The following is a 72,089-nucleotide window of genomic DNA, read 5'->3' as shown; positions in this document are numbered from 1 at the left end:
TGAGAATTGTTTGTTTGAACTGGACTATCAAATCATCTTTTTAAAAGGTAGTAATGGTTATACTTTAGAAATTTATACTTTGAGGCAATCAAATAATTTGATATGATTACTTTTATTATAGTTTCTAGATTGAAGCTCTTCAAAACTTTAAAGAGGCATTTTCCATCAAGGCAGCTCCACAGACAGAAACAGTGTTACCCTGGACTATGACAGTGGAGTATACCAGGCCTTCTTGTTACTCTACCCAGGTGACACTGTTACTTACAAAGGAATACATTTTATATACTATACATTTGACACAGAAAGAGTAACTTGAAATAGCCAAAATCTTAAAACACAGTGTGTAGAGACTCAGTGTATTTAGCATTCTTGAAGGTTTCTAGGAAGGTTTTATAGGAAAAGCCCTGCCTGCTTTACTATGTGTCAACAGACAAATGACATTAGAAGAGGAAGAAAAAAGAGAGAGACTTGGAAAACGCCAAGGGTCATTTTAATTGAACCATATAATATGCAGATCACCACCTGTAAGTTTCTTATAACCATCTAGATTTGGGCAGAAAAGGTTTTAAACTTTCTTCCTGGTCTTCTAAGCCTTTGTGGTTATCTGACAATGATTCATGTAATATTATTGTATATCTGACGCTGGCGGTTACCCATTACACCATGTTAACATATTTCAATAAGTAATCAATTTGGTTTCCAGTAGGCTGATTTAATTCAGGTTTCATTACTTGCCTAGTATTTATTTTTTGGGCATGTTGTCCATCTTAGTCGAGGACTGCCCTTTCTGCATTAGCCATTTTAGGATAAAATACTTAATAAGATTTGCATTTAATAAATGAACTAGAGAATCTGGACCCCCTCCAGCCAGAGCAAGTAATTATGTCATTTGTATTGCAAAGCAGGAGTGGCTATAAAGCAATGGTATACTTTTTTAAAGATTGATAACCCTAAGCAGTATTATATCACACACAAAATGGCAGCCCTGACCGAGGAGCTAAACGTGGACAGTGTACAAAATCTCGAGAACCGCGGAAAGCTGTGAAGTTCTCACTCTGTCCTCTGACGGAATATCCAATTAGGAGAACTTGTTTACAGTGTATCTCTGGATCCCAATACATCTCTGTAACATAAGATAGTATTTTCCTGAGAGATCTCCATGTTTGTGTCGAGAGCAAGACTGCCCCTTCATACCCTCAAATGCTAGCGAATGCTCTCAAATTTTCATCCGCATACAGAAGAGTTACACTGTGTCTACAGGAAGTGAAAGAGTACGAGCTGAAGAGCTACCTCAGAGGGTAAAGAGCTTGCGCTGAGTTCTGGCCCCAGCACCCACATTAAAAGTCAAGTAGGGCATAGCGATTGATGAGTGCGATCACAGGCTGGGAGGCAGAGACCGGATGAGCCAAGGAGCTTACTGATCAGCCCGCCGAGATGAGAGGCGAGTTCCAGAATCAGCGAGAGACCCTGTTTCGAATGAAAGAGGAGAGACACGAAAGGACACACCCGGCATGGACTCCTGGCTTCTGCAGGCACACGCACAAGTTTGTGAGTTACCCCCTGCCTAACACACACAGTTGCCCTAAAGACCTCTTATGAAGTACCTTTTCTTTGAACCGCAAAATCAAGCCACACAGTAAGAAGGAATGGTACAGACTACGACAGTGTGAAGAACGGGTGTAAGCCAAACTAGCCAGAAAAACTGACAGGCAAACTCAGGCAGAGACTCCCTGCTGGAGCGGATACCATACCAGGCTCCAGAACCAAGTAGATGGCCCATCAGTGGACATCCTCTACTCACTCAGTGCCCCAATGCCCACCTCCTCCTCATGATCCTATTCCATCCACAGCTCAGGCTGAGAACCCCTGCTGGACCAATGACCAATCGAGCTACCAGAAGGCCATCTCCCAACACGGACAAAAACTTCATACTACGTCAGAGATCCTCTGATGGTCATGTTGGCTATCAGAAATCCAGGCCACGAAGACCAGAAGACCAAACGGGGAACACAAATGAAGGAAAAAAACACCCATTCAACAAATACAGATTCTGTAATCAGCACCTAGACCTATAATCCTGTAATCCCAATCCAAAATCCTATAATCATCCCAAATCCAGAGGCCTGAGTACTCGGGTAAGAACACCATTAACCACAAACAGGTGAGTATGGTACCACCGGAACCCAGCTGTCCTGTGACAGCAAGACCCGATCACCCAACACAGCTGTCGCACAAGAAGATCACTTTAAAACCAACTTTATGAAGATGATAGGGATCTTTAAAGAGGAAATGAAAAAAAAAACTCTTAAAAATTGAGGAAAAGAAAGACAAAAAATGGAGGAAATCAATAAATACCTTAACAAATGCCAAGAGAGCCAAGAAAAACAAAGCAAAACAAAACAAAACAAAACAAAAAACAAAAAACAAACAAACAAACAAACAAAAAAAAACAGGTGAAGGAGACTGTTCAAGGCCTGAAAATGGAAATAAAAACAATAAAGAGAACTCAAACTGAGAGAATTCTGGAAATTGAAAATCTCGACAAGAGAACAAGAACTACAGACACAAGCATCCCCAGCAGAATGTGGGAGACAGAAGAAAGACTCTCATGCGTTGGAGATGTGGTAGAAGAAATAGATTCATTGGACAAAGAGAATGCTAAATCTAAAACGTTCCTGACGCAAACCATCCAGGAAGCCCTATGAAAAGACCTAGAGCTGCCAATTCTGTTCATTGCACCGCTAACAAGAATGCAGTTGAGAGGCCCGTTTTACACTTGACAAGCTCTGCCTGGGTTGTTGTGTGCTCATATCACTGACATGCATAGAACTTTAGAGACAGACCCTAGTGTTAGTCAATCTGTGTTCTGGTCTAACTCCAGATTGTGTGATCTCAAGTGCTTTGTTAAATGTGCCCAAAGTAGCCAAGATTTAAAGATATTCCTAAGAGATCTTTACGGAGGTGCGAATGCCTGCACTCCAGTGAGCATGGTGCTCTATGACCACTTTAGGTTTATAATGTACCTATGTATGATACATGTATGTGCAGGTTCATGTGGGTGAGGATGAGGGGAGTGGGTACATGTTTTCATGTATGTAGAGGTCGGAGGACAAACCTGGGTGTCATTCCTCATCTTCCACCCTGTTTACCACTGCATACACCACAGTATCTGGTCTGCTATTTTCTTGCTATCCAACACCATCTCTTAGCGGGCATGCTAAGGTTACAAATCATGCTACTAGATGGCTTTAAGTGAATTCTGGGGAGCCAAACTCCTTCCCTCCTTCACCTTCCTCCCTTCCCCCACCTCCTTTCTTTCGCCCTCCCTCCCCTCTCTCTCTTGTTCTCTTTTTCTTTCTTCCTCTTTCTTTCTTTGAGAGTGCATGTCAGATACCCCATGCTGGTTGTGAATTTACTCATAGCCAAGTTCGACCCTGTACGCCTGATCCTCCTGCTCCCACAATCTCTGATTACAGACAGGCGCCCCATCATCAACAAGGTATGTCTTAAACTTGAAGAATGTGTTTTTAACCTTACCTTCCCAGGGCTCACATCCTCATTAAAGGGCACACACACACACACACACACACACACACACACACACACACACACACACACACACACAGCAAAAAGGGAAAAGCCGTCTCATAAGAAAATCAAAATTCCACAGAGGCATCTAGACTCTGATAGGGAACCAGAATGCTGACTGGGAAAATCTCTTAGGCTTCTCCCATATGCTCAGTAAACCCATTTAAGAAGTTGTTAAAAATCCGAAAGAGGCAATTTAGAGGTGGCAGTGCCCTCCTAGGCTTCAAAGGGAAGGGGTTATATTTAGGCACCTTTCTGATGTGAAAATCTGTTAGCTTCAGGAGCTTGTGGGGGTTTGAATATGAAATGTCTGCTATCAGCTCATGTGTTTGAGTACTTGGTCCCAGTTGGTGGTAACCTGTGCAGGGAGGCTGGATGGATTCTGGGGAGCCAAACTTGGGTGGTGTCTCCTTGCTGGAGGACATATGTCACTAGGGAAGTCTTGGAGAGATCAAAGCCTTTTCTCACATCCAGGTCACTCTCTGCTATTTCTATGAAGTAGAATGTGCAGAGCTCTTGGCTTCCTACTCCTGTTGCTGTACCCACCCCTTTCTTTCCTGCCTCCCCATCACAATGGACTCCTCCGTTTGGGATCATAGGCCTGAATAAGCTCTCTGATAATTCCCTTTTCAGGGTGTCTCATGACGGCAAAAGAAAAGTGATTCAGAAAGTTCTTCCTTGAAGTGTACGTTTGTTGAGATTTTAACGTTTAGCAATTTAATTAATTAAAATGATTCACCGTTCTGTCCACCAACAGCCTGCTATAAACACAGTCAACACACCAGAACATTTTGGTAGTTGTGCAGGTTTTGTCAGTTTGACCAAAGTCGGGGTCATCTGGAAAGGGGGAACGCCAAGGAAACGTGAGCAAATGCCTTAATCAGGTTGGCATCTGGGCAAGCCTGTGGGAGCATTTCTATTGACTAATAATTGATGTGGGAAGGCACAGGCCTCTGTGAGTGGTGCCATTGCCAGGCAGGTGGTTCTAGGGGGTATGAGAAATCAGGGTGTGGGAGCCTTGGGGAGCAAGCCAGCGAGCAGGACGACACTCCTCCACGGCTCTTGCTTCAGTTCTTGCAGGTTCTGCGTCCAGTTCTCACCCGTTCTCACCTTTCTTTTATAATGTACTATAACTCTAAGCTGAATTAAACCCCTCCCTCTCAAGTTGGTTTTGTTCATGGTGTTCATCCAAGCAACAGAAAGCACTCTAGGACAATAATGTTCTTATATTATATTTGCATGTATATCAATTTATCATATGTACCAATTTAAATATGTGTACTTGGAAGCTCATAATATTTTATTTAAATAATCATACTTGCTGTGTATATATAGACATATGCTACATATATGCATACATCATATAGAGCATATATATGACTGTCATATATATGAATTCAGCTTCAAGTGTCTGAAGCCTGAACTTCTGCAGATACTACTGGCTAGATTGGTGAGGCCCAACTGTAAGGAAGGATCAGCCCTCCCCTTGTTCCGAGAGTTTGTCTATAGTCTCTGGTGTTCCCCATCTCTTCCTTCTTCACCTGTATTCTCCTTGCATGGCCTTTAAATTTCCCCACATAAAAGAAATGGTGACATGCATGAACATTTTATCGACAATAGCCAAGATCACACGGAGACCTATTGTGGGTCAGGTTTCAACATGTGACCTTTGGGGACCACAATTCAATGTCTGCTTAAAATAAAAAAAAAGAGGTACACTCGATATTAGAAAAAGTTGGAGCTTGGAGGACCCTTGAGACCACAGGTGCTTTCCAGATGAGATGACGTCATGTGATGACTCATCCTGACAGCTTGCCCCTGAGCCTGCCTGTGAAGGCATTTTCAGGAGAGCCCAGCAGAAGGAAGAAGGTCTTCTGGGAGAGTGAACAAGAACTTCTGACAGGGAAGAGGGAGAGAGGTCAGAGGGAAAGCAGTGATGCCTGCCTTCCCTTGCTGCTGCTGTCTCTCGATTGTCTCTGCAGCTTCGCCGATGCTGGAACCTGCTCCTTCAGCCTCAATGTGGACTGAAGACTAGCAGCTCTCCAGAAAACCTCCAGGCCTTTAGTGCCAGACTGGAACTGCAGATATAGCCAGCCTCTAGCTTCTTAAACTGAGCAGTTCCCGGTTTCTCAGCCCGTTTGACATGCAGACAGCCACTGAGGTACCCAGCCTTTAGTGCACCACATACTATAACGCTCCCCCTCGAAATTGATTTTCATTCCATCAGTCCTGTTCCTCTAGAGAACCCTGACTAATGCCCACTAGTCTAGAGCAATTTCATGACTTTCCCACTGATCACACTGCTAGTGGCAGAGCCACGAGCAGCCCTGTTCAGACTGTTAAACACAATGTACTTCCCACCTCCTAGGTTACAACTTGTCAACAACAGTGTCTTGGTAGAAATAATTTTAAACGGAAACTAATTTGGGTGGTCAAGTGAAATTAACAAGATTTTAGTGTTGGGACTACACACATTTATAGACAACAGCCTGGAAACTTTGCAAGGATGTATGTCAAATTATTAAACAGCCTCGGTTTAATCTCTCTTACCTATCTCACCTATTTGAATTTTGACTGGAAAGACTAATGCAGAATTGGAAAGGAAGACTTAAGGGATAAATCAGGCTCCATAATGTCTTCGCGGTTTTAAAATAAAAACAATTTATTATGCTCTTAAAAATCATCCCTAAAAGTTTTATTTTCACTACTTTTCCTCAATGGGGGAAATCTGATCTCTCTGATTTTTTAAGGGAATGTAATCCTGTCAAATATTTTCTGGAGTTAGAAGGGGTAAACTATAACCACTCACTGAATTCACTCGGTTCATTATGAGATTTCTGAGGATGAAGAAAACATACAGGAACCCCCCCCCCACCATCCTTCTGACATTTTACAAGAAACAATGCATATCTTTAACTCTTAGATATAACCAAAGACAGATTTATTACTGGATTCGAGTTTTAAACATCTTCCCCAGAGCAGATTCTGTACTCTTTAACAATGGCCTAACTCCCAGGCAGGGTTTAGTTAGTAAGTGCTATATGCAGAGTATACTAGTGTATACAATTAACACATGTCGAGTTAAAACTGTGGGTGTATGTGGAAGATAAAGTTACCTGAGAAACGTCAACCTTCATTCTATGTTGACAACTTTTCAGTCACTACCATCTTGACAGAGATAGAGAAAAGAGTATTAACCTAATTCAGGATGTTGAAAATATTTTTAATTAACATACACATATGACACACATATGACACACATATGACACACATATGACAAATGTTCCTCCAAGCTTCTCAATTCACCTTCTCTAACTTTCAGAGCGCCCCATCAGCCTTCTCCATTTTCCCCAAGTGAGGAGCTTTTCTGGACCAAGTCCTCTTCCTCATTCTGTCCTCAGGCAATGAGCTCTGAGATTGTGTCTCTTCAGATTCGGAGTCCTGACAACCTTTATTTTCCTCCCCACTCTCCCTGAGTTCCAGTCCCACCTGCGGTCTGGACAGCGGCAGATGCAAGCTAACAGAGTCCTGCAGCACTCCTCTGGGTGGTCCACTCTGCTTCTGGCCATCCTCCCTGGACCCAGGCTTTCAACCTGACCTCTCCCTCCTACAGGAACACCTTGAAGTCCCAGTGCCTCTGAGGTATCTGGCCCATGCTTTGTGTGGAATTCCTGCAGAGAGACTCACAGCTTCTGCACTGATCTTTCCAGATCTAGGTATTAATAAAAGATGTCACATCGGTTTATGAGGTATAGTGACTACTAATGCCTTGCACTGCCTCCTTATGAGATATTTAGAAATGCTCTGAGTGACTTTAAACTGCTTTAGAAGTATATATGCACATGTCACCTGGGCTTAGACTACCCACATTGTATACTCACACACACACACACACACACACACACACACACACATATACACACACTCACATTTTGCTTTGGAAATACTTGAAACTGTGCTTCAGACGTCAGCAGTCATCCGGAGATGGCCAGCCAATTAGCCCGGGGGAGAAGTGGCTGAAACCCCCTAGTTTATAATTCAGCCAAATGTTTGGAGGAGGCCTTGTGGGAATGATGAATGGTTAAGACGGGATTATTTCTCAGCTCTCACTTGTGACAGCTGAGTTTCATGATATTTGTTTTACATTTTCTCTTTGTGTGTGTGTATGTGTGTGTGTGTGTGTGTGTGTGTGTGTGTGTGTGTTACACTTAGGAAGCCACACTGGTTCATCTATTACCATATTGGCAGCAGGAGATCTCCATTGATTTGTTTCTCTCTATTTGCTTTTTCTTTCTCTAACCCTTCATGCTGCAATGCAGAAGATTTATTTTCAATGATTTATTAAAATGTAATTCTAAGGTGACTCCATATCAAGGAAGTAATCTGCAGACTATCTTTGCTTAAACTTGCAACCTGCTTTGTCAAGGAAAACTGCCTATGAAATTTTCATTATAATAGACAGCTTTTCATAATGAATGAAAAACAGCCATTATGATTGGAAACAAATTGCTCTGAAACGAACTCTTTGAAACAATGTGCTGCTTAATTGTATTTTGGAGGAGGGGGAGGCTGAGGCAATTCCATTTAATTGGTTACATTTTTCAGTTCTATAAATTAATTTGCACTACCCAATATCACTTAATTTTTTTTCCTAGGAAAGCTTTTGCTTGCCCTAGCAATATTATAACTGCTAATTCAATTACACTGAAATTGTTTAATAGAAAATATAATTGCTTATTCATACAGAATCCCCATTAAAGAAGTGGGAACGTGTGAACCGAGGGTTACTGCATATTAATACTTTGGGAATACAGATGGGAATGTTGTGCGGGGAAGGTGCAGGCTGATCTTTAATTGTTCATCACCTGCCTGCAAAATAATATGAATGGACCCAGACTAAATGAGCACTCATTACAGGTTTCAATTTAGGAGCTTGGCTGGGGTCAGCAGATTGCTTATGCTGATTCCAATGATTTGAAGTTGTGATTACCATAAGCAATTTAAATTTTATTGATCGCCCTCTTCTGAAAGTTGTAATTGAGCATAGATGTTGGACCCAGAGCTCTCCAAACGAAATTGTACTCTGAAGCCCTCCCTGGGTTCCTGCAAGAATCAATAAACAGTCAGTCACATTAACAATGAAATAGGTCCATTAACATGCGGGGTCCTGGCGCAACTTTATTTAGGAAGGGTGTTAGTTCACGTCATTGTTTTATCAATGGATCTCGCCTGTACGAGGAGAAGTATGGCTTTAATATGTGTAATGAGCTTGTATGAAAATGAGATTATATAATACAAATAGACGGAATGTGACTAGGTATGTGGTTGAGTCCTTAGGGTGTCATTGTGATTCATGGCGTCATCTTACTGTAAACAGAGGTTTTATATGACTGGAATTCCAGCTCTCCTGCTGCAGCGCTTTGCAGTAATTTGGAATTTTTATTCCTGTTTATTAGATACAAGGTTTCCCTCCATCAAGGTTAAGTACATCTTGACGGCTCCATGCTCTGTGGCAAGTGGTGGCTTGTTAGGAGAACTGTATAACCTACCCTGCTGAACTCAACAGAAGGCTGAGATTTCCAACAGAAATCTAAACAACTCACAGGAAACGGGAGGTGGTATTTACATCCTAACGCTCCCAAGCTCTATTCACAGTGCTGGCTCACCTACGGGTATCAAGTCATAGGACCTTAGAGACCCTGAGGCTGCATGGCAGATAGCACATCAGGGCTAAGGGGCTGACCCTCTGAAGGGTGGGTTGACTCTCAGGATTTCCTTTTCTGAAATGAATCGGTCATGAACTTCATCTCTACTTTCTCAGCAAATGAGGTGCAGCCGACTTGAGGATTCCCATTCTCTAGGAAGATGTGAAGTTACGGATTGCAGAGATAAACAATCTCACGTAAGTCCCTTCTTGTCACATGCAATCTGGGGCGCACAGACAGCCTACTGCAGAGGTCCTCCTTAGACACAATGAGGCACAGCTGAAAGAAAGTGGGAAGAAAAGCCTTGCTGGTCAATCGGTATTGCCTGGTATTGACCAACACCACTTCCCTCTCTCTGTTGAGTAGCTGAACTACAGTTGTTTTGTTTTTTTTCCTTAAGAAAATTCATAGTCACAGACTCTGTTTCTTTTATTAGTTAAGAGCTCATTAAACCCCAGAAGACACACACACACACACACACACACACACACACACACACACACACATGCATCCCAAATAACCTAATCGAAAAATGGGGTATAGATCTAAACCCAGAATTCAAAACAGAGGAATCTTAAATGGCTGAGAAGCATCTAAAGAAATGTTCAAAGTCCTTAGTGATCAGAGAAATGTGAATCAAAATGACCCCGAGATTCCACCTTATACCAATCAGAATGGCTAAGATGACGTCAAGTGACAACACATGTTGGTGAGGATGTGGAGAAAGAGGAACACTCTCCATTGCTGGTGGGACTAAAAACTGGTACAACCATTCTGGAAAAATTCTGGAAATCAATTTGGAAGTTCCTCAGAAAATTGGAACTAGATCTATCTGAAGACCCAGCAATACCACTCTTGGGAATATGCCCAAAAGATGCCCTACAATGCCAAAGGGGCACATGTTCCACTATGTTCATAGCGGCCTTATTTGAGAGAGCCAGAGGCTGGAAACAACCCAGATGTTCCATGACAGAAGAATGGATACAGAAAATGTGGTTCATTTCCACAATGAGGACATGCTGAGTTTTGCAGGCAAATGGATGAAACTCGAAAATATCATCCTGAGGAGGTAACTCAGACCCAAGAAGACATGTACAGTATATACTCCCTAATAAGTGGATATTAGCCAAAAAATGTACAGAATACCCAGGATACAGTCCACAGAACTCAGAAAGGTCAACAAGCTGAAGGGCTCAAGTGGGGACACCTCAGTCCCACTTGGGAGGGAGAAGAAAGCAACCACAAGGGGGAAGAGAGGGAGGAACCTGGGAGGGAAAGGAGAGGAGGGGGCGAGGGGAGAGGGGACCATGATCTTTTATTGGGAGGGGGAAAAGGACTGAAGCTATAAGGGTCAGCAGAGAGAATGAAAACAGGCAATCTCGAGAGGTAGGAGGTTAGGAGGTGGGGGGCGGGCTTCAGAATGTACCAGAGACTTGGAAGGTGAGAGACTCTCAGGACCCAAAGGGAGGGACCCTAGATGAAGTGCCCTACAGTGGGGAGAGGGAACTTGTAGAGCCCACCTCCAGCAGAAAGATAGGGCATCAAGGGGTGGATGGGGTTTCTATCCTGGTCAAAATTCTGACCCATAATTGTTCCTGCCTGAAAGAACAACAGGGAATGGAAATGGAGAAGAGTCTGAGGAAAAGAAGGACCAGCGACAGAATCAAAGTCGGATCCAGCTCAAGAGGAGACCCCCAAGGTCCGACACTATTACTGAGACTATGGAGAGCTCACAAAAATGGGCCCATCATGACTGTCCTCTGAAAGACCCAATAGGCAGTGGAAAGAGTCAGATGCAGATATTTGCACTCAACTAATGAACAAAAGGTGCTGACCCCTGTGGTTAAATTGGGGGAAAAGCTGAGGAGGAGGGCGACCCTGTAGGAGGACCAACGGTCTCAATTAACCTGGCCCCTAACACATATACAGCAGAGGACTGTCGGGTCTAGGATCAGTCAGAGAAGATGCACCTAACCCTCAAGAGACTTGAGGCCCCAGGAAGTTTAGTCTGGTGAGTGGATGGGCTGGGGACATCCTTGTGGAGACAGGGGTGGGGGAGGAGTGTAGGGGTGGGGTGGGGAGGAGGTAGGGGATGTAGAACCCTCAAGTGGGGGAGGGGGGGACCAGGAGGAGAATAAAATCTGGAGTGTAAACAAAAAAAACCCCCAAAACCTCATTAAAATATAGCTTGTGTGTGTGTGTGTGTGTGTGTGTGTGTGTGTGTGTGTGTGTGTGTGTGTGTGTGTGTGTACAAAGCCAGGCTCTCACACATATTCATAACTCCAGAGTAGGTGGTAGATGTTGACAAGAAGTTTCCGAAACCTCATTGGCCAACCAGCTTAGTCAAAAGTGGTGATTTTCAGGTTCAGTGAAAGACAGTATCTCAAGGAAATGAAAGAAAAAGTGATCAAGTAAGGCATTGTGTCCTCCCTAGCCTAAGTGAAAGCAGGTATTGGTGCATCTAATGTGCATATGTATGCTCACACACATGCATGCATGCACACAAACGCATGCTCGCACACACACAAATACACACATGCATGTATATGCACATGCACACACACAAATGAGTGCATGCGTGTGGTGTGTGTGTGTGTGTGTGTGTGTGTGTGTGTGTGTGAACAAAGTCAGGCTGTCACACCTCACACTTGTACAAAAGAAAGGCAACGTGTATTTAAACTCACATTTCAACGTGTATTATAACTCACATTTTATCAGATATATTCAGAATAAAATACAGCTAGACTGTTTTCCCCCACACATCTAGAAATTCTGAGCATGCAAGCTTAATACTGAGAAATCAGATTGTTTTTAACAACAGAAAGTGCCGCTGATTCGACTTATGAGAACTTCTTTTATGTTGCTTATATATAACATCGCACACCATATTCCTTCACCTTGGACGATTGCCCTTGTGTTTCAAATACTGTTTTTTACTTATTTGTTTACGCCAAGCATTTTTACTGAGCTTCCACTAGGCGAACAGTATCATTTCATGGACTCAGGGACCTTCTGCATTCATTTATAAATAATTCCCAAACAGAATGTCTGCTTCTAACATTAGCTTCTGAAATAGAATAGAATCTTAATTAGTTCGAGAGAGATTCCTACTTAAGTCATCTTGGAGGAGAAGCACTCATTTCCACCGCTGATAGATCCGCCTGTGTTGGACTCTGATGAGAATGGTCTTTTAAAGGAGGCCTCAGGTGTGATACCAACTGTTCAAGCTCATTGTCAGCTGCTGGCTTCCAGAGTATTAATTCAAAGTTAGTGAATACATAGGGCTGTGCCTACGTTGGCCAAACAGAGCAGTTTTCGGTTAAGGGTGCAGCATCCTCTACGATGCCCTTGAGGAAGATTCAGAAGCTCATTCCATTTCCATCTGTTCCCACCATTAGAGGATGCAGTTGATTGATTCAACGGCAGCTTAACCAAAAGGTGAGCATAGATGTATTTACATATTGTGTGAATACAAATAAGCATGTTTTAGAATCATATCTAAGTGCGCATGTATCATGTATGTATGTATGTATGCATGTATCATATCTCTCATCTATTATAACTATCATCATCTGTCATCTGTCTACCCATCATTTATTAACCTATTCTATCTATCTATCTATCATCTGTCTATCATCTAAATACCATCTATCTATATTTTATCTATCATCTATCTACTTATCATCTATCTATCATCTGTCAGTCTATCTATCATCTATTATATCTATCTATCTATCATCTAAATACATCTCTCTCTATATATATAATATATATATAATTTATCTATTTATTGAACCTATTTATCTATCATTTGTCTACCATGTATCTATTATATCTATTTGTCTATCTATCATTTATATCTATCTATCATCTATCAATCACCTATGTATCATCTATTTATCATCTACCTATCATCTATCATCTATCTATCTATCTATCTATCTAAATACCATCTTTCTATCTATATCTCTACCTATCATCTACCTACATATAATTTATCTATCAAATTTATTTATCTGTCTATCTATCATCTGTCTATTATATGTATCTATCTATCTGTCTGTTTATCTATTCTATCTATCTATCTATCTATCTATCTATCTATCTATCTATCTAATTTCATAAAGATCAAATTGCTTTCATCCAATAGTTGGAAGGTAAAAATGACTGCATTTGTGTCAGGCCCTTTGGTGTTGGGGTAAAAGGATGCTAGTACAATAGAACAAAGACACATGGCTGCCACTTCTCTACCCATCTCTGGGCATCAGGGAATGTCCCTGAAAGCTAATGTCTCATCTCTTACTCAGCACCTGTAGTATTATGTCAGTATGACCACAAGTAATATAATTATGGAAGTCTTCAGTGCATACAAACTATTTCCTTACAGACACCAAGTCTACCTTTTTGATAAAGCACTGATGTAGATATGCAAATTCTCTTGTGGGGCTCAACGCTTTGCTGCACAGTAAATATTCAATAACATTCTTGGAGGAAACTGATCAGGCACACAACTTTATGAAGCATTTATAGAGAACTAAGGTAAACTAAGGTAACTGCCCCTTATATATTCACTCTTCTTTCTTGTAGGATTATATTCCCACCTACACCTTCAGCACACCCACAGCTGTCTAGTTGGGGATGCCTTTCTCAGTCTGGATAACCAGTGGATAATGTATAGAATGCCAAGATCATTTATTCAATGATTACATTGCCTGCCTACTTCGTTCATCTTCTCGAGGGAGGGCGGTGGCAAGTCAGTGTGTTTCGTGGTTCCTCTTAGTGAGGAACACCTAGAGGAGAGTAGCGCTGCAAGGCAGGGTAGTCTTGTTGGGACAGTTCTTTTGTGACCTTCACTTCCCTTCTGGCTTGGTGAAATAAATGAGTTTTATTTGTTTGGAGAAGAATTTTATATGAGCCATGTTTTAAAGGGTAATTTTGTTGCTGCATTTTAGCTAGCACTAAAACTTACCTAGCGTGCAAACTGTGCTTTCGTGTAGATGCTTTCTAGAATTCTGCAGCCTCTGAGAGAACGATGAGGACCTGGGAAGCAGCTGGGCCTCACAGGGGACCATCTGTGACTCCTTAAGACTAGAGGACCTCTGCTGAGGGTGCCTGCTCTTGAGGAAAATGCTAAGTTTGATTCAGTTGCTGGATTCATCCTGAGAAAGGTACTCACATGCTGAGGCACTGTGTGGATCTTCAGAGCAAACCTGACTGTACTGGCGGTGGAATCTGTAACTGCATTAACTAAATTAAACAGGAATTTCTTTTAGGCTTAGAAAGAACCAAAAGTAAAACTGGAATATCTTGATAAATTGACATATTTGTTTTTCTAAACACATTTATGTCTTTACATAGGGAAAACAAAACCTTACATACTGAGGAAAAGAATTTCATACTTTTGTTTAGACAAGTATCATATTTCCACAGAGAATAGAAAGGGATTTCAATCTAAGAGAACAATTGAGGTCCTTGAATTGTTCTTCAGCTCATGGAAGTTTAAGCCCACTCCTACAGCTATTACTGCAGTAAGCGTTCCTCTGATTGTCTAACTTCAATGGTGCTTTCCCATAACTGGTTATTGCCACATTTTTTAAGGCATGAAAGATCTTCTCTAACATTAGATACAACAGAGGGTGAATTTCCAAAATATATAAAGAACTCAAGAAGTTAGTCTCTAACAAAACAAATGACCCAATTAAAAATGGGGTACAGGGCTAAACAGAGGATTCTCGACTGAGGAATCTTGAATAACTGAGAAGCACTTATTGAAATGTTCAACATCCTTAGTCATTAGGGAGATGCTAATCAAAACGACCCTGAGATTCCACCTCACACACCTTACACCACTTAGAATGGCTAAGATCAATAACTCAAGCAACAGCACATGCTTGCGAGGATGTAGAGAAAGGGCAAAACTCCTCCATTGCTGGTGGGATTGCACACTTGTACAACCAATCTGGAAATCAATCTCATGGTTTCTCAGAAAATTAGAAGTAGTTCTACCTGAAGACCCAACTCTACCCCTCTTAGGCATATACCCAAAAGATGCCTCACCACCCCACAAGGACATGTGCTCCACTATGTTCATAGCAGCTTTATTTGTAATAGCCAGAAACTGGAAACAACCCAGATGTCCCTCAACCAAAGAATGGATACAGACAATGTGGTTCAATTACACAATGGAATACTACTCAGCTGTTGAAAATAAGGACATCATGAATTTTGCAAGCAAATGGATGGACCTTGAAAATATCAACCTAAGTGAGGTTACCTACACCCAAAAGGACAAGCATGGTATGTACTCTCTGGTAAGTGGATATTAGCCGTAAAGGACAGGATACCCATGGTGCATCTCATAGACCCAAAGAAGTTAAACAAGAAGGGAGTTCCAGGTGGGGATGCTTGAATCTTGCTTAGAAGGGGGAGCAACAGTCATAGGAGGCAGAGGAGGGAATGGATCTGGGTGGAGAGGGGATGGGGAGGGGAATTGAGGGAGGTCAGGATCAGGTATGGGAAGAGGCAGGAAAGAGGACCGGAGGGACAGGAGAATTAGTGGAAATATTCAACTGCTGGGGGTGTGAGATGGGTATAAAGAAGCCCCAGAGACCTAGGATGGAGGAGACTCCCAGGAGTCAACGAGGGTGAACTTAGCCAAGATGCCTAGCAGCGGGGATATGAGAACAGCAAAGGCCATCTGTAGCTAGGCAGGACATGCGATGGAGAGATCAGGACACTAGCTCTCACCCCTACCTCCCAAACAACTTTTGACCTGAAATTTGTCCTGTCTAACAAGAAATGCAGGCACAAAGATAGAGCAGAGGTTGAAGGAATGACCAACCTATAACTGGCCCAACTGGAGACCCATCCCATGGGCAAGCACCAATCCTTGCCACTGTTCATGATGCTTGCTGGCAGGAGCCTAGCATAACTGTTTTCTGAGAGGGTCTACCCAGCAGCTGACTGAAACAGAGGCAGATACCCACAGCCAAACATTGAGCAGAGGTCAGGGACTCTTATGGAAGGGTTGGGGGAAGGATTGAAGGCCCTAAAGGGGATAGGAATTCCACAGGAAGACCAACAGCATCAACAAACCTGGACTCTTAGCAGCTCCCAGAAACTGAGCCACCAACCAAAGAGCATACAGGGGCTGGACCTAGGTCCCCAGCACATAGGGCTGCCTTGTCTGGCTACAGTGGGAGAGGATGTGCCTGACCCTGCAGTGTCTTGATGTGCCAGGGTGAGGGCACTCTCTCAGAGGAGAAGGGGAGGGGAGGATGGAGGGAGGACTCTGTGAGGTTGGAACTGGGAGGGAAACAGCACTTGGGATGGAATGAAAGACAGACAAGACAAGACAAGACAAGACAAGAAAATGTTTGGGGACATTTCTGAGCACAGATAGTCAAGTCATAGCTGTCATTTGGGCTGTTCTCCACTGGGAATTTCAGAAAGGTTCTCTAAATTTTTCTTCTGCATTTCAGATCAGAAAAGCGGTACGAGTTCCTGGGCAGTGGTGTTTAATTTACAGAAAAGGAAAACCACACAGTGTAAGGTTGAGTTTGCTCAGTTTGGATAATAAGTGTAGATGTTATGGTAGCTAAATATTTTTGAACCAAGATGGCTTAGGAGACTAAAATAGCTTTCAGTCGCAATCCATCAGTCGCATTGTTTAGGGTAAGCAGAGTAGTGCATGCAACATGTGTTTATTTGGGTGAGATATTATTTGTGTGTATTGTAAACATAATAGTTTTGAACACTTCAGCTTCTCTGATTTATACTGGCATGGCTACAATGAACAGTTTGTATGTTCTTCATCTGTTGCTAAAGTGTAAGGAGCTAAATGACTCATTATGCAATGAAATATATTAATTTGAAATTTCTTGATGACTGCTTCTAGAAAAAAATTTAAAGACTATTTAAAAAATTACTCCAAAATGGACACACACATTATATGCATGTATGTATGCGTATGCATATATATATATATATATATATATATATATATATATATTCCAAAGAGCTCAAAGGGAAAGAGAGTTACATAATAGTTCATTGTTCTTCTAAATTAGAATTGAATAGTAAGAACTTCTATTTTTTGCAATCCTTTGAAAGAAAATCACAACCAACTTCCCATTACTTGAGGGCGTTTTAAAACTAGAAACAGTGAAGCTTTTGAAATCAATTTAATTCTTATTTCCTTTAAGCACACATATAACATTTGCCACCTGGCATAGAAATTGTCTCTCCTGACAGGAAGACAGATAAGATGTATTTAAAAGTTCTTTATGCTGGATATCTACCCTTGTTGCATTTTTCACCAATGTAATTTGAACTCGAGTGTATTTAATGATAGTTTCCTCCAGGAGTTGAAGAGTGGACTTAAAAATACATAGTTATTCTTGTTCTGGGACGCTCTATTATGGGAAACACAGAATTTGCCAATGCAGTTAGGGCATTAGTCCATCGGGTCTAACCTTGGCCTCTGGTAGTGGTAAAAGACAATGGAAGATGCAGAGACAGGCAAGGCCATCACAACCTTTGACCTACAAGGACGCAGAGACAGGCAACACAACTGCAACTTGTGTCCAATGAGGATATACAGACAGGCAACACAACCACAATCTTTGTCTTATGAGGATGCAGAGACAGGCAACATAACCACAACCTATTCTCTCACTTGGTGATCTCACAATGTAGGATTAAGAATTGAATCCTCTCACTTGTTTATATTATTATAACTTTGTTCATCAAATAAACTAATTATTTTTCAGTTATTTTTTTCCGTACTGATGCATAGAATTCCTATACAGCAATGATCTCATAGAATCAACGCTAGATTTTTGAGTCTTAGTTTTAGTCTCGAGGAGAGTATTGGGTGGACGGGGGAGGGGGAGTGTAGAGTATACAGTCAAACAAAGCCAAGACCTTGAATTTTGGCTTATACTTCAAAGTATAGATAACCTTTCAGGTTCAGAAGACAACCTGATACTGTCTAAATTTGTATTCTAAATTTTCTACTGATAATAGAATAATTCTGTGCTGGATGATTAGTGGCTTGGTTGGGATGTCAACCTATAAGAACCAGCCCACTTTATGTCCCTGGAAAAAGGAGGACCACATGCCCAAGGACCTTTATTCTTCTTCCACTGCAAAGGCCTAGCCTGAGTTTATGTCTCTCCCACATACCCACAGTGGCTCCAGTTGTGCCCCTACTTGAATCCAGCAGATGGTTTAATGACAATCTCTTATCTCCTGGACTCTACTGATTTCTTTCAAAGGACCTGTGTGAGAAATCCTCACATTCATTTATGCTATTTGTTCCCTTTTCAACTGATGACCTGTATACCCGGATGTCCCCTTTTCTGAGAAACCACAGGCATAGATTCCTTTCCTCAAGACTTTTGTGTACCCATCAGCCCATGAGGGCTGATTGTCAATAGCTACTGACTCCCTGTTCACACCAAAAAAGGGGACAACATGATGTATGAGGCTAAGAAAGTGGTCCTGGGTCCAGATGTGGACCTCTGGCAGATAATGCTTATCAGATCAACAGTATGTTTCTGTCCTACTGACTCCATTAAGATCCTAACACCAATCGAGATAAGGAGGTAGCCAGACACCACCAGACTTCCCTGGCTGGTTTCCAAGCAGTAGCATGGAAGCCCACAAATGTGTCAAAAGTGAGGTCGTACAGGGAACCTCAGAGCATCCCACTGTGTTCCTATCATGCCTTCTAGAGGTGTACAGAACCCACACACTCACCAAAAATAGCAGGTAGGCACTCAACATTGCCTTTGTCATCCCAGATACTAGAAACAAGTTGCAAAAGTTAGAGCGACTTGAAGGTATGAATAGGTTCCAGTTTCTAGAGACAGCTAAAAGGATGTTTAATAATGGAAAACCGATTGAAAGCCAGAAGGAAAGAAAGACATACCTGAGTCATGCAGGCAGCCCTACAAGAAAACCCAGATAATGAACTACTCTGGCCTGATGAGCAAGAGGGACTAGACCACCATTAGAGAAAGACCAGTGTGCCTACTGCAAGGAGAAAGGATGCTGATAAAATGAATGCCCTAATTTAAAAAAAGAACCCACAAGTACTGCAGTTGGAAAAGCAATGGGGCCCAGGTGCCTGTGTTTTAAGCACCAGAAACCTGGGTCAAACCTTAAAGTTGAGCAAAGCAATAGATTTTGTAATAGACACCAGGGTAACATAGTAGGCTACCTAAGAAGCCCCTAGGCCAACTGCCTGATCCAAAGATTCCAGTCCAAGGTTAAAAGGAAAAATGATCTACTACCCCTGGACCCTTCCATTAACCTAAGAAACTCAGTAACTCACTCATTCTTGGTCATGCCTGGTTGCCACTCTCCTGTTTGCATAAACTGAAAGGCACTATCTTCTTTGATTATAAGAGACAGTAAGACTTACAGATAGCCAGATAAAACTTGTGTCTTGCCCCCTGTCCAAAGAATACCTCCTAGCTGAAAGTTGTGCTCCAATCAAAAAAAATACTGTTGGACTAACTCTCAGATATCCCAGATCCAACAAAATTTCTCAGCAGGTATGGGAAGAAAACAAGGTTTTGGGACTGGTCCAAAACCAAGTTCCTATAATTGTTTCACTTGTCAGTTCAAACACCCCTGCCCAGATTAAATAATACTTAATAGGTGTGAAATGATCCTGGAAGCGAAAAGGGGAATTGCATTTTCTATTGTTCAGCTTAGAGAGATGGCATCCTGGTGGTCTGCCAGTCACCCAGGAAGAAACCTCTCCTCTCTGTGATAAACCCTGGAATCTCTGGGTTAGATCCATCTCAAGGTTTCAAACGCATAGACTCCAATGAGTCTGATTGCTCCAGAGAAACAGTTGTACACTGCGTTGGACCAACAAGATGCATTCTTCAGCTTCCCGTAGGCAGACATTAGTCTGTCCATCTTTGCTTTTGAACAGACAGCTCCAGAGGGTGGAAATAGCCAGCAACTTACCTAGATCAGGTTGCCCCAAGGATTTAAGAAAATTCCAAACCTGTTTGATGAGACACTAAGAGCTCACCTCCTGCCCTTCTTTCAAAGGTTTCCCAGATCCATAGTCTACAATATATAGACAACCTCATCCTCATCTCATGGAAATAGATTGTATAAGGGTCACCGAGGGACTGCTATAAGAGTTACAGACCCGGTAGCACAGAATGTTGGCTAAGAAAGTCCAACTTTGTACCTCAGAGGCCACTTTGCTCTGCTGTCAGTTGAATGGAGGCAAAAGAAGCCTGCTCCAGAGTAGGATTGCTGCCATTCTTCTGATCCCATTTCCAAAGACCCAATTCTCAGAGACAGGTTTGAGAGTCCTTATGTGCAGTGAGACTTTGCCAACTCTGTATCCCAGGGTTTGCAGGAATGGCAAGGCCTCCATACACTACTGCAAAGTCGGGGCAGGGCACCGAGCTCCTAGTCTGCACTGATTGACTTAAAAGGCATTTGAAGCTTTAAAAACAGCTCTACCATGAGCTCCAACCCTAGCACTTCCAGATGTCTTAAAACCTTTTCTTCTGTTTGCAGAAGAAACCAAAGGCATTGCAAACAAGATCTTAAACCAAACTTTGCGTCCATGGAATGACCTGTGGCATACCTGTCCAAACCAATTGGACCCTGTAGTCACAGGGTGGCTTGCCTGTCTAAAAGCTGTGGTGGCTACTGCTATTCTAGTGAGAGAAACAGACAAGTTAGCTCTGGGTCAGGATCTAGTAGTCACAGCACCTCACACAGTTGTGGTCCTCTTCCAAGGGACACCAGGATGCTCGCTAATGCCATGTGACCTGGTACCAGGCTCTATTTCTGGATCACCCTGAAGTTCAGTTTGAGAAATCCACCACCTTCCATCCTGCTACCCTCTTGCCTGATGAGCAAGTGCCCATCCATGACCGTTGACTAGAGTGGTCCAGGGTATCTGCCCAACCCTAAAAAACACAGCTCTAAAAGATTCCAATGCAGTGCTCCACCTGGACAAGAAGATATAAATACTTGCTAGTTTTTAAAGACATCTTTTCTGAGTAGGTAGAAACATTCATCATCTAAACTGAAACTATTCAAATAGCAGCTGAAAATCTTCTCTGAGAACTGGTCCTCCAATTTTGTCTCTCCTTAGTCAAGGGGTCTAACAATGGCCTGGGTTTCACAGCTAGTACCTAAAGCTTAGGTATGGCTTGGGAACATGATGTATACGTAGACCTCAGAGTTTCAGGCAGGTAGAAAGAATTAACATGGCTTTCAAATGATAGACTCTCATTAAAGTCTAGCAAAAGGGGCCTAGACCTCCTTTCTTTGCTTTGGGCCCACTGCACGCCATATAGGGAGAGATTTAACCCTATGGGGTTGTTTGAAAGACCTCTCCTACTGTTTCCCTGTCTCAGAGACCACCAGTTGACAAAACTCTCTAACCATTCCCTTCGCAAGTCATTGCAGGCCCTCCAGTTCTCTGGAAATGTCACTCATTGGCCTGAGGGATCCAATCAACCTCTGAGTCTACCACCAGCTACCTCTTGTTTGAGCTAAGTGGTGCTGTCTGGGTCAAGTGGGTAGCTGACTGGCACTGCAAAAAACTTGGAAAGGACCCTATGTGGTGATTCTTCTCTACTCCTACTGCATTGAAGTTAGCTGGTATTATACCATGTATTTATTACAACAAGGTCAAGAAAACAGAAATCATGGACATTGTCACCAAATGGGCTATCTCCTCAACTATGGACCCATTAAAATGTAAGGTTTTGTTAGATCTAAATCACTTAACACTCTCTGTACCTCCTCTGAGTCTTGTGCATTGACTTTTGAGTGTAAGTTGTTGGTCTAACCCCACCACTCTGAGGTGATATAGGGCCTGGACCAAGAATGAAGAAACACAGATTTAGGGAAGGTGTTAGTTAGAGTGACTACAGGCCAACAATTCATATCCCACCTTTACCTTTGCTAAACAATGCCCACTTTAAGTGTCTGGTTGTATTGGAGAAAGGAAAGATGTGGGAGATTATCTTTGAGACAAAAATACAGAGCTTACAATTCTAAGCATGCTTTGTAGCTGATCCTCTTAGCTGTCAAGAACAATGGAGTTTCCACCGTAAAATATGGGGTTATGAAACAGAGGCTTCCTGGAAACACAAGAGTGAATGTATAGATCCCTTTCAAGGAACGCAAAATAGAAAAATGTAATCCAATGGCCATAAATTCAAAAGTCTGAAATTGTCTTAGGAAGGATTCTGGTCTTTGGGAAACCAGGAGAATCAGACTATGCACAGTAAGAGTCCCTGGGGTAGAAAGAAACTGATCCCAAGATACCCAGACCTTTGGGTCCTAACAAAGATCATCTCCTAACTGTGCCGAACATCTGAACATCATTCCTCCCCCAAAGAAACTGCCTCAAAAGACACCAGCGACACAGTCCAACCGCTGCCGTCCAGGAAGTTGGGGAGTCTGCATCCCCATTTTCCACCCTTGACAAGTTCCACCATGTAGTTAATCATCTCTAGCCAGAAACTGACTAGAATTGCTGGTTATGCTTAGATGCCTGGACACTGAATTATACAGGGATAGAAACTAAGTAGAACTAACTAGACTGTCAGCTCATTGACTAAGCTCAGGGGGGAAAGACCAAATTAACTTTAGTGGGTGTGTAAAGTGTGGAAACTTATCTAATATTTGAAACTTTTAACCTAGGCTCTTCCCTCATTCTCCTGCCTGCTGTTTCTGACTTGTGGCTTAACTCATCTGGACAACAGCAATGCTACTGAGCCACTGAAACTATTTGATGGGCGTGTCCTAGTGGTTTAACTAAATGTGCCTTTTCCGATGCATTCCAAATTGAGAAGCCCCCTTTCTGGATTTTAGTATGTGTTCTCATTCTGATTAACCCCTGCATCTTAAACTGTGTGGCCAACTATGTAAAACAAAGCATTAACTCAGTCAAATTAATGGTGGTTAGGATCCAGCACATCATGCTAGAGAAGAATGAGTCCAAGATTTGATTCACTATGACCACTGTGGAAAGCGATGGGGAACGATTCATCCCTGTTGTCTAATATGGAGACTTTTTTTTGTTTAACCTGAAACTGATTCTCCCCTGTTCTACTACTGCCACGAAAAGTCCAGTGGGTAAATAAAAGTACCTAACAGTGTTCTAAAAATTCAGAGTAAAAATGCCCCAACAGATTGCATGTTTTGGCTTCTGTTAAATTGCTTGCTTTACTATTCCTTAGAACTGTTAACTAGGACATACGTTTTCTGCGTTCTTTGCCTTTAAAAGCTCCCTGAAAAATGTATTAAAGGCTGTTCTTTGAGAAGAGTTTCTCTCCAGCCAGTCATTGGCAGATCAACACAGACTCTCCATTCAGACTTTGGTTCTGCTAAGTGGTCTTTGATCTCTACACCACAACATGGTCTATCTCTTGGTGGTGCCTATGTTTTTAGACAAGGCTATGCATTTTGTGTTGAAGTGAAGGTTGGTGGTTACCTGTGTTGGTTTGAGTGAGAAATGTCCCCCCATAGGATGGAGGAATTCAACATGTGATCTAGGATTGACTGTGTTTTTTGTCAGGAAGTATGACTTTGAGGAAGATGTGCATCACTGAGGTTGAGCTCTGAGAGTTTAGTCCTGAACACTTTCCAGTTTTCTCTAATTTATGTTTGTAGAGGTGAGTCCTCATATTTCTGTTCCAAGTTCGATGCTTGCTGCATGCTGCCACGTTCATTGGCATGGTGGACTTTTGTCACATAATCCCAAATAAACTCTTCCTTCTAAGAGTTGTCTTGACCCACAGTTTTATGACTGCAACAAAAAAGTAACAAACACATTAGTCAGCATTGAAGACAGTGTCATGTGACATCCCTTGAAGTTTCCAGACCTTGAAGTGTCAGCTTCTAATCCAATCAATTTGCTTCCTGAAATGGCTAGAAGACATTTTTTTAATTAGATATATTTCTTGACTTACATTTCAAATGTTATTCCCTTTCCCAGTTTCCTATCCATAAGCCTCCCAACCCCTCCCCCACCCCTTACGGGTATTCCCCCATCAACCCCCCTTACTGCCCCCCACCATGTTCCCTTGCACTGGGAGTCTAACCTTGGCAGGACCAAGGGCTTCCTTCCACTGGTGCCCCAACAAGGCTATTCTCTGCTACATATGCAGTTGGAGCCCTGGGTCAGTCAATGCATAGTCTTTTTGGTAGTGGTTTAGTCCCCAAAGCTCTGGTTGGTTGGCATTGTTGTTCTTATGGGGTTGCAAACTAACTTTTTCAATCAACTCTTTTCAATCCTTCCTCTAATTTCCCCCTCTGTAAGGGGTCCTGTTCTCAGTTCAGTGGTTTGCTGCTAGCATTGACCTCTGTATTTTGACATGCTCTGGATGTGTCTCTCAGGAGAGATCTATAGCTGGTCCCTTTCAGCATGCACTTTTTAGCTTCATCAATCTTGTCTAGTTTTGGTGGATATATATTCACTCAGGATTATTATTTTCTCGTTCACAATGATGTCATGAAACTCATAGACATTTTTAATATAATGAGAATAATGGGATTATACATGATCTTGGATAAGTAAAAGCTAAAGATCCAAGATGAGATGTTTTAAATGTGAATGGGTTTTAAGATGCTCCTTAAAAGTCCACACTGGGGCCTGAGGTTGTTCACAAGTTTGAGCTCCTGTCATTGGCCACAGGAACACATTTAGTGGAAGAAGGGAATCAAATTAATTTTTATAAGTTGACCACTGACCCCAAGGACATGCACATGCCCTGTCCGATCTACACATACAAATTTTCCCCTATTCCTAAGAAACACAGGCAACCTTCCCCATGTACACACAAAGGCTTTCCTCTGACCTCCAAGCCCTGCAGGCTTACCCTTCATGAACTCATACAAGTTGACCTCTGACCCCTGGAGAGTGCATGCATTCTCCCTCTGATGTGCAAACACAAGTTACTTTTTGACCTTGGGGAGGTGCACACACTACCTCTAAATAAAAGATAAAATTTATTTAAAAATTTTGTAAGCAGTCAAAATGATTTGTTTCAATTGCCTATTTACTGAACTGAAAGCCAAAACAAAGCAACTTTTAAACTTCAAGCAGCAACAACAGAACCCATCTTATGTCCTCTAAAGTAAAAGGCACTATTTTTCCTTAGAGCTAAACTCTGAAGTAATCTGGTAAAGCATGTGGCATGGCTTTAGCTCCTCTGTGGAGGCAAGAACTTCTTTAGAGGGATTGCTTCTTCCATGGGTCAACCCCTGCCTTTCACTGGTAGCTTGCACACTGAATTAGCCTTGATTGCCAACATTTTATTCACCAAAGGGCTTTTAAAAAATTGCTTTGGCCGTGCTATTGGCTTGGTATAAAGCAGGGTTACTATATTGTTTCTCTAGAATATTTGCTGTATCTGGAGACATGCCGTTTATGGCTGTTCCTAAGAAGCTGATATTGGCATAGAATGGGTAAAGCCCTGAGATGTTGCTAAATATCCAGTATTGTCTATGACAGCCCACCCATACAAAAGAAACTGTTAGGTCTTAAATGTCAATAGGACTGAGGTTAGGAAACTCAATTCTTGGATCATAGACAAACCACCACAGGCAAGCGCACACACGCACGCACGCAGGCACGCACACACACGACACATGTGCACGTAAAAACAAAACAAAATCTGTTTTTTGGACTCACTGCTCCAAATGGACAGCATCAGAAATACAGCCAGTGTTGACCACATGCTCTATAATAAAAATTATGTGGGCAGTGTTGTGGATTAAGCTGGGCGGTTACAGTAAAAGCAATTCCTGCACTCGCCATACTTGTTTCTAATGCCCTGTTGAGAGAGTGGAGAGAATCCTTCCGCTAGTGTCTGTTCGTTTTTGAGTTTTCTATCCTTGTTGGTGTTTCTCTGTGTGTTATTCCAATATCGATATTATAGGCGTTAATAGTGGGCATTTCTTCGTTAGGAATAATTCTCATCACCAGGACCAAAACTTCAATAGAAATTTCGGTAGAAATTTTGTCATGTATTTCCAGAGCCTCTTCCCTTGCTTAGTAGCTGTGTGTCTAACCTGAATATTCTCTGCCACTCTGGGTCAGAGTGCAGGGTTCCCTCCATGGGGTCAGCGGGATCACATATTAGGCTCCTTCCAGTTGAAGAGGCCAGGATTATAAATACATAACTTGCTTGCTTGGCAATATCATTGAAATAACTCACTTATTTTTGTCACCCCATTGACTGTAGCTACTTTTTTTCTTTGAGTCACAGTCTCTTATGGTCCAAGGAAGCCTTGAAGGTGTTATGCAGTTGACTCTGTAGTCTTAAACCTTGATGTTCCACTTTCCATATGCTGACATTACAGACACGGTGATGGCTGTTTACCATTTTGTTCTAGTTAAATATTTTATAAACAATAGCAAGATACAATGTTTCTAAAGTGACCAGTCTTGTAAACAGATATTTGTAGCTTTAATTGGAGGCTCCAAGCTGACTTTCCAATCTTCATTTTCCTGGGGATGGGGGCGCACACAATGGCACATCATCTGTCTTGTTTCTTTTGATTGATTTTTTTCAACACAATACTTTTATTGATTCTTTGGGGATTTCGCATCATGCACCCTGATCACATTCACTTCCCGGTCTTTCCAGGTATGTCTCCCTACTCTGTGACCTTCTCCCCACCCCCAAAAAATTAAAATTACAAAAATTATAATTTGTGTTATCTATATACTCACTGGAACATGGTCAAACTTCCAGTGACCAACCCCTTAAATAGAACTGAGTTCTTCCCTTCTTTCACCCCTTTCAGAAGCCATCAAGTGTGGAGAGCTACACTTCAGCATCCTTACAAGGTTTTTAAAAAGAATTCTCTCCAATGGCTTCCTATTCAGGCTGCTACTTTTGGTGGAGATTGAAGGGTAGGGGTTGTCACAGAAGCCCTCGATCTGTCTCTCCACTACGCCTCTGCAGCCATTGATGTCACTGCTAAAGTAGCTCCCTTGCTCTTTACATTCAACAGAAGCATGGATCATGGCTTCCACGTAGTTTCTGGAAGCGCAGACTAGGAATGTGGTTCCCAGCCACAGTAGGCCCATGGACCGAGACAAGGTCCTCAAAGGCAGCTCTGATCATAGACATCACCATGGTCTCAGTGGGCAGTGCAGGCTACTGACATCACTCTAGAACCCAGTGACAGCATGACCCATGGACATCAATACGACTTCAGGCTGCAGCACAGACTGAGAATGTTCATGTGGCCTTTGGTGGTAACACAGCCATGGACGTTGTCTTAGTTAGGGTCTCCATTGCTGTGAACAGACACCATGACCAAGGACAACATTTAATTGGACCTGGATTACTGGTTCTGAGGTTCAGTCCATTATCATCATGGCGGGAAGCATGGCAGCACCCAGGAGGGCATGGTACTGCAGCAGCTGAGAGGTCTCCATCATTTTCAGAAGACTGGTTTCCAGGCTGTTAGGAGGAAACTCTCTCAAAGCCCATCCCACAATGACATACCAGGCCACACCTACTCCAGCAAGGCCACACCTCCTAATAATGTCACTCCTTCAGTCAAGCATAGTCTAAACCAGCACAGACATCAACACAGATCCTGGTTACAGTAGGAGTTTTGGGTTATTTTTGAGACAAGATTCAAACCAGACTGGCACAAAACTTACTACTTAGCCCAGGCTGACCCTGAGCCCTCTATCCTCCTGCTTCAGCCTGCTGACTTCTGGTATTATAGGCATGTGTCATGAAACCTATCTGATTTCTTAGTTTTAAACCAGGACTTTAATATATATAATGGTTGTCCTTGCTTGATTTCATGCAAAATTTCATGGCAAGACAGGCTTTTGGCTATCAGCATAGAAACATTTTCAAAATGGCTATACGTAAGAGCTGAAGATAACACCCCCATACGCTCTTGAATGACCAGGCTTGAGCAGCAGCATCAGCTTGGCCAGAAGGCTGGGTGATTTCCTATTGCACGACTCCATTGAACATGCAAAAGCTCATTCAACCCCCACCCCCACCTCCTCCCCTATTGCCGTCTTTATTTCTCGATCGTTCCTGAAAGAGCGACACGTGATTGCCTTCAGATCACTTTGAATAAGAGAAGTAATAATATTGATAATAAAATCCAAATTCAGAGAAGACGTGGTACTTGATTCAGCAGCCAGGGTGTTTGTGCGCGCGGTGTTAAAGGTGTACTAAGGATGTATTAATCTTATTTTCCCCTTTCATTTTACATGAAAGCTGTCATTATTGGGATAAGGATAAAATGAACGTAAGTATGATAAATGATAAGTGCCCACGAGAGTCAATACGCTACTCCAAGAGAGCATTGCTAATCAACCAGTGCAGCAGGCTAATGCGCTGTGTGAGCTAGTGCCTCCGAGAGATGCTAAACTTGTAACTTAGTGAGCCTGACATTTAGCTTGGAGCTGCTTTTGGCTTAAGGTGAAACAAAGGATACGATCAGGTGATCAGGTGTGGACCACAGTAGGAAGCCCTGTTTTGGGTGATGCCCTTGCAACACCATGCAAAATACAAAATGGCTTCCATATCCCTCACAGGCCTCCGTGTACACACGAGCCTTTTACTGGCTGTTAAATAACAAAGTGAAGAGCGTTCTAAACTTATTTTTATGATGGGGAAAGGAAAAGGAGGAGCATCCGTTTGCTCCCAGTTTGAAAGCTCTGTGCTGTACAATGAACCCGATGAACATAAATTTTAAAAAAATGCAAGGGCTGGAGTTTCCGCGCGCCATAGTGAGTGTCTGCTGTACTCTAAGACGTACTTTCAAAACCCAAGTCTTAATTATTAATGGATAAATCATTCTCTCTGCACTTGATGATCTCGAGACCTCTTACACAGCTTCTTTGTTGACCGTCAGACCCTGCCTGTTCTCTATACTCCAGTTAGCAAGATTATGGACCAGGAGAAAGTTGTTCACATGGTGTTTGAACACAAAAAAGCATTCCTGTTGCCCTTAAGAGACGAGTCTCAGAGCTTGCAACTGATCTGTGTAGACATGTGGCTGACGGCTGCACTTGGGTTGATAGGGAATCTGTTGGATGTAGCAAGGCCCTTACCAGTTCTTGGGATAAATGATGCTTCCTGTTGACATCGGTCACCTTGGCTCTTCCGGCGTTTTAGAGATGCCTGCCCACCTCTCTTTCCATGTGGCTGATGGGTTATTTAGCATGTATTGAGTATGTCGAATATGCCGAGATCACGTGATAAAATAAAACAGCAGAGTCATACCCATCAAAATTCTACCTTCTGCCTTGGCAGTTCAGGGAGGAATAGGAGACTCTGAAAAGGTAAGGATGGGGATGAGAAAGCAGCCATTCTCTCAGACTTTCCTACTAGCTAGCAATGGTGAACCTCTGTTCTCATTGCCCTGACCCCAACCCAGAGAGGACTTTCCAACGTCTGAATAACAAGAAAATGGAAGGGGAAAGAAATACATAGATTGTGGCTGAGGTTAGTTTGTAAGGATGATACTGTGTAAGGATGAGACTATAACATAGAAAGACTTCTCATGACCATGAATACCAATGGTTGTCTAGGTAGGAAGCCAGCACTGAGTGTGTGGTAATGGCCAGCAGAATTTACCTCAGTTCAGGTCAGCATAGTGCTCTTTCTTAAATTTATACTGATGTGGACACGAAAGAGTAGTTCTTTTATGTCATTTATTCCCATGAATGTCAGGAAGAACAATGTCAAAAAATTGTCATTGTGCAGAAGTTTACCCTTGGGGTCTACTATGTCTTTGGCTCTAAGAATGTATAAACAATAGACAAGACAATAAACACATGGTTCCCCTACTCAACAATGGCAATTTACTTAATTTTCTCTGCTTTGCCATTCCTTTCTTCTTTCCTATTCTCCTTCCTCTTTTCTGTCTCTGACTTCTTCCTTCCTTCCTTCATTCTTTCCTTCCTTCCTTCCTTCCCCTCCATTCCTCCCTCCCTCCTCTCTTTCTATCTTTCTCTGTCTCCCTCTCTCCTGTTTCTTTTCTTTTCTCTCTCTCTCTCTCTTTCTTTCTTTCTTTTGTTCTCCCCCTTTCCTCCTTTCCTTTCTTCTATCTTTCTTTTCATCTGTCTCATGTAGCCCAGGAAAACCTTGAATGTGCTGTATAGACAACTTGAACTCATCCTTTTTCTGCCACCTCAAGCATCCTGATGCTGTACGCATGGGAGGATCTAGTTACGTCCTTTCCTGGTGTGCTGAAGGTGCTATACCACAGTTATGGTTACGGTATAATTAAAAGTAACGAATAAATGCAATCATTCTTTGTGTTTAAACAACAGAAGTTGAGGCGACTTAGATGATAATTGTCCGAGGAATGGTATTTGATGGAAGAGGTTAAACATTTCCCCAAAATAGAAAAGTGTGGGGAAATCATGGTGCCTCTCTGTTCATCTGTTCAAAGTCACTCGCTGAAATGAGATGGGAGACCAGAGGATTTCTGAATGGCACACATGGACCATAACTTCAGGGAAAGAGGCGTGCTCCTAACTTAAGCAACTGGGACTGTTTTTGTCATCTAGATTCCAGCAGCCTCAGTCCAATTGCATTTCAATTCTCTTACTCATAAATGAGGACAGGAACAGGCATTGGCCTTTCCTATATTTTCCATCCTCCCAGAATGCTTTCTAGGCTGAATGAGAACATAAAGGAAATTATTTTGAATTCTTGCAAGAAAGGTACTATTCAAATTCAAGAAATAATTTTAAGATCTTATATCCATTTTACACATCGTTTTCTGCTAAATAAAAGAGCAAGCATAGTTTGAATTTCATCCTGCCCTTTTGGCAAAATCTCCAAATTTGTCTTCCTGAATTTTTTTGGATAAAAGTCATTGTCCTAAGCAAAGTAACTTGTCATCCATTTTTTTTCCTCAGTACCTAGAATTTAAACCTCCCATTACTTTATTTACAGATAACTGAGAAAGTGGCAAGAGGATTTTAAAATTTATACATAAAAGTCAGTTAAACACATGAGGCAGCTTTTTACTCCTCTATCCTTTCTGCCCCATTTTCTGTAGCATGAACTGAGTCTTCCCTCATTTGAGTCTCAGGAGTTTTACCAGAGGTTAACGTAAAGCCGCTTCTATCAAGTATCATGACCACCACCACCACCACCACCACCACCACCACCACCACCACCACCACCACTACCACCACCATCATCATCATTCACTTCCACTCTTGACAAGCACACCCCGCACATTATTACTCAACTGAGTCTGAAGAATCTCAGCTCGGGATAGGGAGTGAAAACTTCTGTATTCTCAGGTCACATGCTGCTGCTGCTGCTGCTGCTGCTGCTGCTGCTCCAACCAGTTGAGGTCACACAGATTGAAACCTGCATTATAACTGTACAGTGGCCCATTAAACATCTCATTTCATCTGAAATGTCCTTTCACGAATGCTTTCAGAAAATCAGGCATCGGCCTTCCGTCTTCCTGTAGCTCATCTCTTATCCTCTTAAATAAATATAGAACAAAATGACAACAAATTTTTCTGTGTGCTTACAAACTTACAAGAGTGTCTGTGAGGTCTCGCTGTTAATATCACATTTTTCCATATTAATGCGTACAACAAGCAGTGTATGTCATATTTGTTGATATATTCTGTGCTTCTACATTATTGCAGCTCTATAGATTTCCTTGATGACCAACGTGACAGCACTGTAAACAATTTACAATCAATTGTCTGTCTTTATATTCAATTCTAGTGCCTGTGATGAGTCCATTTTTAAAATTGAAAGTATTTTAAAGAGTTGAGCAAAAAACCAAACCAAAGGAAACCAAACAGAAATAAACAAACAAACAAACAAACAAACATGCAAACAACCCTCAAACATCTGTAGACTGAACCCACCCCAGAGCTCTGGGAAACAGGAAATGCAGGCATTTTTTTTTATTTTCTCAGAACAAACCAACCCTAACATAACAAGAGACAAAAACGAGGCAAAGCAACCGAATGGAGAGAAGTGGGTGTTACTGATGGAAGGCTGAGTGGGGACTGAGGGTTTGCTCTCAGGGATGCACACTGTCAGTGCCTTATCCAGTCCTCATCAGAGAGGCTTCCTCTGGTCACAGATGGGAACAAATGCAGAGACCCACATCCAGACAAGATATGGAAAGGTGGGCTGGATTGGGTGCCACCATCAAATCCCTCCTCTCAGAGCTCCCTCAGAAGAGGGGGCAGCAATGTTGTGAGAGTCAGAGGGGATGGAGGACACCAGAACGTGGTCCTCTGAATCAACTAAGCAAGATGCGTCATGAGCTCACAGAGACTGAAGCAGCAAGCACAGGACCTGCTGGGTCTGCACTAGGTCCTCTGCTTATATAGCAGAGCTGTTAGCTTGGTATTTTTATGGGACTCCTGAGTATAAAAACAAGTGGATCTCTGGCTCTTTTGCCTGCTCTTGGGATCGTTTCCTCCTGATGAAAGCTCTTGCTTCCTCTTATTATAGTTTGTCATGTATTGCTGTGAAATCATATAAAAGGCCGTCTTTTATTCCATACTTAGTCTGCCACTGTAGTGCCCCATGACATCTGTTAGACATCTTCATCTCAGCCCGCAAATCGTCTCACCCGCTTTGCTCCATCCCATATCACACGGCAGTTTGCTACTCTCTGAGCCTGGCAACAATCTCTCTTACCAATCTAGTTCCCAAGACAGGTTGCCACCATGCCAGACATACACGTTCCAATTCTGTGGCTGCCCAATGTCTCCAGCCACCACATACTCTCTTGAATTCAATTAAAAGCACCACATGAAAGAACACACAACACAACAACCTCTGATCCAATTGATAAGATGTAATTGCCCACCTAGACACACAAAGCCCTGTACACATCCATCCCTTAAGAATATTCATAACAACCTGTAAATGTGCAGAGAGGAATCTTAACATCTGCCTCCATGTTCTCTCGGCTGCTTCCCCCTCTCTTGCTCCAGACTTCTCCCCTCTCTAAAACTTTTCTCCTGTTCATCCTTCCTTCTCGTCCAATGACAGGTCTCGTTCTATCTTGTACCTGCCTTCATCTGCGTAATGACATCATCCTACAGTCATGTTGGTTGTTATCTCTTAGAAGTTTGTTCTTTTTTAATGAAGGACAGAAAGGAATAGTTTCAGCATGGGAGGAAGGTTGGTAGGGAGGAACTGGGAGGAATAGAAGGAGGGGAAACTATAATTAGGATGTATTGTATGAATAGCAAAGTTAATTTTAATTAAAAATAAATAAATGTTTTAAGGAGAGAAAAAGAAAGAGTTGAGTAGAGAGATTAGGCCATGTCTACAGTAAAAGGTCTGGAGAAAGTGTTAACAAAACACAAAAAAGCAGATTTGTCATTTCAAAGTAGAGAAGAAAAAATAGCAATGGATAAATAGCTGATCGGTCACCATCACATTGTAGTAGAGAACTTTATCGCCATGCCAATTGCAGCTGGCTTCCTTGGAGAATTTGCCTTCAGCAAAACTACTGCTTTACTCTTTAGTTCCATCTACTGAGTCCCATCTACAGGAACTTGCTCTGAAACAATGGACTCCCCAAAGTTTTAAATTAACGATTATATTTCAGAATGCATATCAGAGGTGAACAAAACCTTGCTAGAAAAATATAATTGGTGAATTTTTTTTAATCAAACTTTGAAAAATGGGATGGTCTAAGTATAAAATACTGCACTTAAAAAAAACAAACAAACCATGTGTTTGTTTTTGTAACAAATTACAGCAAGGAAAACGCATTTTATAGCAGCATCTACACACAGTGGTGTTGTATATTCTGTTGTAATAAACTTCCCTTTGCCACCGCCCTGCTCTGTCACAAGTGCTTTCCATACTTTTTAATGCTTGAAGCATAGCCACGTTAAAATGTGAAGGAGCCATTGAAATTTCTTACATGTGGCCCTGATGGAAACACTTTAAAATACTCCAAGTTTCCATATCACATAAAGATAATTACAAATGGATACTGAACTGAAGGCAAAATTAAATTGTCCCATGAAGAAAATGCAAGAAGAGTTCTCTAGCATCGGATTAGGCAATACACCTCTAAATCACCAGAACCACAACCGTAAAATAATAAAATGAAGTAAAAAGTTTAGGTGGATCTAAAAACCTTCTTTTAAAAGAACAGCGAGAAAATGGGAATGCAAGCCAGCAGCAAATATGTACAAACACATGTCCGGTGAAAGGCAGACACGAAAACACAGAATCATCTTGTGGACCAGTGAAGAAAGAAAACAAGTCAATGGTAAAAGTGGGTAAAAGATTTGGAAGAAACGCGGCAAGAGCTCCCTGACTGCTTAAGGGTGTGGCACTTTGAATGAGAATGTCCCCCACAGGCTCACTTGTCTGGACCCTAGGTCTCCAGTTGATGGTGCTCTTTGGGGAGGTTATTGAATCTTGTGGAGATGTGGCCTTGCTGGAGGAAGTAAGTCCCTGGACATGAATTTTAAGGGTTCATAACCTCACCCTACTTCCTCCTTCTTCCTCTGCTTCCTTTGCACAGGTGACCTGTGATCAGCCAGCTCCCTACTTCTGCTGCCACACTGACACCATCCTTCTGGAACTGTTAGCTAAGGTAGACCAGTTCTCCCTTATGTTGTTTCTGCTCATGCTATTTTATCACGGCAACAAAAGTTAACTCAGGATGAAAATGATGCAGATGACAAAATGATAGAGGTGGTGATAACTACTATCTATGAGGAACAAGACAGTACATACCCAGATTGGTTGGACTAGACACAGTTCCTCTCATGTAATCTCTGTTTTCTTTGAGCTAATGACATTGGGAAATATTTTTAGTATTATTTTGTGTGTAGTGCATGGGCACGTGTGTTTGTGCACTTGTATGTGTGGGGTGCATGCATACGGTTGTATGTGGAAGACAGTGGTGGAAGTTGGGTGTCTTCTTCTGTTGTTCTTCATGTTGGTTTTGAGACAGCGTCGCTCACTGAGATTAGAGATCCCTAATTGGATAGACTGGCTGGAGAGTGAGCTCAGGCACTGCTTACATCTCCAGCTATAAGGTTACAGTCAAATACACTCCTTCCGCCCCAAATTTTAAGTGAGACACAAGGATCCGAACTCAGCTTCCCACAATTGCATGACAGGTACTTTACTCACTCATATACCAAGCATTTAAAAATTTTTATTTTAACTCATAAAGATGGGAACATTGACACATTCTTATAATTCAGGTGCTTAGGAAGCTTATATGGGGAGAATTGCCATGAGTTCAAGGCCAGTATGACTGATAGTTTTATGTCAACGACACGAACGACAATCGTTTGACATGAGGGAGCTGCAGTTAGAAAGCTGCCTCCATAAAACTGCCTGTAGGAAAGTTGCCGGGATATTGTCTGATCCATGATTGACGTGAGGGGGCCCAGTCTACTGAGAGTGGTGCCACACCTGCACAGGTGGTGCTGTGCTCTATAAGAAAAGTAGGTTGGGCAAGCCATGGGGAATGGCGCAGGAAGGAGCACTCCTCCATGACCTCAGCATCAGTTCCTGCCTCCAGGCCCCTGCCTTGACTTCCTGGATGATGGTTTGTGTCTACAAATTAGAAGTTTTGAAATACACCTTTCCCCCCTTGTTGATTTTGATCATGGTGTTTCATCACATCAATAGAAACCTAACTAAGACCATCATACATAGAGAGGAACAGGCCTGTATGATAAGACTCAGATTCAAGACTTTTTTTTTTTTTTTGATTTGTAGATTGTGCAAAAGCTGGTTGTGGCACTAATTTGACCTGGAAGTCTGTATTTGCTGACCTCAAATACAGGCTCCACACGGAACAACAAAAAAAGCACTCCCCCCATTCCATCTACTTAGAATTAACAACATCTGCGCCCTTTATGTATCAATGCTTCCATTTTTCAATATCTGCACAGTCTAGTAAATCCCAAGCCAAGATATGTAATTAAAGTAGATCTGAGTAGGTAATGCCCAGAGATGCTCAGGGGAAGCAAAATCATCATTTCTGAAGAATGGACTCTCATAAAGTTTACAATAGCCAAGGAGGAACTCAAAATGAATATTTTAAAATATGAAGGAAACCACCACCGAGAGCCTATATTGGTGCCAGTTATTTAAAATGTTAGAAGAGATATGCAAAGCAAAGAGCCAAACAAATAAACAAAAAAATGAAACCATGGTAATTAGAGGAGAGCAGGTCAGTGAGATAGCCCACTCAGGAAGAGATCTCCTACACAGACAGGCCTGACACCCTGAGCTTGATCTCTGGAACTCACGGAGGAAACAAGGAAGTGATTCCAAGAAGGTACTCCATGATCTCGACACATGTGTACCATGATGTGCTGAGCACACACACACGCACATACACACACTGAATGATATGTAAAGTTAAAAATCTAAAAATTACGAAGCAAATTTAGAAAGCATGACTTCTTTAAAATTCATGAGCATGTGGACACACATGCATGTGTGTGTGTGTGTGTGTGTGTGTGTGTGTGTGTGAGAGAGAGAGAGAGAGATCCAAGCACAACCTTGTGTGCCAGCCTCAGGAACACCATATGTCTTCTTTGAGACAGTCTTTCATTGGCCTAAAGCTCACCCACTAGGTAAGCTGACTGTTGATACCCAGGGACCCTTTTTCTTTGCCCTTTTCCCTTGACCATATGCTGGGCTAGGTTCTTGGGGCCAAACTCTGGTCTTCTTGCTTTCCAATCAAGCATTTCGCCAACTGAGTTATCTCTCTAACCCCCTGAATCATAATTTTTAATAATATCTCAATGATTAAAATTAGAAATTTAATGAATGGATAAGGCCTGTGCATAATGGTGATTTAGAAGGAAAAAGGCTCAGAATTGGACACACAGAGGAAAAGATCGAAAGTATAAAATGCTGATTATAAGGTGTGATATGGAATAATGAGATGGATTTTATTTTACTTCTTATCATTTGATCATAGTTTCAGAACATGAGGAATAATGGGAAGCATGAAAAGAATTAGGTAAGTGCTAAAATAATTAGATTTTATGTTCATTTGTTTTAAGTGTCCAGATTCTGTATGTTGAGATAAGGTCTCATTTAGCCTAGATTGGTCATGAACTCTCCATGGAGCTGAGGGTGACATCAAACTCCCGATCTTTTCACCTCTGCCTCCTAGTTTCAGGGATTACGGGTGTGCTTTATCACTGCATCTAAGCAGTTAGAACATATCATGTACTCAGAATGGGTAGAAGTTACAACTACCTTAAAGTTTTGCAATTGAAAACTATAGAAATCTAAGGCATGACAAGTCAGAACTCAAAGGGGAAAAATACATTTTACCTAGAAAGGAATAAAAATTGGTCAACAATGTAACTAAACACGTAACTACATAATATCCCAAAATGCTGAGAACAGATATCTATTTGGTTGACACGGAGTTGTGTTCTATTTGCTTTAAAACACAGAAGCAAAATAAAGATATTTTCATGAAAAAAAAAAACATGCTCACCATCAATAGACCCTTTCTAAAGTCTGTGCATTTCTTTTCAAAACCAACCTTGATCCTATTGTCTTCCCTATGTAGCCCAGGGTTGCTCAGAACTCATGGCAAGCCTCCTGCCTCTGTCCCTCCAGTCCTGATTTTACAGAGAGTCTTTCCATGCCCAGCTTGAACTGTGCATTTCTGGCAGGAGGAAAGTGGTTTCAGTGGAAGACATATGAAGCCGTGTATTCACATGTGTGTACATGTGAAGAAATTCAAAATAAGTTCATTGTGAGGGAAAAGAAAAAAGGAATGTGTTATTTGGAATATTAAAAACATGGAAGGAAGGAGATCAATCTAGAAAGAGCATCATTCTGGGAAAGGATAGAAACAGCTTGATGAGACTGTCAATCAAACACACCCTAACCAGAAGCAATGCAGAGCAAAGATACCGTGCAGACTTCCAAACTGGCGGAAGCTTTCAGGGACACAGCAAGAGAGTATCTTAGGAAAGTTACATAGTTTCAAAAGTACTGAACCGCCAACACAGTTCCTTTATGCCTGTCTGTCAACATGTACAGGGCTTCACAGTGTGCTTTCTAAATAAAAGCATGGGACAGGCAGGGACAGGGTTCCATTTCATTATGTAAAAAGAAATCTTACCTTATTTTTGTAGCCAAAGAGCTAAGAGAACATTTTATGGTGCTCTCTGTATATACTGATTCCAGCTTTCTTTGCTGTAAGTGCAGGCTGTTAAAATCCTCCCAGAGATAAGAGCTTCTCTGTTATCCAATGCCAACAGTGTGTCATTAACAAGTTGTAAAGACTTTTTTCTTTGGAGCTAAAAGTGGTGGCCCAACAGTTAACCCTTGCTACTTTTCCAGAGGACCAGAGATCTGTTTCCAGTATCCAAGTCAGGCACCTCACAATAAATAGCCTTTAACTGGAGCTCCAGGGGACCTGCCACCCTTTGTGCCCCCCCCCAGAGCTGGGGACCGAACCCAGAGCCTTGCGCTTGCTAGGCAAGCACTCTACCACTGAGCTAAATCCCCAACCACCCCCCCGCCCCCCTTTGTGGTCTTTTAAAAACATAATCTTTCCTCAATTCCCTTACAGGTTTACAGAGTTCTTCTCACCTCTCACAGAGGAGAATTTTTGATTCCTGATTTATTCACTTCTCAATTATCAACCTTAAACCTTAAGTTAACTAAAGTTTTATAAAAATGAATCCATAACTCAACAAACCATAAACCAATTGACCATAGAATTAATCAGTAGTATAAAAATTTAAGTTGGAATCAAATGTAACAACTTAGAAATCAAATTAGAAAATGAATAAGGCAAATGGAAACATAAAATGAAAGGTTAGGAATAATCTGAAATATATTAATAATCACATTTAACAAAAATTGACTAAGCCTGCTAGTTGAAGAACAAATTAAATTGTGGGGCTGAGATGACACACATGACCAGTCTATCCGATGTTCATAGTGAATGGCCTTAAAATTAGGGCACAGTAACTCCAGTTCCAGGGCATATGATGCCTCTTCTGATCTCTACATGTATCGGGCACATATACAGGGCTCAGACAAAAATGCAGTTGAAACCCCCATATAAGCATCTACTTCTGAATTTATGAAATTGCAGTTATCTACGGCCGGCCACATCCATCTTTCAAAGTACAATCCACATAATATGTATAATATATTTCTGTTAACATCCAAAATATTTGCAAAACTGACCACATTCAAGATAGGAAAAAGAATATTTTAAAACATATAATATCATATTTCCTGTATTTTCCAACCAAATAGGATCAAGCTAGAGTTCGATCACAAAAATGTAATGGAACTCTTCCCTCATTCGCAATACAACTGTGAGCAATTTCAAATGCCTTTGCCAGACTCTCTTGCAGCTATCATCCTGATAGAATAATTGTGACCACTATTCTGAATCTCAAACTTAGAACTGATCTGGAGAGATAGAGGCAGAGCAAGAGGGAGCATGTTTTGTTGAATGCTGTTGCCCTATGAACAGAAGATTTCTTAATGTCTAGCATACACAAGGGTCCTATCTATACACTTTGTAGCATAACTGTTCTTGCTAACTTTAACACTCCATGTACAACTTTCATTGCTTGCAAACATTAGGGATTGGTGTCAATAGCACTTTGTTGCCCTTAAGTCATTCCACTCCCTTGAGCCAGTGAAGTCACATCCTATGATTGTGGCTCCTGTCTTACTTAGGGATTTTTTAGTCTCTGCTGTGTCTCATTATCTTTTGACAGATTTTTATGTGCTGTGTTGTCTCAGGCTCCATCCTGGTCTCTACTTTGAGGTATGATGTTCCACAAAACCTACCAACCACATGTGGGTAGGATTTTGTTTCTTAGTTTTTCAACAGCTACCTTTAATGTACCTGACAGTTACACAGCATTCAGTAATAGTAAAAATCTGAAAGATTTGAGCGTATTGTGATGTTGATTTTGTTCTTCATCCATTTTGCTTTCATTAGTTGCATGAATTTGAGATTATTCTTGTTTAAATTTTTTCAGACAATTATCGACCATTTGCCTTTTTTTCATTCTCACTATTTTTGTCTTTGGGACCAAAAATTGCTTCACAGACATATATATTTCTAGCCAACCAATCAATGGACGAAAACCAAAATTAAAATGAACATGAGAATATTGCATTTATTATTAAGCCAAATAATAAAAATGAAATATTTAATTCATGTAATATAGAAACTATGCATTTTAAATTAAATATGTAGTCTCATGTACTTATGCTAATAGAACAGGAAGCCAAGGATTATTGTACTAATTATTAAACTAAGGAAATAATTTAATAGCAGAATAAAATTAAAAAATAACAAATGAAAGGACAATATACTCTTTTCTTAAGATTTATTTATTATATATAAGTACACTGTAGTTGTCTTCAGACACACCAGAAGAGGGCATCAGATCTCATTACAGATGGTTGTGAGCCACCATGTGGTTGCTGGGATTTGAACTCAGGGCCTCTGGAAGAGCAGTCAGTGCTCTTAACCACTGAGCCATATCTCCAGCCCCTCCCCCCCCGGGACAATATTTTTTACTTTCTTATTTACAACAATACATGTATCCATTTCTTTCTTTTTTCTCCACTCTGGTTCTTGAAGCTCGTCACAAGTGCACAGATGGCTGAGAAGAGCCTGCCTTCAGTTCTAACGCTTTCTGGTCTCAGCAGCCTGGTTCCCTCCATCACCTGCCCTGGTCTTTCATTCAATCACAACCTTCTCTTTGAAAGCTCTTCTGACCCTTGACAACACAGTTTCAGTCCTTCTCCCAAACTATGTACTAGGATATATTTTTTTATATGACAGTACATTCAGCATAGCACATTCTTTTGTAAAGTTCTTTGTAATTTCTCTCTTTAAATTGGAATTTATCTCCCGTCAGGCAAAGAACGACTGAACTTTCACCTTGTAGCATCTAGAATTAGTAGTTGGAGATCAGGGAATGTTTGTTAAGAAAATTATATCAGTAGATGTGATGATGACCTACAGTTATAGAAAAACAATGTTAAAATTGCTGCTTACTGCTTCTTTGGAACGTAAAGAATAGCATGTTTAAAAGAAGAGATGTTAAAAGCCACATGGATATTTTATTCCAATGAAGTTGACAAATGCTAGGAAATGAAAATATCCCTTTAAGGTTGGTGTTTGGGAGGCTGGAGAGAGTGCAGTGGTTAAGAGCACTTCCTGCTTTTGCAGGGGGTGCAGATTTGCCTCCCCATTTACTTGGTGGTTCACACAACTATCTGTAATTCCAATTTTCAGGCAGTCTGGCACCCTCTTCTGACCTCCGTGGGCACCAGCCATTTACAGGATACACATCTATACAGATAGACATATATGCAGGAAGAACAACACGCATGCACATGAAATATTTTTTTAAAATAGATGCTACTTATAAAAATTACTAGGAGAAACAGCCTGGAAAGAGAGGATCATGGTTCCAAGTCTGCTTTCCTGTAGCCTGTCTGTCCAGTGAAGAACTCTACTAGAAGACACAAGAGCCCTGGCTTAGAATGACCAATTCCAGAAGACCAGTGTGATGGTTTGTATATGCTCGGCCCTGGGAGTGGCACTACTAGGAGGTGTGTCCTTGTTGGAGTAGGTGGGTCACTGTGGGTGTGGGCTTATCCCTCATCCTAGCTGCCTGGAAGCCAGTCTTCTCCTAGCCGCCTTTGGAACAAGAGGTAGGACTCTCAGCTCCTTCAGTCCACATGTCTGTCTGGATGATGCCATACTCCTGCCTCCTTAATGATAATGGGTTGAACCTCTGAACCTGTAAGCCAGCCTCAGTTAAACGTCCTTTATAAGGAGTTGCCTTGGTCATCTTGTCTCTTCACAGCAGTAAAGCCCTAGCTTTACTAATGATTATTGACAGGTCTTGGGCAGCTCAGTGCTCAGTCTGTGAGTTTCCCAAGCCTCACTCTGGAATTACCCAGGAGGTACAGTTCCTTCCTCTGCAAAGCTTCTCCAAAATCCAGTTGTGTGAAGTGCTTTACCCTTGTCTGCATGGATAAACACGGGTGGGATTTTCAATAAAATATATATCAAATAGTTCTTGCAAAGGAAACGACACATTTTAATTTTTTTTTAGTTTAATTCTATGATACATTCGAGGAATGAATGATTTGATTCTTTTTTTTTTATTAACTTGAATATTTCTTATATAAATTTCGAGTGTTATTCCCTTTCCCGGTTTCCGGGCAAACATCCCCCTCCCCCCTCCCTTTCCTTATGGGTGTTCCCCTCCCCACCCTCCCCCCATTGCCGCCCTCCCCCCAACAGTCTAGTTCACTGGGGGTTCAGTCTTAGCAGGACCCAGGGCTTCCCCTTCCACTGGTGCTCTTACTAGGATATTCATTGCTACTTATGAGGTCAGAGTCCGGGTTCAGTCCATGTATAGTATTTGGGTGGTGGCTTAGTCCCTGGAAGCTCTGGTTGCTTGGCATTGTTGTACATATGGGGGTCTCGAGCCCTTCAAGCTCTTCCAGTTCTTTCTCTGATTCCTTCAACGGGGTCCTATTCTCAGTTCAGTGGTTTGCTGCTGGCATTCGCCTCTGTATTTGCTGTATTCTGGCTGTGTCTCTCAGGAGCGATCTACATCTGGCTCCTGTCGGTCTGCACTTCTTTGCTTCATCCATCTTGTCTAATTGGGTGGCTGTATATATATGGGCCACATGTGGGGCAGGCTCTGAATGGGTGTTCCTTCAGTCTCTGTTTTAATCTTTGCCTCTCTTTCCTGCCAAGGGTATTCTTGTTCCCCTTTTAAAGAAGGAGTGAAGCATTCACATTTTGATAAGACCAGGAAGAATGACTTTCTAATGCCTCCTATTCTTCCTCCTCCCCCATCTCTCGTCTCCCCCATTACATCCTTTTCCTCTGCTTCCTCCTCCTCCTTCTGTCTGTCTCTCTGTGTTATATGTGATGATATGATGTGAATATATATAATAATATGTCATCACGCTGTGACACACATGGATGTATATGCATGTGGACGTGGAGACCACGGTTCAATCATTGAATGGCTTCCTTAGTTTTTGAGACAAGTCTCTTACTGAACCTTGAGCTCACCCAATCACTTAGGCTGTCCATTGAGGAAGGCCTTGGAGGATCCAACTATCTCTGTCTACTTGTGTTTTTAGCTAGAAGGTGAGATCAGAATTCAGGTCCGCAGGTCACTAGCAACTGGCACAGCTCCCCAGACATCCTTTTATCTGAAACGATCTTTGATAATTAACACTACATTAGGAGCATATAATCAGGGGCATCCAGGCTGGATGTAATTGATAGTTGTAAAAGTATAGAGGTACATGGAGCAAAAGGAAGAAGGAAAGGGTGGTAAGTCCAACATCTTCATAGAGTATCAACCTAAGGATCATGTTTGTATTCTTCTGAGACAAATAACAGAGACTCAACACATTATCTATAGTTGTAAATGGGAGGGAAAACAGACCTTTAAATAGTAATTTAGAACTGGCAGGAAAACATGTTAAAAATGGTGGAAGAATGTGTGCCTATACATCCCTATATTTAGTCCCAGGATACTAAAACATAAATTGCTAATAGATTAAGAAATGAAAATTTTTATTTAGGAACTCTGAAATAACCAGCAAACAAATTAAAGGTAAAGTAGACAAAAGTGATTACTTCCACTAGAGGGTTGGTCATGGAGAGTTTGAAGTTGAGGTAAGATGTTGTGATTTTTCTGTTTTGAACTAAGAATTCCACTGTCTCAGCCTCCCCACTGTTGAGATTTTAAGGCTGTGTGACCACACTGGGGTATTGTACTAGCTCATAACTTCTCCTGCACAGTTCAATCAAGGTGCTTTGGTTTAGAGAATGAAAAGCTGAAAAGAGATGACACTGAGTCCCAGGTTAAATTGAATTAAAGGTTTCACACATACGTGTGTCCTCAGAACCTGTAAGACCCTGAGGAACGCAGCCTCAACACACCTCACTGTTTCTCAGCACTTTCTCTCCTCTGGACAGAAGAACCTTCTGTTTCTTGGGGTCCTCTCTCTCCCTTTCCAGTTTTCAGTGTTTCCTCTGTTATGAGCCTCTCTCCTTGCTTCTTATCTCTCGGTGAAATGCAGTGGCTACTCCTAAAATCTCACCTCAGAATCATTGTTTCTGAAACGTTTTCCATGTTCAGCTTCTTCCGCCATCTATCAGATTTCTTTCATGCCATCCCTTAGATCCTTTTCTTGATTAGCACATTCTTATTTTGAAATGAATTGATTGATATCAGTTTCCATTGTGAGATGTTCATTTACTCATGATTGTTTCCCCACCCTTTAACTAGCACAAAACATTTTAACAATAAATCATAATTGAAGGAATAAAATGATTCATTGATTGGATAAAACGCAAAGTGAGAAAGCAACACAAGAATACGCTGTCTCAATGACAAATACTAATCCATTTCTTATATCTCAAGCTACTAGGAGCCTTTGATGCCGTTCTGAATTTGGGGCTTCACTTCTGAGACGTTTCTCCTTTGAGTCAGGGTTCCATGTCTCTCAGGGAGGACTTGAACTCACTGCATAACCTAGGATCATCTTCAAAGGCAGATCCTTCATTTTTCAGTCCCTGAGTAGTAGGATTACAGGAGCATGCCATCATACCTAGTTTATAGGATGCAGGTGATCAAGCCAAGAGCTTCTCACATGCTAAGCAAGCAAACGCTCTCCCAAATGAGCTTCATCCTCAGCCCCGTAAAACTCTCTCCCCATTCACCTCTTGTCAAAGAACCATTTGCTAGTCCCAGAGATACCCCACCACCAATTTTCATTATCACCCCCAGACCTCTCTGCCTCCCTTCCTACACCTGATCTCCATCTCTATCCCCTTCTCAGCAGGTCCCCTCCCCCTAACTGGATTGCCAGGACAGGTCTCAGTGGGACAGGACAGGATGTACTTAGTCCTGCTGGGACTGGATTTCCCAGGGTGGGGTGATACCCAAAGGTACCTCCTCCCTCAGAGAAGGAGAGGGATATGGAAGGGTGAGACTGACAGAAGAGGAGTGAGGGGTCTGAACTCAGAATGTAAAGTAAATAAATAGATTAATGAAGAAAGAATCACTTGCTATGGTAGAGTGAACTACACTGCCCAAGTATTTTCCATCTCAATGAAGGAGTTACTGGTTTGTTATGACTGTGCCTATAATAGGGTCATTCCTGTCCCAGAGCAGAGAGTGCTGCTTGCAGATGCACGTGCCGACGTGCATGTGCATTCATGCTGGAATCAAAGAGGATGTGATACTAGGTGTCCTGCTTTATCATTCTCTGCCTTATTTCTTTGATACAGGGACTCTCATAGAACTTAGTGCTAGGCTGGCAGCCAGCAAGCACCAGTGGTCCTTGTGTCTCTGCCTCCACAAGGTTGGGATTGCAGGCAACAGCAAAATGCATTGATCTACACCTGGCATCTTACTTAGGTGTTAGGGATCTGAATTAAGGTCCTCGTACATGTGCAGGTAAGCACTCTCCAGCCTTCAGCCTCAGCCATAAAACATTTAAGCACATGTAATTGTTTGTCGGTCTTGGTTTAGCTGCTAATGTTGGTGACTTGAGTTCAACCATGGATGCTTGATTTGAAAGACTACTGACTAAGCAGTAATTTAACACTGAAGAGATCTAACTCATGGTCTTCCTTGGATAAAACCAAGTAGATTAGCTATGCATGGTGCATGCCTTTATTTCCAGGGGAGGAAGAGGCAGGCAAGTCTCTGTGAGCTCAAGGCCAGACTTGTCTATACAGAGAGTTACAGGCAAATCAGGGTCATATAATTGAGACCTTATCTTGAAAGAAAGAAAGAAAAACAGATAGACAGACAAGCAGAAAGAAATAAAGGAAGAAAGAAAGAAAGAAAGAAAGAAAGGAAAGGAAGGAAGGAAAAAGAAAAACAACTAGATGCTTAATACCTGACATACCATTCTGATATCAATTAATTATATAATATGCCAAATAGAGCTAAAAACACCTCACAGCTTATTGACTGGAAGCTGGAAATAAGTGTTGTCACCGGGAGTTACCTAATTTAAAGCGTGATGATTAACTGTCCTGTGTCAGTCCTATGGTGGCAGAGACCAGGAAGGGGGCTGAAAGAGTGGAGTAAGGACTGTTTGAAAGACAGAATCCGTGTTGCATTTCTAATTCCGTGGTTAATTGTCAGTCTCAGGAGTGCTTCGAATATCCGGTGGTTCATTTCACTCTTTGTTTGTTGTTTGTTTGTTTATTCTTAAATCATGAAGGGATAAAAGAATATTTTCCCCTTTCCTTGTAAAATTGAAAGCATGCTCTACCTAAAGTAGATAAGTGTAAATCCATGAAGCCTTGGAAAGCAAGGATAGACTGAGCTATCTCCCAACACACACCATGCGCTCAAGTTCAAAATATGATGTGATAATTTCTTACAGATAGAATATATGTATGTACCCACCTTCTCCTCAGAGAACGTGCCTCTTTTGCCCTCGAATCCCATGGTTGCCATAGCTTCTTTTCTGAGATAAGTGACCAGTCACTCTCCTTTTTCTAGCTTTATTTTTCTGTTTTAATATCTTAAAATAAACATCATTTTTCTTCAGTCACTTTATGTAAGTCACACAATTCTTCATGATACAAAATCTAGTCTTATTAAAGCCAAAACCTTCACAACTAGCTTTTATCAATACTGATGGGATTTTTATATTCCTTGGTTGGTTTGATTCCCTTGCTCTCGCTATTTTCTGTACATTATTATATAGATTATAATTGATTGGGTTACAAAAATAATCATGTTGTGATCTGTTATGGTTTTAAGTACCGTCCTTCCATATTTATGCCAACAAAACCCAATGGTTTGTAGTATGGTAGACTCAGCTGAAACGTCTCACCTGGAGTTTTTGGAACTTTGTTTCTTATTAAGTAAATAACGTGGGTGGTAATTTGCTCACTTTCTTGCTTTTCAAAAATAGGCCTTGTGCCAGTGTGAGCCTAGGCCTTGGGGTAGCATTAAAATCCTGGTGGTGCTCCAGTGCATGGGGGAGGGGCTCACTGTCAGCCTGGTTGATTACTTCACCTAATCGGCTCTCAGAAGGATGGATGCTGATGTGGCCAGCTTGTAGCTATACATTAGTGAGGCTTGTGTTAGAGCCAATTGCTGCCTGACCTTTCCTCCCAGCAGAGGCAGCGCGGTGTCATCTGTACATCATTTAGTCACATTAAATCATGTCACTTTAAGGGCCCTCTGAATGTGAATGAGTTCACCTGATGCCTAGGAAAGAAATGAGCCAAACTTCCGAATTACGAGCCCATGCTCATCTGCACTCCCCGATTTCCATGTTGTTTTAATTCTTCCTTTTTCTCAGTCGCTAATAACACTGTCAGAGTTGGTAGCTGGTAAAATTTTCCCACTGTCAAAGCTAGAATGTCATTAAAGCAAAAAGGAAAAAGTCACTAGGATCATTTAAACTCCATAAATATAGGCCAAACAGGTCTGAAAGTTTGAGACTGAGCGATCTTTCTTATCTGCATATGGTATGATTGGGCCAATATGGCCAAGAAGCCGCCTTGCCAATGTATGCTCATGGAGAGGGTGAGGAATGTATGATTCTGAAGGACAGGAATGAAGCCAGCGAGTCTATGGTAGGTCTCCCTCTCAGCCAGTGGCTGTGTCCATGTCTTCAGCATGTGCAAGCTCTGTACTCTGTGACTCGGCACAGAAATCTTACTTGATTTTTTTTTTTTTTTGGAAATGGGCATATCATTAGTCTCCAAGGCAGCAGTGTGGTGGCATACACCTTTAATCTCAGCACGAGGCAGAGGCAGAGGCAGAGGCAAAGGCAGAGGGAGGGGCAGAGGCAGAGGCAGAGGGGAGAGAATGAAGAGGAGGAAGAGGAAGAAGAGGGGCAGAGGCAGAGGCAGAGGCGGAGAGAGAGAGGCAGAGGCAGAGGCAGGCAGAGGCAGAGGCAGAGGCAGATATCTGAGTTCCAGACCAGCCTTGTCGACAGAGCAATTTTGGTACAACCAGGGCTACTGAAGGAAACCACACTTTTAAAAGAAAAAAAGGAAAAAAGGAAAAAAGAAAGAAGGAAAGAAAGAAAAAAAGAGAAAATCTATAATGCCAATCAGGATATTCTGATTCATTTCATTTATTTGTTTTACTTTTGCAGTGAATAGGATAGGATTGCCCGCTTGAAAGGCACATGATTGTAGGTATGTCAAAGACTGCAGTGACTATTTTAATAATAATAATAATGATAATAATAATAAAGAATAAGTCTGCTTAATAGTTGAAGACTGGGGTCATCACAACAGAATTTCTAAATAAGAACAAGTTCTCTGGGTCCCTGGACTTAAAATGACATGAATGTATTTAAGTGTTTTTACTTGTTTCCTCAGGTCAGCTGTTCTCAATCTGGTCTCTGACACACCAACTCGAACATGACTTTAGAGTGAAAAGGCATCTCATTCAAGAGCCCTGTCCCAGAGCTTCAGAACGTTTAGGAACAGGAATCCAAGACTCGCAGATAATCCTGGTGTGTTAAGAATCAGGGAGAAAAGCAGGACCCAGGAGATTTGTCAGTTGGTCATACAAGTAAGTATTGGTCACACAAACAGGAGGACCTGTGTTTGGATCTCCCTCCAGGATTCATGTAAAAAGCCAGGTGTCATGTGTCTGTCATGTGTCTGTACTCCTTGGCCAAGAGTATCACCAAAGCTTTTTGGAGAGGCAGTCTGGATGGGTGAGCACCAGCTTCAAAGAGAGATCTTGATTCAAAGAAATACACTCATATTAACCTGTGGTCTCCACATGTACATGCATGTATGTGCACATGCATACCTGTGTGCATATGTACACATGTTCTCTCTCTCTCTCTCTCTCTCTCTCTCTCTCTCTCTCTCTCTCTCACTCACTCACACACACACTCACACACACATACACACACACACACACACACATACAAATAAGGAGATATCTCACGCTCTACTACTCACGGATTATAGAAAGTTTGGTTTATAAAGTCCTCACAGAATCTTATCTCTGATCTCATGTCATCCCAGGATCACATCAGGATGAACTAAGCCACAGGCACTTTGGATAAGAAGGCTGAGAATCTCACTGGGGGGGGGTCGGGTATCACCACTAGGATGTCCCAGTGTGGGAGCTGCTTGAGTTTTCCTGGTACTGCGTGTCAGGTTAAGTACATCACCTAAAATCAGAACCACTGAGTTTTAGGCTGTATGACCAGGTTTGGAAGAGAAGGCTGACTCAGTTCTCCACTGAACGCTGCCTCTGCCTTTCACTGGAATCACTCCACTTCAGCGTAGGAAGGTAGGCAACTTTGCTCAACTTGACTTAATGCTGGAAATGATGCCATCAAACTAAAAGTATAGCCAGAAACTGGAGCTGGTATGGAGATAGCAATGTGCTCAGTAACAATAAAGAATACGGAGGCTGGAGAGAGGCTAAGCTGTTCAAAGGTACTTGCTGCTCTTGCAGCACCCCTATGTTTGGTTCTCGGTGCTTCCAATGGGCAGCTCCCAATGCCTATGACTACTGGAATGGTTCTGGCCCCCACAGGCACCTACCCTCCTGTGTGCATACTCATACACACACACAATTTAAAAAATGCTGATAAATAATTTGTAAACGAAATACAAAAGGAGGGGTGGAGAGATTTTTCATTGGTTAAGAGCATGGAATGCTCTTGTAGAGGACCTGAGATCAGTCCTTAGCACCCACGGTTGCTCATAACTATCTATAACTGCCATTCTAGGGGGTCCCATACGGGCTTCTGGTCTCTGAGGGCACCAGACATGCAGGGGGTACATGGGCATATGCACATTAAGAGCACACACCCTCTTTTACCCTTTAATGGCTATTGTCAATTGTTGTTGTCACAGTAACATGAAAATTAGCTTATATATTTATGAATGAAGAATGTTTCATGGAAACGCAGTGAACTATCCTTACTTTTGTTGCATCATAAGATATCCCCATGGGGCGCACTGCTGATTTGGAACATTCTCAATTTATCAGGACACTTTCCTCTGAGAGAATGTATTCTTGGAAAAACATAACCCACAATCTGGTAAATTATTGCCCTAATCACACAAATAATTATCTTCGTATACTCCTTCTATAGTTATCAGGTCTAGGTATCATTGCCAGGAACTGATTAACTAATTATTAAATCTGGATTACCAAACATAAACATATTAGCATAAAATGACTGAATTGTATAAAAATATTGATAAAATATGTTACTGTAGATAGTATAACATATTAGTTGAAGTCAGCTTTTACCACCTCTGAGGCTAAGGTTCACCCAGACTAGAGGGTACGCACAGTCTGTGACCTGTAGAGCTTTGCTGGGTGTGAGCTTCCCAAAGGGAGGGTAGGTAGTGGATTTTAGAGTCTCACTTCCCATAGTTATGCAGATGCCCTGAAGCTCCATCTGCACCCAACAGTAATTCAAATAATACGTTTTCTGAGATTGAAAATAAAGGTAAAATTAAAGGTAAAATCCCGACTGAATGGAAACCACAAATTACTTCTGGTTTTTACTCCCTGGCTGCTGAAGCCTCTCAAAACAATGGAGAGGACACAAGAAGTTCTGACATCACTCCTACTGTTCATTTGTGTGACCCCCCCCCAACAAAGTAGCATCGATAAGCAAACATATGCGAAACTTTGATGTCAAACAAACATTAGATAAAATCCTAGCGGTACTGAGTAATTCCAGGAACGCGGCGTGTTGAGTGATGCACGCTTTTCTGTTTTGTTTTATTTTTAATGCAAAGTGAGGGTGGCTGAGATGCTCACCCGAGGCTGATTTGAGTCAACAAGAGTGTGAAGGCAAGCGACACAGGCTGTGCCCAAACGGATGTTCACAGAAAACTCTTGAGATTTTTGTTTATTTTCTTCCTCTGCTCTTCATCAACAGTCCTGAACCGAGGCCTTGCAATGCCTACCATATGAACCCCAACTGGCCTTCAGAAGTGCAGGCACATCTGTCTGCAGTTTTGGTGTCTAGGGTTCATGTAGCTCTCCAGCGTGATTATCATAGTGTGACATCAGTCAGAAAATATCAACTTGCCAAGTAGAGAACCTGTACAAGATCAAGCCAATCAAAAGTCCCGCATGACCAGGGAGGGGCTTGTGAAACTCCACCCCTAGCTGAGGAGCTACGGCAATTGGTGGATGCTAGTTTAGAGAGACGTTTTGTCTGCCTTTGGTTGTCTGTCATGCTCCCATGGAGGATGCATACTACCTGCCCTCACTGCACTCAGTGGGTTTAAAGAGGCCAAGGAGATGTGGGAGTTGGAGAGAGAGGAGTGGCAGGGTTAGATACAATCTAAATACATTGTATACACATATGGAACTCTTAAATAGTAAGTGAAAAATATATAAAGGAACTGGGGACATGGGCTCAGCAGTTAGGAATGTGGTGGACCTGGGTTCAGTTCTCCGCACCCGGATATGGCAGCTCATAACGACCTGAAATTTCAGCTTCGTGCACAGCAGTTATTTGAAAAAAAAAAAAAAAGAAATCAGAAGACCCCCCCCCTCTCTCTCTATATATATATGAGACACGAAGTTGGGAAAGAAATATGGAATGGGAAAAGGTTAGAGGAGGGCAGCGTAGAGGAAATATCATCGAAGTACACTTTATACATGTTTAAAATTCTCAAATGATAAATTAAAGAAATATATGTTTAAAAACTGTTCCTTATCTAGGATAAAGAGAAGAGTGATTTCCTTCATTCCTAGATCTGGTAGGTGTGCTCACCTCTTCCAACCTCAGCCAGATTTTTTTTTTTTTTATTCCTTTTCCTTCTTTTACACAACCCTGAGTCCTGCTTACCTGGGCCTCACTTCCTACCTTTGCATTTCTTCTGCTGTCCACAGCTCCTTCAATGTTCCGCCTGCTGATTCTCTTTTCTGTTACCATCCTTGCTCCCTGACTTCAGAACTGAGAACCCCAGCCTTCTGGAAACAAGCCACTAGTGCAACACAAAGCATTTGACATAATGAGTAAGAGCTGTTGATTACTTACACTCCCCTCTCCTTTAGACAAGGTCTATACCAAAGGAGGATAAAGTTAGAAGTCTAGACACAGCCCCATGCACTATCCATGCCTATGGAGTAGAGCAACCCTTCTGGAGACCTATCTGATTGGCTTAGACAAATCAAAGATGTGTCAGCATGGCTTGCTCTTTCCACCCCAGATAGAGTATAATTAACTACCCAGGTTAATCCCAGGAACTTCCCAGATAACAATGCAAATGAATTTTAATAAAATTTTTAAAAAATTTTAGTCATTTGTGTATTCGTCTGTGAGCCCGAATGTCAGCACAGTGCCTGTGGAGGCCAGAAGAAAGGCTTGGGTTCTCTAAATCTGAGGTTACAGGCAGCTGTGAGCCATATGGGTGCAGGAAACCAAACAGAGATGCTCAGTGAGAGGAGCAGGTGGCTTTAGATGCTGAGCCATCTCTACAACCCATAAGGAGAAATTTAAAACAATGTAGCAAGCGGTTGAAAGCAGTCCGTGTGTCCACACCTTGAGGAACACAGGGCTCCGATTCTGCAGCTTGCATGCCTGTGCCATTCGCTGCGGAACTCAGAGCTGATGGAACCAGCCACAAAGGCAAACACCCAGAGGCCAATGAGTTTGTGACAATGCAGAATGAAAATAAGGACGCCCTGGCATTTATGACACTTGAAGATATGTGCACACAAAACACTAATGTAGGTAACCCAACACATGTAACACAGTCTGGAGATGTTGTAGCCCAGCGTCGAAGCATAAAACCTGCGTTTCATCTCCAGGACTGAAAACCAGAAAGCAAACACATGAAACCAAAGAACAGTGTTAAGCCCCTTCCAATGTTCTCATTGATAGGATTCGGATGGGAGTGAAGATGAGGGTGGAGGGGAAAACATAAAAGGGAAAGGAATGGAAAATAAATGAGATCTGAAAACTCAAATGACATGCCTACAAAGCCTTCTAAGGAACGTGTATTAGTTTAAAAGCACCTGTGAAACCTCGGTGACCTTCAGACGTCACCACCAAGCATTCACATCAGAAGGAGCAGTAGTTAGCAGATTTGGGGAAGGAAGCTGTTATTTCTCAGAATATCAAAATGCAAGAACCTAGGGCTGCAGGAGCACCTATCCTTCCCACCCCATCAAGTGCTTTGCATGCAGGAAGAGCATTCTAGAGCTGGTCTGAAGTCAGAACCCATCGTCCACAGGGCTTATTTTCTTTTTCCTTTTCCAACAGGAAATAAAAACCGCCATGTCACCAAAAGAGAACTCATTGAACAAATAGTAGTCTTTTTTAAATAATGAAAGCAAATTTAGGTTACCTAAGCATGGGGTAAAATTTGCCTGCCCTGAAAACTGTAGTGGTGGGAAGTGGAAAAAGGAAAACTTTATTAAGTTACTTTAAAAACTCAGTTCCCAATGCACAGGGTACAGAATCAACCCCCTGTGATTTCCTCTTGTGTGAATGGGAAGGGGAGGAGGAGGAGGAGGAAGATGAGAAGACTGGACTCTTTGGTATATGAACAAGTGCATTGCAGTTTATAAAATTCCATTCTGCAGCTTAATTCCCATTCCTCTCAAGGATCTAACTATTCCTTAAGTAGCAGAAGGGTGGCCTTAACCAGGTTGTTGTCTCAGCGCTTTCCTGAAAATGTGGCATTGTCTGCTTCTACATCCCCAACTCCATCCCCACCTGTTGGTTTGGTGTGTGAAGCCTTGAGGCCTACCACTGCCTAGTCTCTGAGGAGAGATCCTTAAACATTTCGTTTGAATCCACCTAGCAGACTTATATTCAGTCTCTTCTTTGAACTCATCCCCTCAGGAATCCTGCCAGTTGTAGTCTAAATGACACTTGTCAATGACATTGAAATTCCTCTTCAAGGATGGCCTTTGAAGAGGAATTTTAACCCAGCAACAAGGTTTTTCTGGCATTGGATCACATCTGAAGACCTTCTAGGTCTGTGTGATCCAACTGGAATGGCACACCTTTAATCCCTCAGGCCGGAATACAGGCACGCCCTTAGTATTCATTTTCAATCCCAAACAAGGAAGGTTAAGATAGTTTGTAAAAGGAAGTAGCCATGTTTGAAAGTGTTGTCTAATTGAGGGGCAGACAAAGTGATGAATCAGAGAAAGATTTGACAGAATGAGTCAGAGATAGGATACAACCAACTCTCAATCAAACGGCAGAGGAGAGAGTTGATTTGAGAGCATTGCAGAGAGAGAGAGAGAGAGAGAGAGAGAGAGAGAGAGAGAGAGACAGAGAGAGACAGAGAGACAGAGAGAGACAGAGAGAGACAGAGAGAGACAGAGAGAGAGAGAGAGAGAGAGAGAGAGAGAGAGAGAGAGAGAGAGAGAGAGAGAGAGAGGGAGAGAGAGAGAGAGAGAGAGAGAGAGAGAGAGAGAGAGAGAGAGAGAGGAGGCAGTTGTACCTGGACAGTTTTACAGAGACACATTTCAGGTGAGGATGGAATGAGCCAGAGAATGTGAGTGAGTCAGATGATCAGAAGAGATTGCTAGAGTTAGTTTAAAGTCAAGCAGAACAATTCAGTAAGAAGCTGGGAGAAGGCAATTTGAATCAGCCAGTGTGGGTAGGAGTTTGGGCCAAAGCAGCTGAGTTGAGCCAGCCAGCCAGAGTTCAGAATGAACTAGAAAGAGTGAGGTTATTTGGCAATTGTCCAAGATGACAATTACATTTGGCAAATAAAAGTTACTTTTACAGCCTTGAACATCTGAATCTAAAATACAACTGCCAATGCTACACACCCTCCCCTCATTCTGTTCTTTCCTCTCCTTATTCCTTCCCTCCCTCCCTTCCCTGTCTTCTATTTTCCTCTTCCTTCCTTTCCTCCCCACTCTGTCTCCTCATCCATGCCAGACAAGCACTCTTTTCTCATCTTCATTTCCTCTTCTTATTTTAAACCAAGATCTCTCAAACCCACCTAAGCTGGTTGTGAGCTCACTTTGCAGCCCAGGCAAGCTTTGAACTCACTACTCTGCCTTACCACCAGGCAACTCATGATTCTTTAAAAGGCCACCACCATATAAGCAAATGTTAGGAATACCAGACTATGAGCCACAGTAGAGTGGGAGTGTCACATGATTTGCTTCCTACCAAAGCAATCCTCCTGCCTCAAGTTTGTTGTTGTTGCTGTTGTTGTTCGTTGTTGGGATAACAGTTGTGGATCGTCATACCTGATTTCTGGAAACTTATACATGAAAAGAAACACTACTTCTGATGCACCCTTGACTTGTGATCTTATGTGGTGTGAGGGCAGACCTCAGCTGAGGTAGGGTCGCTCCAGTGGTCCGGGTTAAATTCTGACCTCCCACGACCTTTTGAAATGTACCATCTCTCTACGCAAGAGGACTTTTCAGATTATCCACAGAGCCACCATTGTGACAACAGAATGGACTTTGAAGACAATAGTTATCATGTTGACACCCAGGCGTGAAGTTATAAACGTTACCACCATGATTCTGCCTCCCTAGCCCTTCAAAAATGTCACTTCTGTAAGTGATCCATGCAGTGCAGAGTGCTGGTCACCCGGGCATGGCAGGAAGTGGTTTCTCCAGTCAAGCTGCTGCCAATAGGTTGCTACAAATTTGAACGGGAGGAGCCTGGGGGCGTAATGATCCCATCCTTGAAGAAATAGGATAAGCTCTGCTTTCATAGCTAGACCTACTCCCTAGGATTGTTCTGTAGAAAAATTAGACGTGGGGCTTGGAAGACGTCCCAGTCTATAAAGTACTTTCTGTGTAAGCATGACCACCTAAGCTTACGTCTTTTGAACTCACATAGAAAAACCAAGCATGGTGTTGTGTGTCTATGAACCCAGGAGTTGGGAGGCAGAGACAGAAAGATGGGATTACTGGCCAGCCAGCCAGCCTGGTTCAATCAAAGACTGTATAAAACACTAATATGGAGAGTGACTGAGAAAAACATGGGATGAAAAGCCTTGTTCTTCATACACATGGACACACACACACACACACACACACACACACACACACACAAAAAAAACTAGAGATAAGCAAATTATTAAAAGAATACACCAGCTCCAGAGAGCTCATAGACATACGGGGGAAAGGGCAGAAGCTAAAATCGAAACTTTGCAGACCTAACCAGCCATCTTTATTTCAGACTCGTTCTTTCCTATTTATTTGTGTTATTGTAGCAACTTGAGAATCTAGAACAATGGTTCATGTAAAAAGGAAGCTCGATGAAAAAGAAAGATGTGTGATGTGAAGACATGGAGAGAGTTATAAGGGGGCTGGAGAGTGCATGCCCAGCAGTTACCAGAATGGATTGCTCTTCCAAAGAACCTCACTCAGTTCTCAGCCCCCATGCTGGGTAGCTCACAACACCTACAGCTCTAGCTCCTGGATATGCAACTACTCCCTCTTCTATCCTCCAGTGGGAACTTATCCCTATGCAGACACCCTGTGACTGTGCAGACACATCATTAAATAATGTGCAGACACATCATTAAAAATAGCCAGAAGCTGGAAAGAACCCAGATGCCCTTCAACAGAGGAATGGATACAGAAAATGTGGTACATCTACACAATGGAATACTACTCAGCTATCAAAACAATGACTTTATGAAATTCATAGGCAAATGGATGGAACTGGAAAATATCATCCTGAGTGAGGTAGCCCAATCACAGAAAAACACACATGGTATGCACTCATTGATAATTGGATATTAGCCCAAATGCTCGAATTACCCTAGATGCACAGAACACATGAAACTCAAGAAGGATGACTAAAATGTGAATGCTTCACTCCTTCTTTAAAAGGGGAACAAGAATACCCTTGGGAGGGAATAGGGAGGCAAAGTTTAGAACAGAGGCAGAAGGAACAGCCATTCAGAGCCTGCCCCACATGTGGCCCATACATAAACAGCCACCCAATTAGACAAGATGGATGAAGCAAAGAAGTGCAGGCCGACAGGAGCCGGATGTAGATCTCTCCTGAGAGACACAGCCAGAATACAGCAAATACAGAGGCGAATGCCAGCAGCAAACCACTGAACTGAGAACGGGACCCCCATTGAAGGAATCAGAGAAAGGACTGAAAGAGCTTAAAGGGGCTTGAGACCCCATATGAACAACAATGCCAAGCAACCAGAGCTTCCAGGGACTAAGCCACTACCTAAAGACTATACATGGACTGACCCTGGACTCTGACCTCATAGGTAGCAATGAATGGCCTAGTAAGGGCACCAGTGGAAGGGGAAGCCCTTGGTCCTCCCATGACTGAACCCCAGTGAACATGATTGTTGGGAGGAGGGTGGTAATGGGGGAGGATGAGGAGGGGAACACCCATATGGAAGGGTAGAGGGAGGGGTTAAGGGGATGCTGGCCCGGAGACTGGGAAAGGGAATAACAATTGAAATGTAAATAAGAAATACCCAAGTTAATAAAGATGGAGAAAATTAAATAAATAAATAACAAGAGAGAAAGTATAAAAAAAACTATTTAACTTTTTATAAAAGTTATGGAGATGAAGTTTGGCACAATTTAAGCAGGCCTTCATAATATTTTAAACGGCCCCATTCACCATGGATTTAAAGGGAAGGGGTCTTTTTTAGGACAGAGACACTTTGCCAGAAGTGGTTGTTGCGGTAATTAAATGATTTTGTGTAACCCTCCGGTTTTTGACATGCGACTCCCCTACTTAAGTATTCTCTGCCTGCACGTGGTGCCGTATTTGTGATTGTTTCCGGGCGATAGAGAGGGGCACACAGTTAGCTCAGTGTGCGGACGCCTAAGCATGACTTCCTGAGAAGAACTCTGCAGCTTAATCAGGTGGGATGAAGTGACAGGTACTTTCGTTATCTTTTCTCTACAAAGGAATATTCAGTCTCCCAGGCAGCACCTCTCTTCCTCCCAGATAATGGTAGAGGCATCAAATCCAGAAGGTCTCACTGGTTCTGGGTAGCGAGCTTTGATTCCAAATGTGGGCGCCCAGTCCGTATTCGTCTCCCCCACCCCCGTGGTTTGAGGCAATGCGGCTCCTGTTCACCGCTCAATCTGATTGAAGGGAGAAAGTTTTCCTGGCACGGCCCCCTTCCCTCGTCTGATTTCAATGGGTGCATTAAGGTATCTGTTCTGAGCAAAGACAAGAAGCACGACTACTGTTAGCTCTAAAAGCAGAGCCTCACGCCAACACAGCCAACAAGCGTTTTTCTTTTTTTCCTCCTTTTCTATTTACCTTTTTTTAAAAAAATAAAGCTAAAGGGAGGCCAGTTGGAGTTTTATCTTGTTCTTGTCTGTCCGAGCTCCATTTCCCTGTTCCCGATGTGCCTACGATTATGTATGAGATCTGACACCCATCTTTCCAGGCTGTGGGATCCTAGCAGAGCAAACATTGGAAACAGTAGCCAGGCATTCTTCCTAGGCTGCCAGGGAGCGCTCACCACCTACCCCGCCCCCAGCCCCACCCTAGGCAGTACAGGATTTTATAATAAATGAATGAAGCTTTAAAAGGTGATTATTGACAATAAATATTAAAGAGATGGAAGTTGGAAAAACCCGCTTGGTTAGTCATTTCTGATCGTTGTAGAATGTGGTAGACACAGAAGTGAACTCTCAAGGACCTCCTAAGGGGTAATGTCCCTTTCTCCCTCCCTGTGGATCTCCTTTCCTACAAGAGCCCTTTCTCTCTCTGCTACCTTTCCCCCCTCTCCCTTTTTCCTTTCCTTCCCCCGTTTTCAGTCATGGACTCGTCAAGCTCAGTAGGGTCTTGAACTCACGACACAGACAACCATTACTTTCAGACCCTTCTGCTTTTGCACCTCAAGGTTTGGGCTCACAGGCATGCACCGCCCTCCCCTGCTCAAGAAGATAGTGTAATCGTGAAATTAACTTCAGGTATTCGCAGGCGATTAAAAAGCGCATAAATGTTATGGAGTTATTCTCTTTCCAGGCTGTTTTCCCAGAAAGTTTTTTTTTCTCAATCCTACCCGAAAATTGTGTTTTATATTTAATCGTGGTACGGTGGCTTTGTTTAATGAAAACATTAATTATGTCATAAAGCCATAGGGCAGAAGGTTGAGCATAAGGCAACCACAGTAGTTGGAAATGGTAAGATATTTGGTTGAAGTATTTAACCAGAAAAAAAGATAGGTTCCTTTTACAATAGTAGCTAGTGGGTTTTTTTTTTTTGTTTGTTTGTTTTTTGTTTTTTTTTGTTTTTTTTTTTTTGGACAGTCTTATGGCCAGGTGGCCTAGAACTTGCTTTGTGGTAGCAGGTGGAAGATGTTGAGGGTCTTGATTGCTCTGTGTCTATCGTCCAGGGGCTGGGATTATAGGCGTACTACCAAGTGCATGGCTATTGTACCTCGTGTCTTCTCTTCACTGGGGACAGTAAGAGGTCTTCTGCTCAATGCAATATTTTCCTTAGCGACAACCACAAGTGACTGACATGACCAACTTTCATATTGTGCGCGATGGGTCGATGATGTTTAATGCCACCGACTAAAGCCACACACGTACTGTTGGCAGGAAGCCGAGGCGCACCTCTGTGATAATGGCAAACCCAACCAAATGGAGCTTGGACAGACAAGAGCAAGGTACAACTCCAAGTGACCTCCCTTTAACTTTATAAAAACCCCAGTGGCCTCAGGGGTCATTTGGGACCAGGCAAAGAATCCCTAGGTTTTGCTTGAATGATCGTCTTGTTTTTCAATTCTCATGGCTGCTTTATAGGCACAGACTAAATTCAAATGCCGGGCCCCGGAGACCAATAACATGAAAGATCTGAGGCTGCTGCACAGAGAAATGTCCCTTTGTGGCCGACGTGTTCTTTCTCCATGCCAGCTAACTTCAAATCCCCCGAAAACGTAGCTTTGGCTCCTACACGAACTCTTGAAATAGGCATCATGGCAGGAGCGTGCAGCTCTTAGGTGCGAATTGAGTTACCTCGGACTTGTATTTAACTCTCTGGTGAGGTTTATTTACTATCTTGAAATGTTTGCCTGGCGCGCCCGTTCTCCCCCAAACTTTGAGGTGTAGGAGAAGGTTCACGAACGTCTTTAAGAAAACAAAACCAACATTGCCTCTCACTCTCCTGGACTACTCCGCTGCACTTGGCTAAAATTCCTAACATGAAACATTGAAGTTGAGCGCTGCAGAAAATCCCAGAATCATGGTAGAATTCGTTGTTTTACATCCTTCAGCTTTCCTAGGGTTCTCTTTGTCTGTCTTCATGACATCCTGGTAAATTCCGTGTCCGGGTCAGCCAACTAACACCCTCTTTCATTTGAATTTATCCTAGATAATTAAATTACCTCACATTTAAAATTTTATTACATTTTGTAGAGTTTCATTTCAAAGTGCAGGAGACATTTGCTCTGCGTGCCAGACAGCACTGCCCTTTGACGGTCATATTTATTTCCTTAGACTGAAAGATTCGAGGATTTGAGGCAAAATTAACTGAGGGTAGTTTATGACAGGGAAGAGACCTGTTTGTTCTGAAGACCTCTGCAGTGTAATGTTTATGCATAGCAGGACCTCAATGATCGCAGGAGACAAATCATACAAATCACTCTTACCTATTCATATAGCTATTATAAAAGTAAAAATTATAGAAGAAAAGCAGTACGTTTATTTATTTATTTTTTTAAAATGCAAATGTGTTTCATGACTCAAAGGTAGGCAGATATCCATTATGTGTTGTCTTTGGACCTGAACCTCAGTGTTACATGTAAATGGACTTGTTTACGTGAATGGTATCCGGTTAGGAGTAAATTTCCAAAACGCTGTACAGTCACTGGATTGGGCATGATTTACATGCTGGATGCTTCTTTCAAAACCAGCTCTTTCATAAGCTGGAGCAGAACACATCCCTCAGAACTCTTGGAAGCGAGTCTCCTTGTATAAAACCACACACGCACAGACACACACACACATATACACACACACACATATACCCACACACACACATGCATACCCACACACACACACATGCACACACACATGCATACACACACACAAACGCACATACACACACACACACACACACACACACACACATACACACACACACACACACATGCACACACACACACACACACATGCATACACACACATGCATACATACACATACACATGCACACACACATGCATACACACACACCTGCATACACACACACACCTGCACACACACATACACACACACATGCATACACACACACACACAAACGCACATACACACACATGCATTCATGCACACATGCACACACACACACACACACACATACACACACACGCATACACAGTGGTGGGGACAAATAATGCACCATATGCTTTTCTTTCCTTTGGCTCATCTTCTGCTGTTTGAACTACGGAAGCCTATTTATTATGGAGAGAGAAGAGGGCGCAGCCCAATATCCGACTCAGTACCCAAGCCTTCCATTCTCTGGTTCTAGAATGACAGTGGAGTGTGATCAGTTATGGTGTGCATCTCCACGTTATTAGATTTCATTTGATGTGTTCCCTATAAGCATTCGAGGACAGAATTCAGCTTTATTTCTTTATTATCCAGTTACTGAATAATGAAAAATTTTCCAAATTTGGAAATGCCGAAAAACTGTGTGGTTCTGATAGCACTAAATTAATTAATATTTAAACATTTTTATCTCCATAAGAGAATGCTATTAAGGAATTACTAGCTGCCCAAATACTCATATTTATCCTTACTTTTATATGATATCAAACAGAACTGTGAATTAAATATTAATTTAAATTATTCTGAAGTGTATCAGAAATTCTATTAATTATCTAAATTATTCTAGGTTATGAAGGAATCTGGGATACAAATAACAAACTTTATCAATATTTAAGTAGAAGTGAATTGAATAACTTATTCAGTGTACTGACAAGCAATGTGCACAGCTCAAGTCTGAATAAGTAAAATCCATGTTTTACTGTTTATTTTATGTGCTCCCTGAAGACAAACTGATTCTAAGACACGAAATATTTAGCAGTCAGATAAATGGCAGCCAGTCATACACGGACCTGGCTTCTTCACTTTGCTGGGGGTTATGAGGAGGCTTGATGGTAGGATAAAAAGAAACCTACCCGACAGCTCTTTATAAGACTCACTACCTCAATTAGGAACTTCTCCAAACCACTCAGGCTTATCGGATACTGACCCGCAAAGGTAAGGCAACTTTTCTTCTCATTTTATTAAAGATTACCTGAGCTCCTGTTGGGTAGGAGACATCCTGCGGGGTCCTGCGGGATGGCGGCTTTGGCTTACCTTTACCTAAAAGGTTTCTTTTGATGGCGACGTCTTCACCCACACAGATTCACAGTTTTCATCCATTGAGCTGTCCTCATATTTTTGTACGGTGTTGGTATAAATTAAAAGGAAAAGGATAGTCTACTTGAACATAGTTGAGAAAGCTTCATTTTACACACATACAGAGAGAGAGAGATCGAGAGAGGGGTGGGGAGGAGGGGGGAGAGAGAGAGAGAGAGAGAGAGAGAGAGAGAGAGAGAGAGAGAGAGAGAGATCACACTGAAAAGTTACAACATGGGGCCTCTCAGTAGCAATTTTCCAATGTTGTGCATGAAAACAAAGCGAGGTTCACAGATGGGGCAGGTGAGGCTGTGTGATCTCCAGGCCAGCCTGGTCTACCTAGAAATTAATTGGCCATGGTTACATTGTGAGATCCTGTCTCAAAAACCGAAAAAACAAAAATAAAAAAATAGGAAACAAACTAACAACTCCCAACACTAACCAAGCAAAACAGAGGAAAAAAAAAGATTAAAAAAAAAAAAGAAAAGATGTCAAACAAAGACTATTTCTTTTTAATGGCTAAGTTAACTAGCTGAGGCCCTCAGCAAAGCTTTAGGACCTCTTTCTTCTCCTTCTGTGTCTTGTAAAGGCTGGACTAGGATATATATGGCATGTTTCAAATCTAGGAAGATTTATGGCAGAAGCCATGGGATTAGGGAAACAGAGAATTCTGAAACTTAAAGTCTTTAAGTTCTGGGTTTCAGAAGTGCGTCTCATCTGTCTGAGTCCTAAACTTAGACTCCGGAAGCTTCCTACCTGATGGGTAGAGGAAGATGGGAATTTTTTCGCTTAAAACCACTGGTGTTCACGCTTGAATTTTTTAGAGAGAACTCTGTGATATTGCATGGCAGACTTTAGAATGGCGGGTCAAATAAAGGACCTCTCTGAGGGCGGAAAATGCAGGATGAGGCAGACATGAAAAATGCCTTATGCGAACAAGGGAGGAAGTGAGTGTAAAGTTACAATAAGAGTCGTGAAGGGAAGGGGGGATCCGCTCTGAATCTGAAATGTCATCCATGCACTTGTGGGTCTCCAGCTATTGGCGCCTGTATTGCTTATTGCTCTGCTGCCATGATGAGCAAATTCTTCCATGGAACGGTTGACTTTGGCTCAAGCTTCCAGAGGGAAAGTCCATGTTAGCAGGGAAGGCGCGATATCAGATGGCTGAAGCAGAAAGCTGGGAAATCATATCTTTACCCACAAACTGGAAGTAGGGGAAGGGTAGGGGCTCATAAAGCCCCCCTCTTGGGATGTACTTTCTCCATCGAGGTTGCAGCTCCCCACAATGTTTCTGAACATCACCTGAGTACCAAGTGCTCAAATATGTGGACCTGTGGGGAAATTATTTCATTCCAACCATGACTGTGCCCTTTCGGGACATTATAGAATCTTCAGGAGGTGGTGCTGGTTGGCAGAAGTATCTGTTCAAGATTCCTGCTTGCCCCACTGATCAAGTGCCTCATGCCTCTCAGACATAGAATGGGGCATTCTCATAGTGTCACCCTGTCTATCAAGATAGACTAAAATCCCCTGACACAATAAGCAAAATCAGCCCTTCTTCTCATTAGCTGTTCCTCTTATGATTTGGTTACCTCATGGAAGCCCTTCCAACATCTTTTCTCTTTTTGTTACTCTCTAGAATAGCTTGGTTTGGACAGGCTGTATAAACATGTGGACTCAAATGGCCAAATGGAATATTACTGGGTGTGTGATCATCTACTGGGGCAAGGGGGATCCACCAGGGTCACATCCTTTACAAAATGATTATTCTTCCCCTAGAAGTCCATAGCTTCTCTGAGGTCTGGGCTCATGAACCCTTCCCTAGTGCATGCTAGAATGCTGACTGGCTTGATCTTGTGAAGGTCTGTGCAGGCAGCCATGGCTGCTTGTGTTCATGTGTACAGTGGTCCTGCCATGCCTGGAAGATGCTTTTGTTCTGTCCTCCGTGACTTCTGCCTCTTACAACCTTTCCTTGTTCATTTAGTGATGGTTCCTGAATCTCGGTTTGTGACTGAGAATTCCACAGACATTCTCTGGATTTTGGGGCAGTTTAACTTTCTGTGCTACCTGCAGTCTAGAGCATCTAGACAATTCTCGGATGAGGTCTGGGAGCTGTACTCATCTATAGGTACAAAGATGCTAATTTATCAGGTAGTTCTAAATTATTAACAGACTAATAATACTGGTCTCACACCTAGGGTCTGTGACCCCATCAATCACAGATTATTGTGTGTAAGGGGCCGTGCAGATTTGGGCATTTGATGGACTCAGACTAATGGCCATTGTGTTCTCAGGGACCAATGTAGATGCCCCAAGTGGCACCCTCAACTCCCTATTGGGGGGACTTCTACAGTCACCAAAATCTCTCTGAAAGTCTAGGAGAAGATGCAGACACTTAGTCACGGAGACATGGCCAGGGAGCAGGCACTGAGAGTTTTACAGTCAGTGTCTCAGGGTTTGTGGAGCCTATAGCGTCCATCTGCTGACAGGCTTCTCCAGAGTGGTAGACTCAGCTGCTCACTAACATGTGCAGCTGAGTCTTCATCAGACTCCTTAGGGTTTTCATGTCCCTAGCCTCCACTTAGACCTCCCTGCTTCATCAAAATTCTCCCAAGCTCTTGCTGTTTTCTCTCTCAGAAAAAGACATCACGATCCAGTGGATTGTTCAAACAATTCCCGTGCCCCATAAAATTCATTATCCTTCTTCACACAGGACATGGGAAGAGGGCACTCTGTCTGGAAAATTCCATAACATCACGCTTATCTATTTGTTGTGTTTGCAATTACATTCATTTGGGTCCTAGTCACAGATTTCGTTTCGTTTTTCTCTCAGGAATGTTATTTGGCCCACCTAGACAGTGCCACCAATTCTAGAGTGTAGTATTTTGATTTAATCAAGCCCTGTGATTAGTACATCTAGTGATGTATTACCTCAAATGGGACCACAAACTCAAATGCCCACAGGAGCCACAGACAAACGACAATAAACAGTGAAACAATGACTGGTCAGGATACACCCCAGAGCGGTGGGGATCATGGAGACAGCTGTCACTCAATTATAGACACCCGCTACCATCAGCTACCATCAGGAAATACGGTTTTGATGTTGCCACGACTCTTAACTTTGCCAGGAAGGGCAAAAGTGGAATTTGAAAAGTAAAATCCTCCCATCTTGAATAGAGTTTAGTATTTAAAAAAAAATGGCAAGCATTGGAAAGAGCCTAAATTTGATCCTACTTGCAAGTGAGCTTGCCTATACAAATTTGTAGAAGACATGAAAGATATAGAATTTATTTTTAATGGTAACAACAAGGGTCAAGGTCTAATAAAGACTCTTTTTCTGAGTCTGTTTTCTATAATATCATGAAGGAAACAATGGCTTACCTGCACCTACCATGGACTATGTAACAGGATATAAGAATCAGAGTACATGAGACTACAGTTTTGACAAGAAAGGCATGGTGGGATCAAGTGCTAGGTAGAAAGAATTAGGCTCAGAGAAGGTAGTTTATGGGTGTGTGAACAGGGCCAGCCTTTTAGCTTTTGAATATCTCAGCAATGACCAGGTCCAGTGACTAGTTTTCCTGAAAGAACTTTTTGCTAGCATTATAAAGATAGTAATGTCAAAGGCACCGAATTCAGCTAGGTTGCCATTGTATTGGTCAGATATAAGATGATGGACACCAGGCTGAAGGTTCAAAGAAATTGAGAGCAATCAGAGAGAAAGGAAGTTAGATCGTCAGTTTCTTCTATGTACCCTGTGAACCACCCATCAAAGTATTTACTGTCTCTGTCTCTGTCTCTGTCTCTGTCTCTCTGTCTCTCTGTCTCTCTGTCTCTCTCTCTCTCTCTCTGTGTGTGTGTGTGTGTGTGTGCATGTGTGTGTGAGATACACTAGTGTGAGAGGGACAGGGGAGCTCTTACATACTGGAACTTTACTAAGCAACAATGAGCAACTTAAGGTCAGGCTCCATGCCTCCGTTATCAAATGTCTCAAGCCTTAAGAAATAACTAACTATACAGACACAACTCCACCATCTTTCATCCTCATTCATTAAATATCAATAACTTTTCCCTCTTTTCTTGTGATTCCCTTCTCTGTCCTGGCTGCTTCTCAGAGCACGTTCCTCCTCCAGCAGTTTGCCTGGCTACATAGAATTAAATCAAGAAAACGTGGTCTCTTTCAGCCCTAGTGAGTTTAGAACCTAGAGGGCAAAGCTTCATTCTACTGCTTCAAACATTTTCGTATTGGTTGACACACAGTTGTGCGTATCACTGGAGTGCCCTGTGAAGTTGCAACACATGGATACACTGTGCATTCGTCAGACCAGGGCAGTCTTTGTAGCCTTCCATTTAATTGTATTTCTTTGTGTGGAAGCCATTCGAAAGTCTACTGGATACTTTGAAACATACAAGTAATTCTTGACTATAGGTCAGGATCTGTCTGTTACCACAGCCATTTTTCTACTCTTAAAGATGTAGTACTCTTTGAGTGTGTGGATGATTGAGATTGGGTCTCAACATGCAGCTCAGGTTGGCTTTGCATTTGCTCCCGTCAAGCCACTGCAGGCTCACCCACACTGGGTTACAGCCATGACCCCCGTAGCTGGTGGAAATCTTAGTTTTTTTCCTAACTCTAGTGCCTACTGTATCCGGCACATACTATTTCAATGCTGACTAATTAGTTTTAGAGAATGAATGGTTGCTATTACTCTACAGATCCGTCTCAGATAAACGAATCCTCTTTGTAAATGAGGTGGACTGAGCATTCCACACACTATCTCTCAACCCATCCCCCGGGTTGGTTTTCAACTCTCATAGATGTTTAGACAGACATACATATGACAATTCAATTTCTGGGCTAGTCAGGTCAGAGGCTTGCTGTTTTTCCTGTTTTTATGGACAAGTATATGCTTAGTACAGTGAGAGCTTCAGACACACTGGATGGTATCAACAAAGAAGACAGGAAGAGGCAGCTCCTCCTTGGTATAATTGTGCAGATACCATTTTAGCTTACCATCTGCAAAACGAGAGTGATATTAAGCATCTCCCCAGCGTAAAGCATGAATAGTAGGTGGTTAGGGGGTATTTTGGACTTGCAGTATCCTGTGCCAGCAATGGTTTGAAGGTTCTTGCCGCTGCTGCTCTGTGCTTTGCGTCCCTCTGAGAGCACTCCATTTGCCTCATTAACCATAGGACTTGAATTAATATAAATTATTGAAGCTATTTTTTTGTTGTCTGTTTTCTAAAGACCATTTGGCTAACCACCGTTGTTCCTTGCATTGAGAAATGCTGATTAACCCTTTAGCACGGCTGTTTAAAGTAACGGAAATACGATGTTGCCAATTGTTTCAGTACTTTATGATAGTCCCGATGATGAAATGTGATATGCTGAGTTATGGCTACGCCGCCTCCCACTTCCATGGGAATGGACGAAGTACTGAGAATGGAGGAGCAGGGGATTTGTATCCAGTTTCTCTTATCGCTGTATCTCTTGTTCCCTTTTGTCTACTTAGCTCCCTTCTATTACTGCTCTTAGGACACTATTATGTATCTTGGTTTTGGTGATGTTGAGCATTTAAAGAAAACCAAGGCAAAGTGCTGCAGTATAATTATAAAATCACGTGATCGGTTCCTGTGAGTCCCCACTCCTCTCAGATCTGGATGCTCTTGCTGTTTCTCTGTCAGTCGCGTTCACACACTGACACACTGTCCCCTTGGCGGGTTGTTACCACACCTGAGACTCACATCACATTCTGTGGACCATGCTAGCATGGCCCCATGCCATGCTAGCCCCAAGCATTCTGTAGCCTTACACAGCTTCCTGTCACAGACTCTGCTCATACAACAACCCAGTGAAAACATGGCTTAACAAACTCAACAAACCCAACAACCAGGTGTATATGTTAATTACTCAATGTACAATACACCCACATCATTAACTTACAACCAATTGATAAGGTTATAAACCATCCATGTAGATGAGATACAGTTTGCTCATCTAGACACAAAAAAGTCCTGCACACATCCATCCCTTAAGAGAAATCTTAACATCCGCTGCCATGTTCTCTCGGCTGCTCCCTCCCCTCTCGCTCCTGTCTCCTCCTCTCTAAAACTTTTCTCCCGCCCATCCTTCCTTTTTGCCCAATGACAGGCCTCATTCTATCCTCTACCTGCCTTTACCTGCATAATGACATCAACCTACAGCAGTCTTAGACTTTCAGTAGAACCGTTTAGTTTACTTTATAGTTCCAGTCGAGGAGCAGCCATATCCTTCCATGACAAAACCCAGAAAGGAAGCAGCATAATGAAGGGCTTGCCTTGCCCATGGTTTCACGATACTGCTCATCGTGGTGGGAGGCATGGTGATGGAGTGTGATGGTGGCTCATCGTGGTGGGAGGCATGGTGATGGAGTGTGAGGCTCAGTGGTGGGAGGCATGGTGATGGAGTGTGAGGCAGCTGGTCATATTGTGTCTGTGGAGGGGAAGGAGAGAGGTTGGTGCACTGCTTTGCTTGCTCTGCCTTCATTCATCCCATAGGATGGTGTAGTCCAGGTTCAGGATAGGTGAGATTTTCCAATTTGCATTAAGCCTCTCTGGAAACTCCCTTGCAGATATGCACACACACTGGGGTATTTGCCTCCTGGGTAATTCTAAATCTCGTCAAATTGGCAGACAAGATTAACCATCGTAGTAGTTTTAGCCCTCAACAACTAGGGAGCTAACGAGCCCTTTGAGGCATGAGATAGTTGTGTGGCTGGGGCAAACCTCAGGTGACAATGATCTTCAAGACTCTTAAGTTGAGTGGCCATGGCAGACAGATGGCAAATGTCTCATACTTGTTCCTTAATGCATCCATCATGATCAAGTGTGTTTCTGGCACTCATCCCCTTCTAGGGGCTCATAGGCCACTGAATTCTACTGTGCTGATTGCATTCATTTTGTACCTGAAAGGAGGAAAATCACTTATGTAGATTAGAGCTTCTCCGGTAGTTCTTAACTTTGATACGCTTACATAAGTGTGATTTACATCTTTTTGCCTAAGGAGACACTACAAGAAAATGATTCCTAACCTCATAACTAGTAACAATCTAAACTGCTTGACAAGTTCACATACTCCCCTTGGGCCCCAATTTCTTCATACCGGCCAATTAAGCAGGTTTACCTATTAAAAAAAAAGTTTGAGCAGTGAGTCTTCTTCAGGGTAGCTGTTATTTCTCAGATGAACCCCGAGGAAGCTCAACCTATTAGTCACTTTTCTTACTACTATGATAAAACTATTGGAGAAAACAACTAAGAAGAAAGATCCATCTCAGCTCACAGTTTCGGAAGGTTCTGTTTTTCACAGCCCTAAAGTCAAAGCCAAGTATCTCCCATCACTGAGATCAGGGAGCAGACGGAGCTTTGAGAAAGGGCCAGAGCTGACCCACCCCCAAAGAAGACAAGCTCCTGTGACCTTCTTCAGCTAGTTCCCAGATCATGAGCTTTCCACAGTAGCACCAGCAGATGGGGTGCCAAAGGCAGATGAGGTCCAAGGGCTCAAACACAGGAGCCTGTGGAACTCTTGAACCTCTGCAGAAAGGACAGCTGCCTCTTATTATCTTGAAGAGCAATTGGAATGATCAACATTGCTGTAGTCCCTGCTCAATCTATCATGGTTTCCTGAACTCATTTCCAAATAAGGTAGGGAGCTTTCGTAGGCTGGTTTAAGTCAACCTAATACACACCAAACTCAACAGAGAGGAGGGAACGTGATAAAAAAAATAATAAAATCAGGCTGTAGAGAAGTCTGAGAGTATTTTCCTTACTAGTGATTGATAGGGGATGGCACAACCCATTGTGGGTTGGGCAACCCCTGGGCTGGTGGTTTTGCATTCTCTAAGGAAACAGGCTGAAGAGCATGCCAGTAAGTAGCACCCCCACCATGGGCTCTGCATTGACTCCTGCCTCCATGTTCTTGCCCTGCTTGAGCTCTTGTCCAGACTTAATTGAGCAATGAACAGTGATGTGGAAGGGTAAGCCCACTAACCCTTCCCTCCCCAATTTTCTCTTTGTCATGCTATTTTGTCACAGCAAGAGCAACCCTGATGGAGACAGAATTGATCTTCCTTGAGTGTTGAAAAGAGGCGGAGGATGGGGGGGAGGGGAAGAGGCAGATAAGTAGGAGGGTGGGCACACCAGGATGAAATCAGCACTGTTTTTAAATGTGACCAACAATGGTCACATTGGTGGGCAGAAATCAGTGCATACTCAGCTTTCCTTCTGGGCACTGGTTGCTTGGCATTGCCACCCAACCATCGCCTTATTGGCATGCAAATTTGATGGTTCACTTCGAGTTTGCATTTGTTAATATTTATTTTATTTTACTTTCGTTTATGTGTGTAGGAGGATGACTTTGTGTGTTTATTCATGAATGTAGGTACCTGTGAAGGCCAGAAGAGGGCACCAGAATCCCAGAACTATGGTTACAGGTAGTTACGAATACTCAATATGGGTGCTAGGAACTGAACTCCGGTCCTCTGCAAATTCAGTATGCCTGCCTGCTATGCATATCACATGACCTTCTCATGTAATATTTTAACTTTAATTTTGCTTAACTTTAAAACTGTTGTTTTTTAATAACTTTGTGTCGTAGTTAGGGTTACTACTGCTGTGAGGAAGCACCAAAGACCAAAAACAACTTGGGGAGGAAAGGGTTCATTTAGCCTATAGATCCTGAATCACACTCCACTGAGGGAAGCCATGACAGAAACTCAGGTCAGGAACCTGGAAGCAGGGTGTGATGTAGAGGCCAGGGAGAAGTGATATTTATTGGCTTGTTCCTCTTGGCCTGACAAGCCTGCTTTCTTATAGAACCCAGGACCACCAACCAGCCCAGGAGACACAATAGGCAGGTTCTTCCCCCTCAGTCACTAATAAAGAAAATCCCTATAGGCTGGCCTGCCTACTGCTCAGGGAGCCATGTTTTAATCGAGGTTATTTCCTCTCGGATGACTTTAGATTCTGTCAAACTAGCCAGGATCCTTTGTAAATAATTTTATCTTCTATTGTGCTATTGTGTATAATAATAAAAAACATTAGGCTATAGATGGAAGTAAGTACAGTCAGCCCTGATTATCTCCTATTTCCTTCTGGTTCTAAAGATGACTTAATTTAAAAGGATTATGTCAGATGTGTGTTTGTGTGTCTATATGTGTCTTTTCTGTACGTGTGGGTATTAAGAGGATGTTGGATCCCCTGGACCTGGAGTTACAGGTGGTGTAAGCCATTCAATATGATTGATAGGAACCAAACTCAAGTCTTCTGGAAAAACTCATAAGTACTCAGCCAGCTATCCAGTTACAATGAGTTAATTTGAGAGAGAGAGAGAGAGAGAGAGAGAGAGAGAGAGAGAGAGAGAGAGAGCCAA

Source organism: Rattus rattus, chromosome 6 (genome assembly GCF_011064425.1).
Source record: "Rattus rattus isolate New Zealand chromosome 6, Rrattus_CSIRO_v1, whole genome shotgun sequence".
NCBI classification, from domain to species: domain Eukaryota; kingdom Metazoa; phylum Chordata; class Mammalia; order Rodentia; family Muridae; genus Rattus; species Rattus rattus.
The sequence above is the reverse complement of the archived record's forward strand: the minus strand, read 5'-3'. Positions refer to the sequence as shown.